General features: G+C 45.0%; 4 protein-coding genes across 5 annotated transcripts in view; 1 reads left to right on the top strand and 3 right to left on the bottom strand.

Annotated features, from left to right (window-relative positions):
* Window positions 1-3,786, top strand: part of LOC120942588 (putative inhibitor of apoptosis) — a 16,197-nt gene extending 12,411 nt beyond the window's left edge. The window contains exon 4 of the mRNA XM_040355567.1: window positions 3,250-3,786. Within this exon, the coding sequence (XP_040211501.1) occupies window positions 3,250-3,505 (256 nt within the window). The 3' untranslated portion in view covers window positions 3,506-3,786. The remainder of the gene's footprint in view (window positions 1-3,249) is intronic.
* A 3,808-nt stretch (window positions 3,787-7,594) lies between these two features.
* Window positions 7,595-32,171, bottom strand: LOC120943037 (putative methyltransferase DDB_G0268948). Of its 2 annotated transcripts, XM_040356099.1 has the most exons (9): window positions 32,090-32,171; window positions 31,527-31,607; window positions 26,586-26,715; window positions 23,320-23,480; window positions 20,480-20,582; window positions 17,939-18,049; window positions 14,680-14,780; window positions 10,580-10,717; window positions 7,595-7,849 (listed from the first exon to the last, which is right to left on the bottom strand). In XM_040356099.1, exons 3-9 carry the CDS (start codon window positions 26,694-26,696, stop codon window positions 7,759-7,761), a joined length of 816 nt encoding a protein of 271 aa, XP_040212033.1. In that variant the 5' UTR covers window positions 26,697-26,715; window positions 31,527-31,607; window positions 32,090-32,171; the 3' UTR covers window positions 7,595-7,758. The 2 variants fall into 2 exon arrangements, with proteins under 2 accessions (XP_040212033.1, XP_040212032.1); XM_040356098.1 differs by lacking the exons at window positions 31,527-31,607; window positions 32,090-32,171 and adding an exon at window positions 29,582-29,686.
* A 1,142-nt stretch (window positions 32,172-33,313) lies between these two features.
* Window positions 33,314-49,965, bottom strand: LOC120943038 (putative methyltransferase DDB_G0268948). Its single transcript, XM_040356100.1, has 8 exons — window positions 49,655-49,965; window positions 48,406-48,535; window positions 43,665-43,825; window positions 42,093-42,195; window positions 41,419-41,529; window positions 39,231-39,331; window positions 37,013-37,150; window positions 33,314-33,593 (listed from the first exon to the last, which is right to left on the bottom strand). The coding sequence occupies exons 2-8, from the start codon at window positions 48,514-48,516 to the stop codon at window positions 33,503-33,505; spliced, it is 816 nt and encodes a 271-aa protein (XP_040212034.1). The 5' UTR covers window positions 48,517-48,535; window positions 49,655-49,965; the 3' UTR covers window positions 33,314-33,502.
* Window positions 49,966-64,558: 14,593 nt separating this feature from the next.
* The window catches only part of LOC120943039 (putative methyltransferase DDB_G0268948), a 15,475-nt gene continuing 12,770 nt past the window's right edge, over window positions 64,559-67,263 (bottom strand). The window contains exon 8 of the mRNA XM_040356102.1: window positions 64,559-64,870. Within this exon, the coding sequence (XP_040212036.1) occupies window positions 64,780-64,870 (91 nt within the window). The 3' untranslated portion in view covers window positions 64,559-64,779. The remainder of the gene's footprint in view (window positions 64,871-67,263) is intronic.

Below are 67,263 nucleotides of genomic sequence, written 5' to 3'. Positions count from 1 at the left end.
CCCCGCTCGTCGAGTCTTGGTGCTCCGTCATTTGCCGGGAGAGGAGGCGCACATGTTGGTGTAATTGCGATGATCAAGTCTCGGCTTGTGAGTGCAACTTTTCGTTTTTATACAAGATTTTAACTGAATAAACGTTATCACACTAGGGCAGCCGCGCGCTCTCTTTCTCCCTATATGTGTTAGAGATTTCAGTGCACCACCCAGTGGATATACAAAGGAGCTGCATCGTCTAAATCAAGAGAACCGTTAAACACAGATTGGTATCCAACTTAACCACTTCAGCCCCGGAAGAATTTACCCACCCCCCCTCCTGACCAGGCCATTTTTTGCGATTCGGCACTGCGTCGCTTTAATTGACAATTGCGCGGTCGTGCGACGTTGTACCCAAACAAATTGACGTCCTTTTTTCCCCCCACAAATAGAGCTTTTGTTTTGGTGGTATTTGATCACCTCTACGGTTTTTATTTTTTGCGCTATAAACAAAAAAAAGAGCGACAATTTTGAAAAAAACACAATATTTTGTGCTTTTTGCTGTAATAAATATCCAAAAAACAAAACAAAAAATTCTTCATCAGTTTGGGCCGATACGTATTCTTCTTCATATTTTTGGTAAAAAAAACACAATGGCCCAGATTCACAGAGAGCAGGGCGCACATTACGCCGCTGTAGAGCAAACACTGTACGCTACGCCAACATAGCGCAGAGAGGCAAGCATTGCATTCAGCAAGCCAGTGCTCCCAATGCTGCGCCAGCGTGGCGTGGGTTTCGAAGGCGCACGCCGGCGTAGGTGGAAGTGGGCGTGAACCCATGCAAATGAGGCGTCACCCCATGCAAATGATGGGCAGAGCGCCAGACAGGTACGTATCACGAACTGCGCATGCGCCGTGACGTGGACGCATGCACAGCACCCCCCTGCGCCTGTTCACAACCACGCCGGCACAACTGCCTAAGCTACGCCGGATCACTGCGTACGCCGTGAACATAACGTACGCCCAGCCAGACACACGTCCAACGCACAATACACCGGTTGTGTTCCCTGGTGCAGACCTGTGCATGTCTGCTGCCGGGTTGCACCTCATTTATGGGGAATAACTTACACGCATCTCGCGTAGCCGGGCACACGCACGTTCGTGAATCGGCGTATTTCCCTCATTTGCATGTTTGAATGGCTAATCAATGGGAGCAGCACCATGCGCCCAGCCCATATGTGCGCCCACCCTACGCTGGCGTGTGCAAGGTACGTCGGCGGGGTGTAGCCTGTTTTTAGGCGCATGTTGGTTTGTGGGTCTGCCGCACACATACGCCGGCGCACATTTTGCACTTACATCGGCGTAACGTGTTATACGTTGGCGTAAGTGCTTTGTGAATCTGGGCCTACAGGTGTTTATTGATTGGTTTGCGCAAAAGTTATAGCGTGTACAAAATAGGGGATAGATTTATGGCATTTTTATTATTTTATTTTTTTTACTAGTAATGGCGGCGATCAGCGGGACTGCTGTGTAAATGTGATTGTCAGGGAAGGGGTTAACACCAGTGGGCGATCAAGGGGTTAACTGTGTTCCCTAGATGTGTTCTAACTGTGGGGGGAAATGTGGCTGACTAGAGGAGGAGACAGATTGTTGTTCCTACTTAGTAGGAACACACGATCTGTCTCCTCTCCCCTGACAGAACTGGGATTTGTGTGTTTACACACACAGATCCCGGTTCTTGCTCTGTCATGAGCGATCGTGGGTGCCTGTCGGTCATTGGGCCACTATAATAGCGGTAAAGCGCTGCTAAAACTAGCGGCACTTTAATGCTACCGCCCCAGTGTGAAAGGGCTCTAAAGCCGATGAAGCTGACTGATGGTCCGTCGCGCCCACACACCATCGGTTAAATAACCGATCGCGTCAGAACGCGGTGACGTAAAACACAACGACGTGATGAAAAAAACGAAGTTCAATGCTTCCAAGCATGCGTCGACTGGATTCTAAGCATGCGTGGATTTTGAACCGATGGTTGTGCCTACTAACGATCGGTTTTGATCTATCGGTTAGGAATCTAAATTTAAAGCAAGTTGTCTTTTTTTTTTAACCGATGGTTAAATAACCTATGGGGCCCACAAACTATCGTTTTTGACCGATGAAAACGGTCCATCAGACCATTGTCCTCTGTTTAATCTATTGTGTGTATGAGGCCTAAGAGAGGAAGGGTAGAGCTGGTGTTTGTTTACTATTACATTGTTTACACCTGTAGTTGCTGTTGTTGGCTCACAGCGATCACAAGGTACAGAGCCACTCTGATTGGCTCTGTGATCTTTGCTGTCTAATGACAGTGGCCTGGATTCAAGAAGCAATTGCGCCTGTGTAACCATAGTTACACAGGCGCAATTGCTTACTTGCCCGGCGTAACGAATGCTCCTGATTCAGGAACCTCGTTACGCCGACTGCAGCCTAAGATATGCGCGGCATAAGGCTCTTATGCCCGCATATCTTAGGCTGCATTCTTGCGATGGCCGCTAGGTGGCGTTCCCGTTGTGCTCAGCGTATGGTATGCAAATTGCATACTAACGCCGATTCACAACGTTACGCGAGCCTTGCGTACGCAGTTTACGTAATTTCCGTACGGCGGTTTTCGCGCAAGGCTGCCCCTGCTATTAGCAGGGGCAGCCAATGTTACGTATACCCGTCGTTCCCGCTTCGCGAAATTTAAAATTTACGTAGTATGCGTAAGTGATTAATGAATGGCGCTGGACGCCATTCACGTTCACTTTGAAGCAAATGACGTCCTTGCAACGTCATTTGCCGCAATGCACGTCGGGAAAGTTTCCCGACGGAGCATGCGCTCTACAATCGGCGCGGGAACGCGCCTAATTTTAAATGATTCCCGCCCCCTACGGGATCATTTAAATTGCGCGTGCTTACGCCGGGCATTTTGCCGGCGCGCCCACGCAATTTACGGAGCTACTGCTCCGTGAATCAAGGGCAGCGCAGTAAATTTGCGGGGGCGCAGGGCAAAAACGTTGCCCTGCGCCTCCGCAAAAAAAGCGCAAATGTACCTGAATCTACCCCAGTGTGATTACAGTCATTATGAGCACCCGTGCATGCACACTGTACACAAGGATGTTTAAACAGGGACGCCCCCAACTGGCCATTTATTAGAATGTCAGGCCATGGTTGGGGAGGGGGAGGGGGGGGTTGAATCTATTAGTTGTAAATATAATAAAATTATGTGAATTTTACCTTTTTTGTTTCTGATGTTCTTCTCCAGGGCGGCCTCCAGTAACATGACCGATGCCCTGACCTGCTGCGTGTGCATGGAACTCTATACGGATCCGGTGTCTCTGCCGTGTGGCCATAGCTACTGTATGGGTTGTATCACCAGGACGTGGCAGAACCAGCATCCACGCGTGGCCTCCTGTCCTCTGTGCGCAAGGACCTACCCCAACAGGCCGGAGCTGAACAAGAACTGGGGCCTGTGTGAGTTAGTGGAGGCCTATAGAGCTCAGCCCGGCCAGCACTCCTAATACATGAGGTCCGGGGGGGTCTATAGGTGAACAGATCCCCCTGCGGGACCCAATCAGATACAGTAAAGCCCATCTCCGGGGGGAACAACAATACTCACTTGCGGTGGAGTTGCCCTCACACTTCAGGCTTGAAGAGCTTCTACTGACTAAATGGCTTTTTACCTTCATGCATTCTAATACTTGGCGCTCCAACTATTTAAAGCCTTTGGGCCAGATTCTCGTATATCTGGGCGTAAAACTATGCGGGCGTAACGTATCTCATTTACGTTACGCCGCCGCAAGTTTTACGGGAAAGTGCTTGATTCACAAAGCACTTGCCTGTAAAGTTGCGGCGGCATAGCGTAAATCCTCCGGCGCAAGCCCGCCTAATTCAAATGATCCGGGTAGGGGGCGTGGATCATTTAAATTAGGCGCGCTCCCGCGTCGATCGTACTGCGCATGCGCCCTCCCTTAAATTTCCCGACGTGCATTGCGCTAAATGACGTCGCAAGGACGTCATTGGTTTCAACGTTAACGTAAATGGCGTCCAGCGGCATTCACGGACGACTTACGCAAACGACGTAAATTTTTACATTTCGACGCGGGAACGACGGCAATACTTAACATTGGTTGCCCCTCATATAGCAGGGGCAACTTTACGCGTCGCAAAAGATACAGAAACGTCGTAACTTCACTGCGTCGACCGCGCGTACGTTCGGGAATTTCGCGTAAATAGCTAATTTGCATAGACGACGGGGAAAACGACGTAGGCGACACCTAGCGGCGGAAAAAAAAATTGTATTTAAGATCTGACAGCGTAAGAGCCTTACGCCTGTCAGATCTAATGGATATCTATGCGTAACTGATTCTAAGAACCAGTCGCATAGATACGACGGCCCAGATTAGGACTTACGCCATTTGCACCGTCGTAAGCCCTTTGAGAATCGGGGCCTTTGAGTCTCCATAGATATTATCAGATGATGTAAATGAATGCAAAGTGTTGAAAAGAAAAAGTGAGAGAAATGCGCGATGTTTTAGTGTTTTCTTCATTGTTCTCTGTGAATGGAGAAGGGGGAGTGGTTTTGGATTCCAGTGAACAAACACTATATTACCAAAAGTATTGGGACGCCTGCCTTTACACGCACATGAACTTTAATGGCATCCCAGTCTTAATCCGTAGGGTTTAATCATAGGCATGAGCAGGGGGTGTTCCTGGGCACACCCTAATCACCTTGTGATATTGCACCAATACTTGGCCCCTTAGTTCCAGTGAAGGCAACGCTTAACCCAGGGATCGACAAATCCCGGGCGCCAGGTCGCCATGGCGACTAGAAATAGTGTCCTGACGACTTGGCTTGGAAGGTGGGCAAAAAAAAAAAAAAAAAGGTTTTTTTTTTGTGAGCTGGCGCCATCTGGTGGTGGCCGTTGGTATTACAAGTTAAGCATTACAAATTAAACAGCAATTCTAATGTAATTTTTCACAATTTTCACTGCCATCTTCTTCCCTCTAATTAGAACCCCCAAACATTATATATATTTTTTATCCTAACACCCTAGAGAATAAAATAGCGATCGTTGCAATACTTTCTGTCACGCCGTATTTTCCCAAGCGGTCTTACAAGCGCACTTTTTGGGGAAAAAATTACACTTTTTTTTATTAAAAAATAAGACAACAGTAAAGTTATCCCCATTTTTTTTAATATTATGAAAGATAATGTTACGCCGAGTAAATTCATACCCAACATGTCACGCTTCAAAATTGCGTCCGCTCGTGGAATGCCGACAAACTTTTACCCTTTAAAATCTCCATAGGCGATGTTTAAAAAAATCTACAGGTTGCATGTTTTGAGTTACAGAGGAAGACTAGGGCTAGAATTATTGCTCTCACTCTACCAATCGCGGCGATACCTTACATGTGTGGTTTAAACACCGTTTATATATGCGGGCGCTGCTCACGTATGTGTTCGCTTCTGCGCGCAAGCTCGTCGGGACGGGGTGCGTTTTCTGGCTCCTAACTTTTTTAGCTGGCTCCTAGATTCCAAGCAAATTTGTCAAACCCTGTGACTTAACCACTTAAGGACCGCCGCACGACGATATACGTCGATAGAATGGCACGGCTCATGGGACGCAAGCGCGCCACCGCCGGCGCACTCGCCACCCAGACCGAAGTTCGATCCATCTATGGCCGGCTTTATATTATTATTATAGAGGAGGGCAGACATTACAGTTACAATACAATTCAATACAGAAGGACCCTGCTCAATAGAGCTTACAATCTAGGATATGTGACAGCATTGCAGGTGGGACTTCTCATCCATCCTCTCCATATTAGACATGTGCACTGCCGAAAAATGTGTTTGTTTTCGCTTTCGTTTTATTCTTTTTTTCCTTTTTTCGTAAATTCTTCGGATTTTCGAATTTCCGAATTCTGAATTTTTATATTTTTTGGTAATTTCCGATTTTCGGAAAATTCAGAATTTGAAAATTAGAAAATCTGAAAAAAAAAGAAAGAAAATCAGTAAAATTCGAAGTAATAACTAACTAATAACTATTAAATTACAGGTATTGGAATTTCCTTTCAAATTTGGCTGTTAGTGAATGTAACAAATACAAATTCATCTGAAGTTACAAATTATCCAAAATAACGAATGCCGCATCTAAACAAATAGAATGGAACAAATTAATAATAAATAATGATAATAAAAAGTTTTTATTATTATTTATTATTAACCACTTAAGCCCCGGACCAATATGCAGCTAAATGCCCAGAGGTGATTTTACAATTTGGCACTGCGCTGCTTTAACTGGTAATTGCACGGTCGTGCGACGTGGCTCCCAAACAAAATTGGCGTCCTTTTTTTCCCACAAATATAGCTTTCTTTTGGTGGTATTTGATCACCTCTGCGGTTTTTATTTTTTGCGCTATAAACAAAAATAGAGCGACAGTTTTGAAAAAAATTCAATATTTTTTACTTTTTGCTATAATAAATATCCCCCAAAAATATATAAAAAAAACTTTTTTTTTCCTCAGTTTAGGCCGATACGTATTCTTCTACATATTTTTGGTAAAAAAAATTGCAATAAGCGTTTATCGGTTGGTTTGCGCAAAATTTATAGCGTTTACAAAATAGGGGATAGTTTTATTGCATTTTTTAATTTCCGTATTTAGAATCTTTGGGCCAGATCCACAAAGATCTGCCTATCTTTAGGCAGGCGTAGCGTATCTCGGATACACTACGCCGCCGTAACTTACAGTGTATTTTCCGTATCCAGAAAGAATTTGCGCCGTAAGTTACGGCGGCGTAGTGTAATGTGTCGGCTTAAGGGCGCGAAATTCAAATGACTAAGATGTGGGCGTGTTTTCTTGACCCCACGTAAATGACATTTTTTTTGAATGGCGCATTGCGCCGTCCGTGGGCGTATCCCAGTGCGCATGCTCGAAATCACGTCGCAAATAGCCAATACTTTCGACGCGAACGTAATTTACGCAAAGCCCTATTCGCGAACGTTTTACGCAAACGACGTAAACGATGGAAAATTCGACGCACCCGACGTCCATACTTAACATTGCGTACGCCTCATAGAGCAGGGGTAACGTTACGCCGAAAAAAGCCTTACGTAAACAACGTAAAAAAAATGCACCGGGGTGGACGTACGTTTGAGGATCGGCGTATCTAGCTAATTTGCATACTCTACGCGGAAATCAACGGAAGCGCCACTTAGCGGCCAGCGTAAATATGCACCTTAGATCCGACGACGTACGTCAGTCAGATCTAGCCCACATTCCGGCATATCTTGTTTTGTGGATACAAAACAAAGATATGAGGGCGCATCGTAGAACTTACGCGGCGTATCAATAGATACGCCGCCGTAAGTTCTTTGTGGATCTGGCCCTTTGAATTTTTCCATTTCTGTAATTTTGGAATTTACTAATTTGTCAAAATTTGTTAAAATACTAATTCAGAACTAAACGAATGGCCCGTGTCTACTCCATATAGGCCTTGCCATGTTGTTCTGAGGCACCCCTAGAACGGTTACCAAGATGCGGGATTGGGGGTGACTCCTCCTACACAGCGGTGGCTGAAGATAAATGACCACAGACAATACACACGCTTATACAATATTCTCTTATTGGTCTGATTTTATACATTGCGCCAAATTGTACATCTGACATATAGAAACTGTTAACAGAACATTGATATGGTAAAATACTGATCAGCGGGGTCTCCGGACACGTCTTGCAGGGTTCAGCGTTGGTTTTCCAAATCCTTGCTTCACTGAGGTTTAGAAGCCAACACCAGGAAGTTTTGGAAGCAAAGTTCAACCTCCGTTTCAATGGAGGACGTCCCTATGATCTGAAGGAACCTGAAGCAGAATTCATGAACATGAAAACATTGCCAAAGAATAATACATTGAACCCAATCCCTCCAAACCTAAAACCTGTGCCACTGAAATCAGGTGGTTCATTGTTGGCAGATCATTTCCCCTTCCCTCTCTGCAAGTCCCATAACAAAAGGCATCATTCTCTCATAACTGGACCTTAATGATTCTGGAAAATATCTAAGTCAACCATTCTCAACCATGGTTCCATGGAAGCCTAAGGTTCCTCCAGAGGTTGCTTGGTGTTCCTTGAGCTGTGGATGATTGATCTCCTATATGTTGGTGCCTACATAGTTCTGGGCCAAAGCCACTTGGCAAAGCCAGCTACATGACACCAATGATAGTTTTAGCTGTATATAAGGATGGCATTATGAACACCACTATAAGGAAAGCATTCTTTCCACTGACCACCAATGTAAGGGAAATTCTTCCCACTGATCACCAATGTAAGGGGCATTCTTCCCACTGATTACCAATGTAAGGAACATTCTTCTCACTGATCACCAATGTAAGGAACATTCTTCCCACTAATCACCAATGTAAGGAACATTCTTCTCACTGATCACCAATGTAAGGGACATTCTTCTCACTGATCACCAATGTAAGGAACATTCTTCCCACTGATCACCAATGTAAGGAACATTCTTCTCACTGATCACCAATGTAAGGAACATTCTTCCCACTGATCACCAATGTAAGGAACATTCTTCCCACTGATCACCAATGTAAGGAACATTCTTCTCACTGATCACCAATGTAAGGAACATTCTTCTCACTGACCACCAATGTAAGGAACATTCTTCCCACTGATCACCAATGTAAGGAACATTCTTCCCACTGATCACCAATGTAAGGAACATTCTTCTCACTGATCACCAATGTAAGGAACATTCTTCTCACTGACCACCAATGTAAGGAACATTCTTCCCACTGATCACCAATGTAAGGAACATTCTTCTCACTGATCACCAATGTAAGGGACATTCTTCTCACTGATCACCAATGTAAGGGACATTCTTCTCACTGATCACCAATGTAAGGAACATTCTTCCCACTGATCACCAATGTAAGGAACATTCTTCTCACTGATCACCAATGTAAGGGACATTCTTCTCACTGATCACCAATGTAAGGGACATTCTTCCCACTGATCACCAATGTAAGGGACATTCTTCTCACTGATCACCAATGTAAGGGACATTCTTCCCACTGATCACCAATGTAAGGGACATTCTTCTCACTGATCACCAATGTAAGGGACATTCTTCTCACTGATCACCAATGTAAGGAACATTCTTCCCACTGACCACCAATGTAAGCAATAGGGGGGTTGTATTTTTCCCGCTATCTGTGCCCCTTGATCATGTGCTGGTCGGAGCGGAGGGAATATTTCTTCAGCTTCGCTCGCATGTTCTTCTGCCTTGGCTCAAATCCTGGCCAGCCTCCTGCCTATCTCCTTGCCTTCCCTGGCGGAGTGATATTCCTCCGCTCCCCATCCAGTAGTAGCCGGGGCCCGGAGAGTAAGACTTGAGAGGCTGTGAGGTGGGCGGCGATGGGCAGAGAGTCGCTGATTGTTGCCATTACTAGTAAAGAAACAATATGTCCCCGGATTTCATTTAAAAAATCTTGTCACCTTAGTCTAGGGGAAAGGTTTTTGTGTATAAATGCTGTGCTCAGGGTTGTCTTTAATGCAGGGCAAAAGGGACAGCTGCCCTGTGCCCTGTCATTGTTGTGGGGCCCAAAGCAGCTGCCTCATACCTGCCAACTATCCAAGTTTAAATTCCCTTGTCACTTGAAGTTTTAGTCCTTTGCTGTGTCCTATTGTTGTGTACAGGTGACTTACCTGCAGACCCTGGCCCAGATTCACGTGGATCGGCGCATCTTTGAGCGGGCGTAACGTATCCTATTTACGTTACGTCTCCGCAACTTAGATGGGCAAGTGCAGTATTCTCAAAGCACTTGCCTCCTAAGTTACGGCAGCGTAGCGTAAATAGGCCGGCGTAAGCCCGCCTAATTCAAATGTTGAACAGGGGGGCGTGTTTTATGTAAATGTTATGTGACCCAACGTGATTGACGTTTTCACGAACGGCGCATTCGCCATCCGTGGAATATCCCAGTGTGCATTGCTCCAAAGTACGCCGCAAGGACTTATTGGTTTTGACGTGAACGTAAATTACGTCCAGCCCCATTCACGGACGACTTATGCAAACGACGTAAAATTTTCAAAATTCGACGCGGGAACGACGGCCATACTTAACATTGGCTAGGCCAGCTTTTTGGTGAAATAACTTTACGCCTGAAAACGCCTTACGTAAACGGCGTATCTTTACTGCGATGGGCAAGCGTACGTTCGTGAATAGGCGTATCTCGCTGATTTACGCATTCTAGGCGTAAATCAGAGTTCACGCCCCTAGCGGCCGGCCGAACTAGACAGCTAAGATACGACAGCGCCGGCAGTCGTATCTTAGCTAGATTTAAGTGTATCTCAATTTGAGAATACACTTAAAGATACGACGGCGCAGATTCAGAGTTACGACAGCGTATCTACTGATACGCCGGCTTAACTCTTTCTGAATCCAGCTATTTGTGAAGCTTTGTGTTCTTCTAAGATCACTCTGTCCACAGGGTGGCAACATTGCCGCAAGATTTCTACCTTTTATTGTCCTTCAAACATACCCGGCTGCTATTTCCTGTCCCATTCACCTACAGTCTCACCTTTCCTCTACTGTTCTTATCATTTCCTTCGCTTCCTCAGGCTCCGTCCTAAGATACGTCTGGAACATGGAGAAGGTCTGAATAAGACCCATCAGCCCTGCCAATGGCATTCGGATCTTGGTCACAATGTTTTCTATCCTGCAAAGGCAAATATCACTGTGAGTTAAGGAAAACAAATGCAATCCTTACATTCCTATTATCAGTTATTTATACAGTGGGATCATATGCTGTCAGGCATGTACTGCCCATCGGGACTACTGGGAATTTCCCGGTGGGCTGATGGCTCAGTGGGCCGGGTTCAGTGACAGCTCCTGTCTGTGCTGACTCTGACGGTCTACGTCTGGAGTGTCGCTCACTGTGTGCTTAGGGTGACCACGTGTCCCGGATTGCCCGCATTTTGCAGGTCTGTCCCGGGCACATTCATTCCAGGACAATACAGTGTCCCGGAATGAAACTGATACAGCCACCCCCCCAGGGCCAATCTGATGCCCCAAAAAAGGCCGCCACATCACCGCTTTACTCACTGACAGTACTTGTCCTGGCCGGGAATGCCTGGAGGAGCACAATCCCCACCCCCTGCTTGTGATTGGAGAAATCATAAATCCCGCCTCTTGTGTCCAATCACTGTGCTGTGATTCGTTACACCACAAGCTGATTTTTGGGAAGGGAGGGTGTCCCTGAATGGTAGTTTGGAAATGTGGTCACCCTATGTGTGCTGCCTCCATAGGCGTACACACAGGGTGTGCCGGATGTGCCTGGGCACACCCTTATCACCTTACGCCCTCTGAACGCACCTACCCCAGTGACAGCTGAGGCTACAGAGAAAGGGACTGGGGAATCTTTGTCCTCAGTTCCTTCTCAGTCCCTTTCTCTACTATTTTACCAAAGCCCCTCAATGGGGCTCCTTACAAATTGTAAAAAAAAAAAAAGAATAATAATAAAAAAAATATATAATTTTTTTTTTTTTTTTTTTTAAAGTAATAACAAAATAAGATAATAAAAAAAACTACAAACACAAATCCCATCCCTGCTGACACCATCCACTGCTCTACTGACACCATCCATGAATGTGTGTTTGAGCTTTGAGGTGCACACCCCCTAATGCAAAAGGCTGCACACACCTATGGCTGCCTTCCTGTGCATAATTGCTGCTGTTCAGTGCAGTGTGTAGGGCACAGTGTGTCCGGGCAGCGCTGTGTGGGCACCATTCGGAGTGTACAGTGAGGGAGAGACATCTTTCGTGTGATTGCTCTCATTTTGCAGCCTGGACTGAGGAGTTCTGGGGGTCTCTCTCTGTAGTGGGAATTCCCAGGTTTCCCACTCGCCTGCACCAAGCAGTGCTGCTCTCCCTGGTGTTCATCCCCGGTGACCTGCACTCCCCCCTCTCCACTTCATGGTCAGCAGCTGGCTTGGAACTTTGATGGCCATGCCTGGCTCCCGGACCCGGAGGGCATTTTTCTGCTCTGCATACGGACATCATCACTGAGGAAGACCTGGCCCTGGAGGGCCTTCAGTGCCAAAGCTCAGGATATGGTGGGTGGAGACAGGAGGCCAGCTATGACCTGAGAAGTGGACTGTCACCTGCCAGCTGTTGTGGAACCAGAACTCCCAGCGTGCCCTGACAGCTTCTAGCCTGCCTCTACTGTCTATACACTACACTAGCCTGTTCATATACTACCCTGGCCTGTCCGTATACCATCGTATCCTGTCTGTATACCATCCTAGCCTGTCCGTATACCATCCTAGCCTGTCTGTATACCATCTGTATACCATCCTAGCCTGTCTGTATTCCATTGTATCCTGTCCGTATACCATCCTAGCATGTCTGTATACCACCCTAGCCTGTCCGTATACCATCCTAGCATGTCTGTATACCACCCTAGCCTGTCCGTATACCATCCTAGCCTGTCCGTATACCATCGTATCCTGTCTGTATACCATCCTAGCCTGTCCATATACCATCGTATCCTGTCCGTATACCATCGTATCCTGTCCGCATACCATCCTAGCCTGTCTGTATACCATCGTATCCTGTCTGTATACCATCCTAGCCTGTCTGTATACCATCTTATCCTGTTCGTATACCATCGTATCCTTTCCGTATACCATCGTATCCTGTCCGTATACCATCCTAGCCTGTCTGTATACCACCCTAGCCTGTCCGTATACCATCCTAGCCTGTCCGTATACCATCCTAGCCTGTCTGTATACCACCCAAGCCTGTCCGTATACCATCGTATCCTGTCCGTATACCACCCTAGCCTGTCTGTATACCATCCTAGCCTGTCCGTATACCATCGTATCCTGTCCGTATACCATCCTAGCCTGTCTGTATACCACCCTAGCCTGTCCGTATACCATCCTAGCCTGTCTGTATACCATTGTATCCTGTTCGTATACAATCCTAGCCTGTCTGTATACCATCGTATCCTGTCCGTATACCACCCTAGCCTGTCTGTATACCATCCTAGCCTGTCCGTATACCATCGTATCCTGTCCGTATACCATCCTAGCCTGTCTGTATACCACCCAAGCCTGTCCGTATACCATCCTAGCCTGTCCGTATACCATCCTAGCCTGTCCGTATACCACCCTAGCTACCACCCTGGCCTGTCCGTATACCACCCTAGCCTATCCTTATACCACCCTGGCCTGTCCGTATACCATCCTAGCTTGTCTGTACACCAACCTAGCTGTCCTTATACCATCGTCTCCTGTCCGTATACCATCCTAGCCTGTCTGTATACCACCCAAGCCTGTCAGTATACCACCATCTCCTGTCTGTATACCATCCTAGCCTGTCCGTATACCACCCTAGCCTGTCCGTATACCACCGTCTCTTGTCTGTATACCATCCTAGCCAGTCCGTATACCACCCTAGCCTGTCCATATACCACCCTGGTCTGTCCGTATACCACCCTGGCCTTTCCAAATACCAATTAAAGTGGGCCAGTCTGGATGAAGTCCAGGGCCAAATTTTTGTCTCAGTCCAGCCCTGCATGCTGTGGTGCTGTACAAGTGATATAAACAAGGGTGATTAATATAGAGAATACCATAGGCATGCGCATTGGGGTGTGTAAGAGGTGCCTGGGCACACCCTTATCACCCTGTGCGCATTACTATTATCTCGCTGTGTGCCAACCGGGAGATGGGAAAGGTCTCCCTCTTACCTGCTCCGCCATAAGAGAAGTGTTGGGCACAGGTAGGCTCAGGGCCGTGTTTACCATAGGACAAACAGGGGCAGCTGCCCAGGGCCCTGTCACTGTTGGGGGCCCAAAGCAACCCCCTTTGAACCCCCTTTTTTTTTAGGGGTCCGGAGGTCCCCAGGGCCCCAGATGGCAACCCCCCTTTTTTTTTATTCATCTTTAAATAAAAAAATATATATTTTTTTTTAATATATTTTTATTTTTTATTAAAGGGCCAATTTTTTTTTAGGGGTCCCCAGGGCCCCAGATGGCAACCCCCCTTTTTTTTATTTATTTTTAAATAATAAAAATATATTTTTTAATATATTTTTATTTTATTTTTTATTAAAGGGCCAATTTTTTTTAGAGGTCTGGAGGTCCCCAGGGCCCCGGATGACAACCCCCCTTTTTTTATATAAAAAAAACTTTTTTAATATATTTCTTTATTTCTTTTATTTTTTATATATACAAAGGCATGACAGTCCATTCAAATCAATGGGCTGCTGTGCCTGCACAAATGAGGTCCGCCAAAACACATGCATGTTAACTAGCCAGGCCCAAAATAAGCTGGAGGGGGGCCCAAAAAAAATGTTTGCCCAGGGCCCAAACCATATTAAAGACGGCCCTGGGTAGGCTGCATTGTTGGGCACAGGTGGGGCTGCATTGTTGGGCACAGGTGGGGCTGCATTGTTGGGCACAGGTAGGCTGCATTGATGAGCACAGGTGGGGCTGCACTGATGGGCACTGATAAATTTGTTAACATTTCTTTTTATAACTTAATTCTGCATAAAACATTTAAGTGTCATTTCATAGTGATCACATGATTGGGAATTCCTGAAGAACCCCTTAAAGGACCAGGGGAGCCGGTGACAGGTTATAACACATCAGATGATTGATACATAGATGCAGTCGGACCTTCTTTTGTCGGGGTATGGGATGGCTTCATAGATTTCCTTGTATCCATTCCTGAGATGTTCAAACTTCTCATGCTCATATGGGGCCAGAGTAGCTTCGATCTGGAAAATAAATATATATATTTTTTTTAACAGATGAAGACAATGGTTGTATATTTATAAAAATAATTATTTAATGAATTCTGGGGGCATCAAAATAAAAGGTGTGCAAAGTCTTACGTTTCATTTTTTTTCTTTAGAAAGCAGCCACACCCTGAATAGAAAAGCCTGTCCTCTGCCAGCAGCTGCAGAGTAGTAGGAGAAGCAACAGCCTCCCTGTAAAGGTCCAACATACTTAGAAATGGGAAGGCCAGAAAAAAAAAAAAAATGTGAAAAAACATTTATTCCCCCATTTTTTCAAAGCTGCTTTTTTTCTGGAAAGTTGCGGTAAAAAATAAGTATTGAAAATGTTCTTTTAACCACTTAAGGACCAGACCAATATGCTGCTAAATGACCCAAGGGGTTTTTACAATTCGGCACTGCGTCGCTTTAACAGACAATTGCGCGGTTGTGCGACGTTTTTTACTTTTTGCTATAATAAATATCCCCCAAAAACATATATAACATTTTTTTTTTCTCAGTTTAGGCCGATACGTATTCTTCGACCTATTTTTGGTAAAAAAAAATCGTAATAAGCGTTTATCGATTGGTTTGCGCAAAATTTATAGCGTTTACAAAATAGGGGATAGTTTTATTTTTTTACATTTTTTTACTACTAATGGCGGCGATCAGCGATTTTTTTTGTGACTGCGACATTATGGCGGACACTTCGGACAATTTTGACACATTTTTGGGACCATTGTCATTTTCACAGCAAAAATTGCATTTAAATTGCATTGTTTATTGTGAAAATGACAGTTGCAGTTTGGGAGTTAACCACAGGGGGCGCTGTAGGAGTTATGTTTCACCTTGTGTGTGTTTACAACTGTAGGGGGGGTGTGGCTGTAGGACTGACGTCATCGATCGTGTCTTCCCTATAAAAGGGATCACTCGATCGATGCGCCGCCACAGGGAAGCTGTGTTTACATACGGCTCTCCCCGTTCTTCAGCTCCGGGGGGCGATCGCGACGGAGCGGCTAGAAATGAATAGCCGCGCCCTCGTCCCGGATCGCTCCCCGCGGGTTTCCGACCACCGCATGTAGCGGGGGGGTCCCGATCGGACCCCCGACCCACGTCTAGGCAGGGACGTACAGGTACGCCAATGTGCCTGTTGAAAAAATGTGTAGAGGGCGCTAAACCACTCAGTGCTACTGAATAGTAAACCAGCGTGCTGGGTGAGAATTTAAATACAATAGACTTCTATTATAAAATATAAATATAATATTAAATTCCAAAAGTGTCTCTGTGTCCAAAAAAAGACCCCTCAGAATCTTAAAAAGGTCCCAATAAGTGTTCAATCAATGCATCACATGTAAAAGAGAAAAAACAAATCTTCTTTCTTGAATATTCTTTATGTGCAAAAAAGGAAAAGGAAAGCCGTCACCAACAAATCCAATCTTCTTAATCACCCTCTAATTGGTGTTGAAGCAAACAAATGTGCTTACCAGAATTAGTGGACTATTATGGTTAAACAATAGTCTGCTAGACATATGCAGGATTGTGCCTGCATGCACATCGGACAGGAAATCAATAATGAGCCTCAATGCCAGGGATTCCAGATAAGATATAAATGAAAAAAGAAAGGCAATGGAGATGCCAATAGTGTATTATCGCTTAAAATTTATTGTATATAAAAAAATGTAAAAAACAAAAGACAAATGGCCTAGATGGCCTCTTACTTCTAAAAGTGCCTACCCGGCACTGGGGCTGCAGGCGTATCACCGTATCACCGTATCACCGCTACCTTGCGGTGCGGTAAGAGGCAGGGTCGTCTGGTCCGGTGCTAGCTCCGTAGCACGGCTCGGCGTCCCGGCTGACAGCTCGTACGGGCAGGGAGGCACGTCACGTGATCGGGTCCGCCTCCGACGCCCCCTGAAGACGTTGTACCCGACGAAACGTACGCCCCCCTGAAGACGTTGTACCCGACGAAACGTACGTCGGAGGCGGACCCGATCACGTGACGTGCCTCCCTGCCCGTACGAGCTGTCAGCCGGGACGCCGAGCCGTGCTACGGAGCTAGCACCGGACCAGACGACCCTGCCTCTTACCGCACCGCAAGGTAGCGGTGATACGCCTGCAGCCCCAGTGCCGGGTAGGCACTTTTAGAAGTAAGAGGCCATCTAGGCCATTTGTCTTTTGTTTTTTACATTTTTTTATATACAATAAATTTTAAGCAATAATACACTATTGGCATCTCCATTGCCTTTCTTTTTTCATTTATATCTTATCTGGAATCCCTGGCATTGAGGCTCATTATTGATTTCCTGTCCGATGTGCATGCAGGCACAATCCTGCATATGTCTAGCAGACTATTGTTTAACCATAATAGTCCACTAATTCTGGTAAGCACATTTGTTTGCTTCAACACCAATTAGAGGGTGATTAAGAAGATTGGATTTGTTGGTGACGGCTTTCCTTTTCCTTTTTTGCACATAAAGAATATTCAAGAAAGAAGATTTGTTTTTTCTCTTTTACATGTGATGCATTGATTGAACACTTATTGGGACCTTTTTAAGATTCTGAGGGGTCTTTTTTTGGACACAGAGACACTTTTGGAATTTAATATTATATTTATATTTTATAATAGAAGTCTATTGTATTTAAATTCTCACCCAGCACGCTGGTTTACTATTCAGTAGCACTGAGTGGTTTAGCGCCCTCTACACATTTTTTCAATTATCACAATCAGTATTGTTTTTGAGGTGCAGCTTTTATTTCATTTTTTATTTTCAATTTAAATTATTATGCTTGGCGCTGAATGTTAATTTTTCACGCCAATGTGCCTGTCCGTGCCATTCTGCCGATGTATATCTACATGCGGCGGTCCGGAAGTGGTTAAAATGATACATAATATATCATTGGTTGAATTTTATTGGTTGAACTAAATGGACTTGTGTCTTTTTTAACCTAACTATTAGGGTTGTCCCGATACCACTTTTTTGAGACCGAGGACAAATAGCGATACTTTTTTTCAAGTACTCGCCAATACCGAATACAGATACTTTTTTTTAATGTCATGTGACGTTTTTTTTTTTTTTTTACACAATTTTTTTGTCCGTATCTCAGACAAGGCAGTATGTTAGACGAGGGACACTGAGAACACAAAGATATTCAGTACTGACCTCTGCAAAGACTTGAGTCATCTGTTCTGAGCGGTCCTTGTAGTGAATTTCCATATAGGGGAGATAGGAGAAGAAAGCAAGGCAGCCTCCCGGCTTTAAGATCCGATCGACCTGAAATGATGACATCTACATTAATATATCAGCAAAACACTGGCAACAAAAGTGAGCACACCCCTAAGTGAAAATTTCCAAATTGGGCCCAATTAGCCATTTTCCCTCCTCGGTGTCATGTGACTTGTTAGTGTTACAAGGTCTCAGGTGTGAATGGGGAGCAGGTGTGTTAAATTAGATGTTATCGCTCTCACTCTCTCATACTGGTCACTGGAAGTTCAACATGGAACCTCATGGCAAAGAACTCTCTGAGGATCAGAAAGAAAAAATTGTTGCTCTACATAAAGACGGTCTAGGCTATAAGAAGATTGCCAAGACTAGGGATGAGTCCAACACTCCCCCGTTCGGTTCGCACCAGAACCTTCGAACGGACCGAACTTTCGCGCAAACTTTTAGAACCCCCTTGAAGTCTATGGGACTCGAACGTTCGAATTCAAAAGTGCGAATTTTAGAGCCCAATATTCAAGTTATTGTCGTAAAACGAGTTTGGGGACCCGGGTCTTGCCCCAGGGAACATGTATCAATGGAAAAAAAAGTTTTAAAAAACTGTCGTTTTTTTCTGGAGCAGCGATTTTAATGATGCTTAACCACTTAAGACCCGGACCTTTAGGCAGCTAAAGGACCCGGCCAGGTTTTTGCGATTTGGCACTGCGTCGCTTTAACTGACAATTGCGCGGTCGTGCGACGTGGCTCCCAAACAAAATTGGCGTCCTTTTTTCCCCACAAATAGAGCTTTTTTTTGGTGGTATTTGATCACCTCTGCGGTTTTTATTTTTTGCGCTATAAACAAAAATAGAGCGTCAATTTTGAAAAAAAATGCAATATTTTTTACTTTTTGCTATAATAAATATCCCCCCCCCCCCCAAAAAAAAAAAATATATATATATATATATATAAAAAAAATCCTCAGTTTAGGCCGATACGTATTCTTCTACCTATTTTTGGTAAATAAAAACGCAATAAGCGTTTATCGATTGGTTTGCGCAAAATTTATAGCGTTTACAAAATAGGGGATAGTTTTATTGCATTTTTATAAAAAAATTTTTTACTACTAATGGCGTCGATCATCGACTTTTTTCACGACTGCGACATTATGGCGGACACCTCGGACAATTTTGACACATTTTTGAGACCATTGTCATTTTCACAGCAAAAAATGCATTTAAAATGCACTGTTTACTGTGAAAATGACAATTGCAGTTTGGGAGTTAACCACAGGGGGCGCTGATGGGGTTATGTATGACCTCATGTGTGTTTACAACTGTAGGGGGGGGTGGCTGTACGTGTGACGTCATCGATTGGGATTCCCTATATAAGGGAACACACGATCGATCGCGGCGCCACAGTGAAGAACGGGGAAGCTGTGTTTACACACAGCTCTCCCCGTTCTTCCGCTCCGGGGACCGATCGCGGGACTCCAGCGGCGATCGGGTCTGCGAGTCCCGCGGCCGCGGTCACAGAGCTTCGGACTGGGTTGCGTGCACGCGCCCGCGACCCCACGGCTGGGCTTAAAGGGCTTAAAGTAACGTATCTGAGATACGTTACGCCCCGCCTAAAGATACTCCAAAGTATCTGAATCCGGGCCTGTAACTCTAACTGACTAGCCTGCCTGCTCTATCTAACTCCACAAAATGTCTCTCTCTCTCTCTCTCTGTCTCTCTCTGTAAACCACTGCAACACATTACACAAGGCCGACTTCCAGGCAGCATTATATAGTGTGGGGTGTGAACTAAACCCCCTGAGCCATAATTGGCCAAAGCCACCCTGGCTTTGGCCAATTATGGCTCTCCGTTTTTTGCGCGCTGTGATTGGCTAAGTATGCGGGTCATCAGGGCCGATCCTAGGCAGGGTGCACAGGGTGCATTGCACCCAGGCGCCTGCAGAGGTGGGGGCGCCGAACATCCAACAGACTCTCTAACAGAAGCCCTCTCTGTGTCCATCACAGAGGCCCCCCTCCAGCTCCCAATAAAGTACTCTGCTTCTCTTCCTGTATTTTGTTTATTGTTAAGAGATCATGTAAGGATCCCAGGGTAATGAAGACTTTGTGGGAGGAGCATCTCTGTGGTTGAGTCATTGCCATAGAAACATTTGTAAAGGGGAGGAATTAGTAAAATGACGACGCCCATGCGGGGGCGCCAAAAATATTTCTGCACCCAGGCGCCTGTGACCCTAGGATCGGCCCTGCGGGTCATAGTGCATGCTTGGCCAATCATCGGCCAGCAATGCCGCAGTGAATTATGGGCCGTGACGCGCCACTTGAATTTGGCGCGAACGGCCTGTAACGTTCAAATTTCGACGCACGGTCGAACATACGATGTACATGGGTTCGACTCCAACACGAAGCTCATCCCTAGTTGTCAGGTGTATGTAATGTACAGCACATTTTATAGGTCCAAAAAAATGATAGGAGAAGTCTCAGTTTGTTTTTACCTCTTTTAGAAACTTCTCAATGTTAAACCAATGGGCGGCAGCACTTGCAGTTAGTAGGTCAACAGAGACGTCACCAACCGGCACCTTCTCAGCTGGACAGAGACTGCAAGAATGATGGGTTAGACATTACTTAGTGACACCATGTGGTTAGATTTAAAGCCTGACTCCGGACACTGTACTCCTGCCCCAAAGGACACAAGGCTCTGGTGGTTATTATCCACAAGTCACATTCAACCGGAAACCGGCAGTTGTAGAACTAACCTGCTCAGAATTGCATCCTCACAGCAAAGGGGACAGCGAGGATGCAGGTACCACCCCCCTTCCTGACTGCCATTTTCATACAGCCCACTAACAGTAGAAGGATATTTTGTGAGGGATTCTCTTAAAAAATGAAGGTCTCCTAACCAAAGTACTGGTTCAGCAGCCAAGTGCCCCGGAGGGAGTGCCAGGAAGGAGAGGGGACATTTTGAACTAATTCCAAGCATGGGCTATGATGTAACAGGTTCTTACACCAGCAACATACCTAACTAATATTCACACCAACAACATACCTAACTAATGCTAACCCACAACAACATACCTAACTAATGCTAACCCCCAACAACATACCTAACTAATGCTAACCCCCAACAACATACCTAACTAATGCTAACCCACAACAACATAACTAACTAATGCTCACCCCAACAACATAACTAACTAATGCTCACCCCAACAACATACCCAACTAATGCTCACCCCAACAACATAACTAACTAATGCTCACACCAACAACATACCTAACTAATGCTCACCCCAACAACATAACTAACTAATGCTCACCCCAACAACATAAATAGCTAATGCTCACCCCAACAACATAAATAACTAATGCTCACCCCAACAACATAAATAACTAATGCTCACCCCAACAACATAACTAACTAATGCTCACCCCAACAACATAAATAACTAATGCTCACCCCAACAACATAACTAACTAATGCTCACCCCAACAACATAAATAACTAATGATCACCCCAACAACATAAATAACTAATGCTAACCCCCAACAACATAAATAACTAATGCTCACCCCAACAACATAAATAACTAATGCTCACCCCAACAACATAAATAACTAATGCTCACCCCAACAACATAACTAGCTAATGCTCACCCCAACAACATAAATAACTAATGCTCACCCCAACAACATACCTAACTAATGCTCACCCCAACAACATAACTAACTAATGCTCACCCCAACAACACGACTAACTAATGCTCACCCCAACAACATAAATAACTAATGCTAACCCCCAACAACATAAATAACTAATGATCACCCCAACAACATAACTAACTAATGATCACCCCAACAACATAAATAACTAATGATCACCCCAACAACATAACTAACTAATGCTCACCCCAACAACATAAATAACTAATGATCACCCCAACAACATAACTAACTAATGCTCACCCCAACAACATAAATAACTAATGATCACCCCAACAACATAAATAACTAATGCTAACCCCCAACAACATAAATAACTAATGCTCACCCCAACAACATAAATAACTAATGCTCACCCCAACAACATAAATAACTAATGCTCACCCCAACAACATAAATAACTAATGCTCACCCCAACAACATAACTAGCTAATGCTCACCCCAACAACATACCTAACTAATGCTCACCCCAACAACATAAATAACTAATGCTAACCCCCAACAACATAAATAACTAATGCTAACCCCCAACAACATAAATAACTAATGCTCACCCCAACAACATAACTAACTAATGATCACCCCAACAACATAAATAACTAATGCTCACCCCAACAACACGACTAACTAATGCTCACCTCCAACAACATAAATAACCAAATATAGTACATACCTAACCAATGCTCACCCCAACAACATAAAAAACAAATGCTCACCCCAACAACATAATTAAGTAATGCTCACCCCAACAACATAATTAAGTAATGCTCACCCCAACAACATAATTAAGTAGTGCTCACCCCAGCAATCACTGGCTATACAAGGTCCTTTAGCACCCAAGGCAAAATGTCCAAAGTTGACCTCCCCATGAGCTATACATAACTTCGGCAGCATAGGTTGCAGGTCCTGCCCTTTTTATGCCATCTCCTGCTGAAGCACCCAAAGCAGCTGTCTCTACTGCCTACCTGGTCTTGCCAACCACATAACCAGGTAAGTAGAAAGCAGGGGGAACTGCAATCACTGCAGCACCAGTGTTAGACTTTCTTTAGGTCAAACAGGGCCGGGCCGGTCGCCCCCCCCCCCCCGACTAAGGCCTCGTACACACGACCGAACATGTCCGCTGAAACTGGTCCGTCGGACCAGTTTCCGCGGACATGTCCGACCGTGTGTAGGGCCGACCGGACAGTTTTCCGGCCTAGCGGACAGGTTTCCAGCGGACAAATGTTTCTTAGCATGCTAAGAAACATGTCCACTGGAAGCCTGTCCATCGGACATAGTACAACTCATCGGACATGTCCGCTGGCCCGAGAACCCACGCATGGCGTCGAAGTGATTCAACGCATGCGTGGAAGCATTGAACTTCCGGGTTCGCGCACGTCGCTGCGTCATCGTCGCCGCCACGTCGCTGCCACGTCACCAAGTATTCTGTTCGCTGGGAATTTGGTCTGATGGTGTGTACAGCCATCAGACCAAATGATCCCAACAGACATGTCCAATGAAAACGGTCCGCGGAACGTTTTCATCGGACATGTCCGCTCGTCTGTACGAGGCCTCAAGGTTCCTGGTTGTCCCCTGAGTGTAAGTAATGAAACACAGACTGTTAGAATGTCCCCACCTGTATGTGACATTGGGTGACCCCTGGGCTTTCTTGGTCTCCTCTAACTGAGCCTCACTGATGTCGGTTCCGAGAACTTTCTCGAAGTATGGAGAGAGAATTCTTGTGTTCTGCCCCGATCCACAGCCAACGTCCACAGCAAATCCATACGGTTTGGGTAACTAGGAAGACAGAAACACCTTCAAAATATTTCAGAGAGACACTACTAGTGTCACACTAGTGTTGTTTTCAGTTTAACTGTATAATGTCATAGTAATGATTTATGTAACTTTATGTTTTTAGTATATGATCAAAAATGATTGGAACACATTTTTAAGCATTTCTTGTTTCCTCTTTCTAATGGTTAGAGGTAGTGAACAATTGTGTGTGGATAAAACTCTGAAATACAAAGAGGAACTTTAACCCATTCAGCTCTCACCTCTGTACGGAGGAGTAGAGCGATTTTTGCATTCCTACTATGGGCCTCTTCATTTGGCCATAACTATGTCATTGCTTAAAGCCCAACATCGGGAAATGTGAAAGCCATCTTGGGTTGTGTCCCCATGTTGATGGGGACAAGGTCACAAGGGCCTCATCCCCACAACCCTGGCCTGGTGGTTGTGGGGGGTTTGCGGACGGGGGCTTATCAGAATATGGAAGCCTTCTTTAACAAGGGGGACCCCCAGATCCCACCCCCTATGTGAATGGGTATGGTGTACTTTGTACCCTTGCCCATTCACCCAAAAAAGTGTCAAAAATTTAAAACCACAATAGACCGTTTTTAACAATCCCTTTATTAAAAAAGTGTCCCACGATGTCCATTCATCTTCAATCATGCTGCCCAACAGACCTGAAAAAAAACGAAGAAGCTCTGTCTCTATGGGAGGCGTCCTGCCGACTGCTGTCTTTGACTGTGACAGCTGTTATATAGGCAAGGGCGGGGCCACCCGGTGACATAACCGAGTGAACCCGCCCCCTTCTTACATCATGTGCCATTTGAGGCGGTGGGGTCACTCGGTTACATCAGCGCCCTTGCCTATATAACAGCTGTCACAGCAAAATGACAAGAGTTGGTGGGACGCCTGCCATGGAGGGGGAGTATTTTTGTTTTTCTATTTTTTGGGGGTCCATTGGGTGGCGTGATTGACTAAGGATGTACATCGCGGGACACTTTTTTTTTAATAAAGGAATTGTCAAAACTGTCTATTGTGTTTTTTTACTTTTTGGCACTTTTTTTGGTGAATGTACCCCTACCCATGGGCGCGATTTTGTACAGGTCAAAAGGTCACCCATGTAAAAAGCAGAAAAGCGCCTGTAATCTGCCTAAATAGAAGCTCATGTACTTTTTCGAGCATCAGGGCATTTTGCTTCAGGCGACAGAACGCTCAGATGTGAACAGGGGCCATAGGTGTGCACCCCAAAGCTCAAACACCTATGTGAGCATGCATGTGTATATATACTGACCGTGGGGTAGATTCAGGAAAGAATTACGCCGGCGTATCCATAGATACGCCGCGTAATTCCAAAGCTGCGCCGGCGTATCTATTTTCTGTATTCAGAAAGCTAGATACGCCGACATTAGCCTAAGATACGACTGGCATAAGTCTCTTACGCCGTCGTATCTTAGGGTGCATTCTCACGCTGGCCGCTAGGTGGCGCTTCCGTAGTTGTCAGCGTAGAGTATGCAAATTACATACTTACGCCGATTCACAAACGTACGTGCGCCCGGCGGTAGTTTTTTACGTCGTTTGCGTAAGTCGTTTTCGTCGTAACATTGCTCCTGCTATTAGGAAGCGCAGCCAATGTTAAGTATGGACGTCGTTCCCGCGTCGCGATTTGAAAATTTTACGTTGTTTGCGTAAGTCGTCCGTGAATGGCGCTGGACGCCATTTACGTTCACGAAACCAATGACGTCCTTGCGACGTCATTTACCGCAATTGACGTCGGGAAATTTTAGGGACGGCGCATGCGCAGTACGTTCGGCGCGGGAACGCGCCTAATTTAAATGATCCACGCCCCCTACCGGATCATTTGAATTACACGCGCTTACGCCGGCCCCTTTTACGCTACGCCGCCGCAAATTACGGAGCAAGTGCTTCGTAAATATAGCACTTGCTCCTGTAATTTATGGCGGCGTAGCGTAAAGATGACCCCTACCTGAATCTACCCCCCGTGTTATTAAGGCAATGGACTGTGTCAGTAGTTTTGATGTTTATTATTTTATTTTAACTTTTTTTTTATTTTTTTTAGGGGGCTTTGGTGAAATATCAGGAGTTTAAACAGGGGGAATTTGCTCCATTAGGGTGTGCCCAAGCACCCCTGGCACACCCTGGCCCAGATTCAGGTAGATCGGAGCAATATTTGCGTGGGCAAAGAGCAAAGATTTTTCTCTGCGCCCACGCAAATATTTTGATTTGCCACGCGATTCACGGAGCAGTAGCTCCGTAAATTGCGCGGGCGCTATGCTAATTAGCCCTGCGTAAGGGCGCCTAATGTAAATGATCCCGCCGGGGGCGGGAATCATTTAAATTAGGCGCGCTCCCGCGCCGAGCGAACAGCGCATGCTCCGTCGGGAAACTTTCCCGACGTGCATTGCGGCAAATGACGTCGCAAGGACGTCATTTGCTTCTAAGTGAACGTGAATGGCGTCCAGCGCCATTCACAAATCACTTACGTAAATGACGTGAAATTTAAATTTCACGAGCGGGAAGCGCAGCTATACTTTAGCATTGGTTGCCCCTGCTATTAGCAGGAGCAACCTTGCGCTAAAGTTGCCGTACGGAAACTCCGTACCTTGCGTGCGCAGGGCCCGCGCAACTTTTGTGAATCGGTGGTAGTATGCAATTTGCATACTATACGCCGTTCACAATGGCCGCGCCCCCTAGCGGCCAACGCAAGAATGCAGCCTGAGATATGAAGGCATAAGGAGGCTTATGTCTGTCACATCCTAGGCTGCATTCGGTGTAACGAGGTTCCTGAATCAGGAGCACTCGTTACACCGGAGCAAGTAAGCACAGGTTGCGCGGGCGCAAGTGCTTCTTGAATCTGGGCCCCTGTGCACACACCTATGACAGGGGCCATTAAAATGAATGGGATTTTGCTTGTTGGGCGTTTTGGAACTTTTGAGATGGGCGTTTTACGGGCTGAAAACTTTCAGGTGTGAATGGGTCCTAAATGAACAAGCTCAGTAGCTCTGCTTATATCATTTACGCAAATGAATTCTATTTAAAATGTTAGTTGCTTTCTATTGAAGTCAGGCATAAATCAGATGAAAAGCCGTCACCCACCCTTTCATCCACGTAACTGAAGATAAGGTCTATTATTTCTTGCGATGGCTCAAACCTGAATTTTTGGTAATACGACGCATGCTCCTTTCCTTCAAACAGCCGTGTCGCCATTTTGGACTCAGATTATCACCTAGAAGGAAAAAACAGAAAAAAAAAGGTTGAAACCTGCATCATCTAACACTTTTCTCCCTGACCTGACTGTCCCAGACCTTCCCCTTTCTTCCATTGGATTTCATTCCGTTCAATCATAGAGGTTCAGAATTGCATGTGGGCATAACTATGGTGGCCTGCATGCAAATATGGCCCCCCGAGGTTCTGTTCTTGGAACTCTACCATTCTCGATCTATGATCCTATGACCTCCTCCCTGGGTAAGCTGGTTCACACCTATGCAGTTTTTCTTTTCATCTGTTTCTGCAGTGCTTCTATGCGGTGTGTTTTGCATATTTTTAATGCATTTTTATGCTTTTTTTTGGCCATTTCGTTGCTAGGCAGGTTAAAAAACACAAATAGCTAGATTCAGGATGGCGAGCGCATACTTGCGGCGGCGTAGCTTATGGCATTTAGGCTACGCCGCCGTAAGTTAGCGAGGCAAGTACATGATTCACAATGTACTTGCCTGCTAAGTTACGGCGGCGTAGCCTGAAGCGGGCGGGCGTAAGGGCGCCTAATTCAAATTAGGCTGAGGGGGCGTGTTTTATAATTAGGCTTGACCCGACGTTATTGATGTTTTTTTGGAACTGCCCATTGCGCCGTGCGCCTACATTTCCCAGTGTGCATTGCGGCTAAGTCCGCCGCACGGGCCTATTGATTTCGACGTGGACGTAAACTACGTAAATCCCTATTCGCGGACAACTTACGCAAACGACGTAACATTTTCAAATTTCGAAGCAGAACTGCGGCCATACTTTAACATTACTATTCCATCTATTTGATGGAATAACTATAGGCCTGATAATGCGTTACGTAAACGGCGTATCTGTACTGCGGCGGCCTGGCGTACGTTCGTGAATAGGCGTAAGTAGTGATTTACATATTCTACGCCGACCACAATGGAAGCGCCACCTAGCGGTCAGCCTAAAAATTACACTTTAGGATACGAGGGTGTAAGACACTTACGTCGCTCATATCTGAGCCTAATTTAAGCGTATCTGGTTACCAGAATACGCTTAAATTAGCGCGGGCGCACATTCAGACTTAGGCTGGCATATCTACTGATACGCCAGCCTAAGTCTGTCTGAATCTAGCTAAAAATGTGGCAAAAACACTCTACATGCTTTTCTGCAGCTTCTTCATTAAAGTCTGTTGAACCAAAAATGCAATGTTTTGCATTTTAACCGATTGAGGACCGCCGCACAACGATATACGTCAACAAAATGGCAGGGCTGGGCACAAGGGCTTACATGTACGTCCCCTTTAAGATCCCAGCCGTGGGTCACGAACGCACCCCCGACGGTGCACTCGCGACCAGGTCCTCCTCTCAGTGACCGTCCCCGGTGGAACAGCGGACCCGATCGCCACCGGTGTCCCGCGATCGGTCACAGAGAGGAAGAACGGGGAGAGGTGAGTGTAAACAAACCTTCCCCGTTCTTCCTAGTGTGAGTGTCATATATAAATCATGTATTATGTAGCACCCTGATGTTTAGGCATGGTTTCTATTAAATTTATTTGCCAAGTGATAGCAGGTGTACAGACCTCGGAACTCAGCACAGGGATGGTGGGAACCCCTCATAATGGGCACAGCAGGTGTACAGACCCGGGAACTCAGCACAGGGATGGTGGGAACACCTCATAGTGGGCACAGCAGATGTACAGATCCAGCAACTGAACAAAGGGATGGTGGCAACCCCTTTTAATGGGCACATCAGGTGTACAGACCCAGGGACTCAGCACAGGGATGGTGGGAACCCTTCATAGTGGGCACAGCAGGTGTACAGAGCCAGTATCTCAGCACAGCAATGGTGGGAACCCCTAATAATGGGCACAGCAGGTGTACAGACCAGAGAACTTAGCATATCGATGGTGAGAACCCCTCATAATGGGCACAGCGTGTGTACAGACCTGGGAAATCAGTACAGTGATGGTGGGAACCCCTCACAATGGGCTTAGCAGGTGAACAGACCTGCAAACTCAGCAAAGGGATGAGGGGAATTGAGCAGAGGGATCTCACCAATAGAGTCTTTAATAAATGTGTTACATGACATGTGTTTAAATGTACATCTAACCAACACTTTTCTTCTCAGTTTTAAATAGAGTGGGGAAAGATTAGAACCCCTGTCAGGTTTGTACTGCTATCTGGGGCTCCAATAAAGCGATTTCTTGATCCATTGACAACATTTTACCAGACAAGCAGTGAGGGGAACTCTCCAGCCTGGGCCGCCATCAGGAATTATGGGGCCCCTTACACAGCTTCAGGCATGGGCCCCCTGGAGCAGAGAACCGGGGGGGGGGGGCTGGCACCTCAAATTGAGAAGTGGAGGGGGCTTCCACGAATTGAGAAGCTAATTGAGGTCAGGGGGCTTTGGCCACTTACAAAAAAGTATATATAAAAAAAGGGGGGGGGGGTAGCCATCCAGGCACCTGGGGACCACTGGGCCCTTTAATGAAAAGATAAAATAAAAAAATATATAAAAAAAATAAAAAGGGAAAAGGGGGGGGGGGGGGTTGCCATCCGGGGGCCCTGGGAACCTCTGGGATATTTAATAAAAAAATAAAAAATAAATAAACAAAAATATAAATATATAAAAAAAAAAAGGGGGGGTTTGCCATCCGGGGCCCTGGGGACCTCCGGGCCCTTTAATAAAAACAAAAAAAATGTACTGCCTGTACCCTCCTGATGGTGGCCCTGTCTCCAGCAACAAATACAAATGCTCATCTTAAGTAGAATAGGGAAGCCTAGAGCCCCAGTAGCAGCCTATATCCTCTCCTACTCCATCCAGAACTAAAAGAACAGGTTATTGGCTGACATGCACTTCTATGCAAATGAATGTGAACTCACCTCTGTGATGCCGGTGTTCAGAGATCACTCGTTGTCTCGGCTTGCTGTGCGATAAACACTCATTAGGTTGTGACACCTGTGGACCACTACCTGCCTTCCTCCTATAGAACTTTGGTGAACTTTGGACCAGGCCTAAAGTTAATGACAGACCTGGCACTGCCTTCTCCAAATACCATTATTAGATACTGCAGATCGCTGACCAGAATCCATTAATGTACAATTAAAAGGGGTAATCCACAAAGAGCCGGCGTAACGTAAATTTTCCCATTTAAGTTACACTGCCTTAAAATTTCTACCCAAGTGCCCGATCCACAAAGCACTTACCTAGAAATTTTTGGCTGTGTAACTTAAATTCCGCCGGTGCAAGGCGTTCCTCTTTTCATGGGGGCGATTCCCATTTAAATTAGGCGCGCTCCCGCGCCGGCCGTACTGCGCATGCTCGTGACGTCATTTTCCCGACGTGCATAGCGCGAAATTACGTTACGCCGAGCTTTGTGGATCGCGACGGGTCAATAAAGTTGCAGCAAAAAAAAAAAATTCAAAACAAAAAAAAAAATCGCGTCGCTGGACAGAAGGGTCTGCTTTTACATGGTGTAAACAGTTTACACTTTGTAAAAGCAGCCCTTATTTTGCGTTTGCAAACTAAAACTTACAGAGAAAAAACGAAGCTGAAAAGCTTTGTGGATCTCCGTAAGTGCTAATTTGCATACCCGAGGCGGCATTTCGACACTAAATGCCCCCAGCGGCGGATGCGGTACTGCATCCTAAGATCCGGCAGTGTAAGTCCCTTACACATGCCGGATCTTCTGCCTAACTATGGAAAACTGATTCTGTGGATCAGTTCCATAGTTAGAAACAGGGATACGACGGCGTAACAGCAGTTACTCCGTCGTATCTCTTTTGAGGATCTGGCCTACACACCTCAAAACTTCCAAGCACAGCATACATACAGTATATTCAGCACAGTGTGAGATCCAGGAATCCGGAGCCAAACTCATCCACCTCTACATGGAGGTAGAAGACAGGAAACACACACTTCTGGGAATATAGAGAGATTAGGGATGGGCCAGAACAGACAAAATATTTGTGCGATCATGCGAACCCTATTAAAGTCTATGGGACGAACCTAAAAAATCAAAAGTGCTCATTTTAAAGGCTTATATGCAAGCTATTGCGATATAAAAAGTGTTTGGGGACCCGGGTCCTGCCCCAGGGGACATGTATCAATGCAAAAACAAGTTTTTAAAACAACCGTTTTTTCAGGAGCTGTGATTTTAATAATGCTTAAAGTGAAACAATAAAAATGTAATATTTCTTTAAATATCGTGCTTGGGGGGGGGGGGGTCCCCTTAGTCTCCCTGTAAAGTGGCGCATCTGCCTCATGTGTTTTACATGTGTTTTTACAGTTTATAAAGGAAAAAATGTCATTAAAAATGTATTGCGGCTCTAATGTAATATAGATAAAAATCAAGGAAAAAAATTGGCGTGGGTCCCCCCCCCCATTCCATAAGGATATTAAAGGGAACTCCATGCCAAAACTAAAAAAAAAAAAAACAGTGTTGGGCCCCCCCCAAAATTCATACCGGCACTGCGTCGCTTTAACTGACAATTGCGCGGTCGTGCGGCGTGGCTCCCAAACAAAATTGGCGTCCTTTTTTCCCCACAAATAGAGCTTTCTTTTGGTGGTATTTGATCACCTCTGCGGTTTTTATTTTTTGCGCTATAAACAAAAAAGCGACAATTTTGAAAAAAATACAATATTTTTTTTTTTTTTACTTTATTTTTTAAAAACAGTGCAGCATTCATCTTACATGACATCTTGGTGTTTATCACTGTATGCTTGCAGTTCACTATTATAGTGGACACGAGATTATTTTCAGATTTTACTTATTGGTCAGCCCCCCCCACCATACTGCACCCCTACATGAATGAACAGCATACATACATTCCGCACAGTGTGAGATCCAGGAACCCAAAGCCGGTCTCATCCACCTCTACATGGAGGAAAGACGGGAAGCACACACTGCTGAGAATATAGAGAGAGAATGATACAATGTAACAACAAAGAATCATATCCAACTGCATAGAAACTACACTGATACATTCTGATACATTGTGTGTAAACAAGTGTGGACTCAGGATCTTTGCATTGTTTACCCCCCTTGGTACACTTTGTATATAATGTGATGAAAGCAGCAGCAGAGTACAGAGGGTGAAGGTGATGTCAGGTGATGTCCTGATGGGAACCGTCATGTTCACACCCAAAAACACAGGAATCTGATCACTGATGGCGGTGCGTGGAGTCTGTGCTTTACTTTCTTTATTTGTTAATATTATTGATATTGTTAATATTTGTAATTTTTTGGAGAGTATAGACCTACAGTATCTCACAAAAGTAAGTACATCCCTCACATTTTTGTAAATATTTTCTTCTATCTTTTCATGTGACAACACTGAAGAAATGACACTTTGTTACAATGTTGTGTAGTGTTGCCAACCAACACTTACCCCGGGCAGCTCTTCCCTCCAGACGACGGACGGACGGGTGGCCGACTTCGCCTGCGTCTCCTTCCTCTGTATTGTTGTGCGCCTCCTCCCTCAGCCAATAGGATAGCTTCTCCTTTTGTCTATGTCAGCAAAGGTTCCATCCGCTGGTGCTATTTATCACCTGACTCGCAGTACTGCGTCTCACCAGCAGGTGTCTCCTGACAGTTCCAAACTGTCAGGAGAACTTCTCCCTGCTGGTGTTATATCACCTTTGGGATGCAGTACTGGTCTCCACCAGCGGATAGACCCTGACAGTATGGAGCATACGGCCCTCCCTGCGCTCAGGTGTGACCTGAACTTAATTATTACACCTCTATATATACCCGGCGAGTTAAAGCTGACCTCGCCCTGGTATCTTTCTACCTTTCTGACCTGGAGCCTGCAAACCTGACCCTGAAGCCTGCTAGCCTGACCCTGCTTCCGACCCGACCTGATCCCTGTCCCAAGCCCATCCTGGGCTTATCCTTCCTATTGCCTGTTTGCCCTGGATCCTGTTCCCCTTGGATTCCTGCCCCGCAGCCTGTCCATCCATCCGCTCCCTGCTCTGTTGTGTTCCCGTCCTCACCCTTCTGCTGACATACCCTGGTGTATGACCTCGGCCTGGCTTTTGTTTACGATTACGGTATCTCCCCTTGATTTGTATATACTATTTGTTGTTGTGCACTGGTTGTCTTCACATGTTTGTAAATTTTTTATCTTTATTTTTTAACCTTTTTATTCCACTACATACCTTGTTGGTCTCCTCTGTGCAGTCACACAGTACTGGTCTACCTGATTCTCTGACAGTCTAATTGGGAAATTTGTCTCAGGACCTGCTTCCTCATTGGCTGGGAGGCAGAATTAGTGTGACAATAGCGTATATATTGATTTGCTATTGTGACACAACTGGGTGGGCTTCGGGTGCAGTGCTTGGCACCCCGAGCCCTGAAAACCAATCGATCTGCAGCGTTCAAACGCTTGGTTCTCAGTGCAGAGGTGACGGGGGACAGAAGGTAAGTATGATTCCTAAAAAAAAAAAAAAAACTTGACTTCTCCTTTAATCAAGCACTGTAGACCTTAATTCATAATAAGGTCAATGCCCTGGAGAGAACTTTGTGAGTACTGGTTGGTGTATGGGGACTGAGCTATTAGGAGGGATTCATACACAGTGATAGTTGGAGATAAATGATCACAAAAGATACAAAGTTATATATTTAGCGATTTATTTTTCTTTATTTTGGCTTTTTGTCTCATTGTTCATGATTTGATTTTATACAGAGGGGATTGCACTTGAGTTTTCTGTTTGTACATCTGACATCCTGAAACTTTTGACATGTTCAAATACCGATCAGCCATGTCTTGCAGGGTTCAGCGTCGGTTTTTCAAATCAATGCTTTATTGCGGTTTAGAAGCCAACAGAAGGACGTTTTGTAGCCGTACCTCAACCTCAGTGTCAGTGGAGGACGTCCCCATGATCCGAAGGAACCTGAAAGAGGATTCATGTACAGAATAGTCTGAGAACATTCCCAAACATTGAATAGTTCAAAACCCAACTCCACTCAGAATATTTTTTTTAGGCTTAGCCCAACCTTTTGGACCATGTGCAGGGCCCCCATCAGGGGGGTACAGGCAGTACACCTGTAAGGGGCCCGGAGGTCCCCAGGGGCCCGGATGGCAACCCCCCTTTTTTTATTTATTTTTTTATAAAAAAAAAATATATTTTTTAAATATATTTTTATTTTATTTTTTATTAAAGGGACAATTTTTTTTAGGGGTCTGGAGGTCCCCAGGGGCCCGGAGATCCCCAGGGCCCTGGATGACAACCCCCCTTTTTTATAAAAAAAAAATATATATTTTTATTTATTTTATTTTTTATATATATATTATTATTATTATTATTATTATTATTATTATTATTATTATTAAAGGGCCCAGAGGGCCCAGGATGGCAACCCCCCTTTTTTTATAAAATGTTTTTATTTATTTTTTATATTATTATATATATATATATATATATATATAAATATATATATATATATATTATTAAAGAACTCAGAGGTCCCCAGGGCCCCATGTTGCAAACCCCCTTTTTTTATTTATTTTTTATTATAAAGGGCCCAGAGGTCCCCTGGGCCCTGGATTGCAACCCCCCTTTTTTTATATAAATGTTTATTTTTATTTTTTTATTTTTATTAAAGGGCCCAGAGGTTTCTTTTTTTTATTATTACAGGGCCCAGAGGTCCCGGATGGCAACCCCCCTTTTTTTTGGAATCTCTTTTTCTAAAAAAATAAATTGTGTGTATATATATATTTTATTAAAGGGCCCAGAGGTCCCCAGGGCCCCAGATGGCAACCCCCTTTTTTAAAAATAAATATATATTTTTTCATATATATTTTTCTTTATTTCTTATTTTTTCGTAAAGGCCCCCCCCCGCTTCTCAATTCGTGGCAGCCTCCCCGCTTCTCAATTTCAGGTGGCAGCACCCCCCCCCCCCCCCGGTTCTCTTCTCCAGGGGGCCCATGCCTGAAGCTGTGTAAGGGGCCCCATAATTCCTGACCATGTGTCAGAATCATTGACGTATCTCGGCATAGTGCCTACATATACTGTCAGAATGTTTATACTGAACCATAAAATATTATTGTATTTATGGAAATATGTAAATCTGTGCTTTGGGAGAGATACAATTTTCCTACATTATCAAAACAAGAAATCCAAAATTATTTTATCCGTGCTATTTTGAAGACAAGTAACACAAATTAATATTTAAAACTTTTATATATTTATTAACTAAAGATAAATTGCAAAATTAAAATCAGGTAGAATTCGTGATAAAGCGAATAATTGATATACTTCTACAATCAGAGATACATGATGGTTAAATGTTCAGATAATATTTACATTATATATGAGAAGGTATATTCACAGTTCTTACTGATCGTCCTGGTATATTTAACCTGGTAACTTGTAAAATGACCTTCCCGTGATTTCCACGGACTCGAGGTAAACAGCTTTTGTTTACATTCTGTTATCTCTTCTCAACACAAACAGATCTCTTGCTTAATACTCCTTATATATGTGTACAGAACAAATGTCATATTGTACACAGTTTGGCAAAACAGACAAGTTTATTTTAAATTTAGAGAGAATTAATTTTCACAGATATCACCCTAAAACCAACGTACAACTGTTGCCATTTAGCTTTTTAAAGACAAACATAATTTGCGTATGTCTCCTAATATTAGGAATATAATTATTTCATACTGCAGTTAAAAATAATATAATCCAAATTATTTTTGCCAAATATTTTTAAATGGTTTTAGTTATGTGTATGCGAAAAACATCCAATTACCTAAATGGTAATAATCAAAATTATACATTACCAGTATTTAAGAGTCCTATGAGGGACTTCATTCAACCCCCTACATCTTTGCATTTAATCTCTCCTTCCAAAGATAGAGTGATACGGGTAGAATCATAAAGAAATTACGCTGGCGTATCTATAGATACACCGCGTAACTTCTAGGATGCTCCGGCGTATCTTTTTTCTGTATTCAGAAAACAAGATACGCAGGAATTTGGCTAAGATCCGGCTGGCGTAAGTCTCTTACGCCGTCGTATCTTAGTTGCATATTTACGCTGGCCCCTAGGTGGCGCTTCCGTCGATTTACGCAAGGAATATGTAAATTAGGTAGATACACCGATTCAGAAACGTACGTCCACCCGGTGAATTTTTTTACGTCGTTTACATTAGGCTTTTTCCGGCGTAAAGTTACCCCTGCTATATGAGGCGTATCCTATGTTAAGTATGGACGTCGGGCCAGCGTCGAATTTTCCGTTGTTTGCGTAAAAAAACGTTCGCGAATAGGTCTTTGCGTAGAATTACGTTCACGTCGAAAGCATTAGCTTGTTGCGGGTTAATTTGGAGCATGCGCACTGGGATACCCCCACGGGCGGCGCATGCGCCGTAAAAAAAAAAACGTCATTTACGTGAGGTCAAGACGTATTAACATAAAACACGCCACCACTACTTGGTGATTTGAATTGCGCGCCCTTACTCCGACACATTTACACTACGCCGCCGTAACTTATGGCGATTTATATGTATATTCTTTTAACCCCAAATGTTCCGACACATGATTATCTTACATTCATATTTTGGGTGGAACACGTAAGTGTGCGCAGCATATTTCATTAGGGTGTGCACCCCAAAGATTCAATAAACATGTGTGTGTTTGTTTGTCTATCTATCTATCTATCTATCCACATACACACACAGTATCTCACAAAAGTGATTACACCCCTCACATTTTTGTCAATCTTTAATTCTATACACTCGCTACTTTACATTGTAGCAAAGTGTCATCTCTTCAGTGTTGTCACATGAAAACATAGAATAAAATATTTACAGAAATTACAACAAACAAAGCCCCCGCAGCGGTCCTCGGTCACCTCCTCCGTCGCCGCCATGATACCCGGAGTGACTTCTGGGTATCGCTGCTCCGGCACTGCGACTGGCCGATGCAGCGATGACGTCACTCCCGCGCATGAGCGTGGGTGCCTCCACTAATGGCATGATCGCTGTTAGAAGCAGCACGCTCAGCTGTGCCTGCACCTGATGTCTACGGCGCATGCGCCGTAGACATCGGTGCTGCTATTTCTGCAAATATCTCCTAAACCTTTTAGGTTTGGGAGATATTTTTTGCACCTACGGGTAATCCTTAATGTAGGCTTACCTGTAGGTTAAAGTGGTCGGCAATGGGTTTACAACCACTTTAAAGACTATTTAAACCTTCATGTCCTTCTAGGATCACTCTGTCCTCAGGGTGACAACACTGCTACACAATTTGTACCTTTCTTGTCCTCTGTTCCCGGCTATTTTCTGTCCCATTCTTCTACATTCTCACCTTTCCTCTACTGTTCTTAACATGTCCTTTGCTTTTTCAGGCTCCTTCCTAAGATAAATGTGGAATGCTGAGAAGGTAGGGAAAAGACCTATCACATTTGACAATGGCACATGGAGCTTGGTCCCAATGTTTTCAATCCTGCAAAGGCAAATACAGTAGCAATGTTAGTTAATGAAGAGGTTTAAACAAATGCAATCTTTACATTCCTATCATCAGTTATTTATATAGTGGGATCCTATGCTGTGGCGCTGTACAAGGGACATAAACAAGGATGAATAATACAGATAATACAATACATACAAGCCTGATGACTAATTGCAGCTTCTGCAGCACATAGAAATTATACTGTATGTTAGAAATACATTAAAGCCCAACTCCGGGAAATGTGAAAATCCTCCCTTGTAGTGGGGCTGAGCCTGCACTGCACTGCAATGTTACCTGATCAATTATTCTAGGGGGGAGTAACAGCATTTTTCCTTACCTGATCCTCCGCTCCCCTGGCAGTTGGCGCTCCCCTATGCTCTGGTAGTGGGCTGTCCCTTGTCATCATCCCACCCAATCAGGGCCGGATTCCAGACAAGGCCAACAAGGCCAGGCCTCGGGGCGGCAGTGGGTGCAGGGGCAGCACTGCAGCTGAGAGGAGAGGACACTTTCATCCCCCCCCCCTGTCATGTCACGGATGGTGAGAGGAGAGAGGGAAGAGGAGGTGAGATAGTTTTCAATGTAATTTTCGGAGCAGCACCCCCCCAATGATTAATCTCATTTTTGGCAGCAACATCCCCCCCCCCCCCTGTTCTCAATGTCATTTTTGGCAGCAGCATCCCCCCTGCTTCCCAGTGTCCTGCCAAAAAAGTCCCCCGGCGGATAATGTCCCCCCCTGTACTTTGCAGGCGGGGCGGCATTGAAGGACCCGGCCTTGGGGCGGCAAAGGGTGGAAATCCGGGCCTGCACCCAATGTAAGGCTGTGGACCAGGGCTGTCTTATTAGCATCATGGGCCCCTGGGCAAAGTAATGCTCTCGGGCCCCTACAATGGAGACAGCGCAGGTAAACAGAGGAGCTCTGCATTAACTATATAAACAATCATTTTGTACAGCAAAGAAACAGTGGAAAAAAATACTACATACAGTATATAAAGTAACAAAGCGGTCCTGTGCATATAATATATCTGCTAGATTGATGCCTCCCCATCACTATGGCCCCTCTGCACCGCTACCAGCTTGCCTCCCCTGTGTATCCATCACTCTTAGTGCCACCATGGGGCCCCCAATTCTGGGGCAGCGAGAGCCAGCTGCTTTGGGGAAAGTGTAGGGGCCCCCTATGCAGCTGGGGCCCCTGGGCAGTGCCCAGGTGTGCCCTCTCATTAAGACAGCCCTGCTATGGACCCCATATCAGTCTTGATAATGTCAGGACCTTAGAATGCTGGAGTGTTATGTAGAAGACTCTGAGGACAGGCCTTGCAGCATGGAGGATTGAGTACATAAATCTTCTATTTTATGTTCCCTAGACCTAGACAAGCAAGTAACCCTTGTAATGTGGGAGGAGCCCCTCTGCAAGGGATCATTTTAAAGTTTCCTGGAGTTGGGCTTCAAATAAAATTTTTTTTTGCTGTACATACCATTGTATAGCTATTTCCCCCCCCGGCTTCCGGGTAGTGGCTCCCGCGGGAGTGGGCGTTCCTATGCAGAGGCAAAAACGTGTTGACAAAAACTTCCCCCCGGCGCATAAGGCGCGTCACCAGTTTCCGAAAGAAGCCGAACGTCGGTGCGCAGACGCTGTATAGCGCCGTATAGAGCCGAATCGCAGTTCGGCTTCTTTCGGAAACTCGTAACGCGCCTTATGCACCGGGGGGAAGTTTTTGTCATCACGTCAATCCGAAAGCCGGGGGGGGGGGGGGAAATAGCTATACGACGGTATGTACAGCAAAAAAAAATAATCAGCATACTGTCAATGTTGGAAGTGAGCACAATGTAATGTTAGAAAAATGTTTTTAGGGTGAACCTCCGCTTTAAAGTGGTTAAATGGCAAAAGAAATCTGTAAATCATCAATTAGATTGTTCTATTCCTTAAAAGAAAAAAGATTCAAATGAACCCTTTAAGCTATTTTCTGAAAAGGTTCATCATTAAATTCCCAACATTCAGAACCCCTTAAATGGCCGGAGGAGCCGGTGACCAGAGGTTACCACATATCACATGGTTGATCTATAGAAGTAGTCGGACCTTCTTTTGTCGGGGTAAGGGATGGATTCATATATTTCCTTGTATTCGGTCCTCATAAGGGTAATCTTCTCATGCATATATGGGGCCAGACTATTTACTGCCTGAAAAAAAGTGAAATCTTTGTCTTTACACATGGAGATATTTTAGTAATTCTTTCATGATTGATCTGCATTTAAAAGGATGGTCCACATAAAAACCCAACCGAACCTCCAGTTTAAACCGGCTAAATACCTCCCGAGGTGCATCAAAATAAAAGGTGTGCAAAGTCTAAGGGCTCTTTCACACGGAGCGGATCCGTAATTGATCCGTTCCGTTAGCCCATTTGGCTCAGCGGGGATTCCTCCGTAATCCCCGCTGAGCTGTCGGCGGACAGGCCGTGTCCCCGCACACAGTGCAGAGACCGCCCTGTCTCTCCTCCGCTCTACCCTATGGGGAAATCGGATGAATACGGACCGTCTGTCTGTATTCATCCGATCCGTTCCGCCGGACGGAAGAAAAATAGGGTTTTCTTCTGTCCGCAAAAGCGGATCTTTGCGGACGCGGATGGTTGCGGACGTTACCGGATGCATCATCCGCTAACGTCTGCAATCCCATAGGGATACATTACAAGTCCGTAAACGGACTTGTAATAAACGGACCGTTTGTCCATACGTGTGAAAGGACCCTTAGGCCCCATGTACACAGGATATTGCTAAACTTACGTTCAGAGGCAGTTGGACATTTTTTTCAACAATGTTATCCTATGTGACTATGTACACCGTGTCGTTTATTGCAGTTTTTAGGCAGTGGTGTTTAACAGCGTTTTGAAAGCAAAAAAATGGGTTCAGACGCCGAAGATTTCCATGGTTTCAGATGCCAAACGTGACTAACGTCCTGTGTACATGGAGCCTTAGGCCCCGTACACACGTCCGAGAAACTCGACGAGCAAAACACATCGTTTTGCTCGTCGAGTTCCTTGTGAAGCAGCCGAGGATCTCGGCGAGCCAAGTTTCCTCATTGACTAACGATCCTCGTCGGTTTCCTCGGCCAAAGTGTACACATGACCGGGTTTCTCGGCAGAATATGGCTCCGATCGAGTTTCTGGCAGAATTCTGCCGAGAAACTCGGTCGTGTGTACGGGGCCTTACAGTTACTTTTCTTTGGAAAACAGCCACAGCCTGAATAGAAAAGTCTGTCCCCTGCCAGCAGATGAAAAGATGATCTCTGTGTGGGAGCAGTGGTCTCTCTACCAAGGTCCAACTTGCCCCCTGTTAAGTCAGGCCCACAGCTCTGCGTTTAGTAAAGCTCATGTGCCCTGCTGATTGGGAAGCCATGGCTCTGAAAAGTGACGGCTGGTGCTCCCCCATTCAGTCGGTCAATAGGCAAACCCCACACTTACCCCATCTACATCGTGGGCCGGCGTCTCCTCCTCGGTGTCTCCTCCTCAGCGTCTCCTCCTCGGCGGGTCCTCCTCGGTGGGTTCTCCTTGGCGTCGCCTGCTCGGCGGGTCCTCCTTGTATTTAAAGCAAACAAAAAGGTGAACAGCGGGCGCCATGCTGTTCAGTCAGCGTTGTGTTAGGAAAGCGAATATTAATTTGCTTTCCTAACACTGAACCGCCTCTCAGCCAATCAGGCGCTTGGGTCTGTTACCAGCCACCGGATTGGCTGAAACGACAGGTGCTGTGATTGGACGCCGCCTATCAGTGGTCCAATCATAGCAGAGGACAGGAAGAGAGGGAGGGAGAAGACATTGAGGAGTGTGGAGGACGCCGGCGTGACCCGCTGCCCCACCGAGACAAGGTAAGTGCCGTGCGGGCGGGGAGTGCACAGTGGCAGCATTTGATGGGCAGAGTAGCGGCAATTGATGGGCACACTGGCAGCAGTTGGTGGGCACAGTAGTGGCAAATGATGGGGCACAGTAGCGGCAATTGATGGGCACACTGGCAGCAGTTGATGGGCACAGTAGCAGCAATTGATGAGCAGACTGGCAGCAATTAATGCGTTTGATGACACAGTGGCGACAATTTATGGGTATAGTGGCTGCATTTGATGGGCACAGAGGCTGCATTTGATGGGCACAGTTGCTGCGATTGATGGGTTTTTTTCAGTTTGTTTGTGCCCCCCCCCCCCCAAGAATTTTGAGCACCAGCCACCACTGGCAGTATATAACACAAAGGACACTGAAAACACAAAGATATTCAGTACTTACCTCTGCAAAGACCTCAGTGATCTGTTCTGAGCACTCTTTGTAGTAAATTTCCACATTGGTAAAGTAGGAGAAGAAAGCAAGGCAGCCTCCCGGCTTTAAGACCCGATCGACCTGAAATGATGACATCTACATTATTATATCAGCAAAAGTGTGTCCCTTCACTGACCAGGATGAAATACTGATTTTATATAAAAAAAAAAAATGTAAAGTGTATATTCTAGCATTGAGAGTTCAGTGATTTGGGGAATATAGTATATAGAGTGCAGCCATTCAGTGTATGTAAAATATAGCACAGGGTAGAGTGTAGCAGTTTAGTGTATATAATATATATCATGGTGTACAGAGTGTAGCATTTCAGTGCATATAATATATAGCCTCAGTAAATCGATTGCAGTGATCCACTGTATGCAATATACAGCACAGCATACTGTACATATAGCAGTTAAGGCTATGTAAGAAAATCATAATGTACACGGTACACGGTGTAGCACACAAAATGCATAAATTGTACAGCTGTCTGCAGTATTCAACATGCAGCACATGCTCAGGAGTCCAGATTAGGTTAACAAGCAGCACAGTGTACAGAATTCAGCGGTCAGGTGTATGTAATGTACAGCACATATTACAGGGGGCAGCAGTCAGAAAAAATGATACAAGAAGACTTTTGTTTTTACCTCTTTTACAAACTTCTCAATGTTAAACCAATGTGCAGAAACGCACGCTGTTAGTAGATCAACAGAGGCGTCGCCAACCGACATCTCTTCAGCTGGACAGGCACTGCAGAAACGATAGGTTAGATTTTAAGGTAGTGACACCATCTGGTTGGATTGAAAATCACCCAATGAATCCTTCACTGACATGCTCCAGTCACATTCACCCTGTTTACACTAGAATGAATGTGTACCAGGCCAATGCAGGAGCCAGTAAACCGCCAACAATGTCACAGGTACAGTAGCTGTACAGCTAATTGTCCTCCCTAGGAGTTCCTCCCTAATGGTGAACGGTGTTTATTACACACTAGAAGGGCCACATTTATTATTTTACAAATGTAAGCAAAAAGACAAACAGCTTCCCCCCCCCCCCCCATTCCCCAACAATATAATTTAGGAATACCTACCAATCACCCCAACATCCCCCAACAATGTCCTTTCATAATACCCATCAATCACCCCAAAATCCCCCCAACAATGTCCTTTAGGATTACCCACCAATCACCCCAACATCCCCCAACAATGTCCTTTAGGAATACCCACCAATCACCCCAACATCCCCCCACAATATCCTTTCAGAATACCCACCAATCACCTCAATATTCCCCAACAATGTCCTTTAGGAATACTCACCAATCACCCCAACATCTCCCAACAATGTCCTTTAGGAATACCCACCAATCACCCCAAAATTCCCCAACAATGTCCTTTCAGAATACCCACCAATCACCCCAAAATTCCCCAACAATGTCCTTTCAGAATACCCACCAATCGCCTCAATATTCCCCAACAATGTCCTTTAGGATTACCCACCAATCACCCCAAAATTCCCCAACAATGTCCTTTCAGAATACCCACCAATCGCCTCAATATTCCCCAACAATGTCCTTTAGGATTACCCACCAATCACCCCAACATCCCCCCACAATATCCTTTCAGAATACCCACCAATCGCGTCAATATTCCCCAACAATGTCCTTTAGGAATACCCACCAATCATCTCAACAGCCCCCAACAATGTCCTTTAGGAATACTCACCAATCACCCCAACATCTCCCAACAATGTCCTTTAGGAATACCCACCAATCACCCCAACAATGTCCTGTCAGAATACCCACCAATCGCCTCAATATCCCCCAACAATGTCCTTTAGGAATACCCACCAATCACCCCTAAATTCCCCAACAATGTCCTTTAGAAATGCCCACCAATCACCCCAACAATGTCCTTTAGAAATACCCACCAATCACCCCAACATCCCCCAACAATGTCCTTTAGGAATACCCACCAATCACCCCAACATCCCCCAACAATGTCCTTTAGAAATACCCACCAATCACCCCAACAATGTCCTTTAGGAATACCCACCAGTTACTGCAGCACTACGGCACACTTTGCATGGTAAACTTTCTTTAGCCCAAATAGGTCTGTCTATATCAGGAAAGGGGCTACTTGGTTGGGTGTGCTCCCCCAGGCCAAAGGGTTCCTGGTCCTCCCCTAAACATAACTAATGAAACACGTTTAGAATGTCCCCACCTGTATGTGACATTGGGTGACCCCATGGCTTTCTTGGCCTCTTCTATCTGAGCCTCACTGATGTCAACTCCGAGAACTTTCTTGAAGTATGGGGCGAGAACTCTTGTGTTCTGACCCGTTCCACAGCCAACGTCCACAGCAAATCCATACGGTTTGTGTAACTAGGAAGACAAAAACATCTTCAAAATACATCACAAGGACACTGGTGGTGTTTTCAGTTTTTCTACATAAGCTCTTATTAAAAAATATCGCATTTCAATTCTTGAATGTTACTTGTACATTTTGGACTTGGTAACTTAATGAATATTTTTCCATGACTCCATAGACTTGTAAAAACAATTGATGTTTACTTAGAATTTTTTATAGGGTGAAACTCCACTTTAACACTACATCCAGCACCGTGCTGCATATAAAATGACACTGACCTTTATTTATTTTTTTGCCATGGATATCTTTTAGCCGTGGAATTCACCGCGGCTTCCGGTTAGGGAATCCCGCGGGAGTGGACGTTCCTATTGTCATGCCAATTGATTGGCATGCTAAACGATGGCGCACACAGCGCGTCACGACTTCCCGAAAAGAAGCCGACCCGAGCTTCCTTCGTGCTGGATGTAGTGTTAGAAATTTTTTATAGGGTGAACCTCCACTTTAAGTACAGTACGATACCTTCTCAAAACAAACAGACCTTCTTACTTAAACTTTAAACATGCACAGATAGAATGTCATATTGTGCAAAACTTGATAACCCAATCAAGACTTTTGTTCATTTTAGATTTAGAATGAATCAATGGTTTAACACATACTATAACCAATCCAATTCTAAGACCTTGAAGTTAGTTTTGTGAGATATGACAATATATGTATCCCCCTTGTTTTAGAAGCAAAACAAATTCATACTGCAGTTAGAATTCCCTTCACTCCAAAACTGAACTAACAATGGATTGGATTAGTCAAGCATATGCTCAATCAAACTTCAATTACCTAAAAAGGTAAAATAAACAGAATAATACTTTACCAGGTCTTTAAGAATGCTGTCATTTTGAGAAGCTTCAGTTATGAGTCCCACAGGACTCCTTTCAACCTTCCTACATATTTCTGCCTTCAAGATCTCCTACTTCAGCCAGAGAGATAGAGACAGAGCTTCTTCCTTCAGCCCACTTTTCTGCTATAAGTAGCTACTTTTATTCCACTTAACAAGTGGGTGTGTGTGTCCCTACTATGTAATTGATGATGTCATATGACGATATGTTTCTGTATGTTACCATGACAACCAAGTATGCGGACATCTTGAACAATTACCAATTTCAGCCTCTAGAGGCAGTGTTGTATAAGAAATGACTTAAATTGTATTTTTGTCTATGTCTAATACAATTTATAACAACCCTTTGACCCTTTCATAGAACATTAATTGACTAAGGTTGACAATCATGGCCCAGATTCTCAAAGAAAATACGACGGCGTATCTCTGAGTCTGAGCCGTCGTATCTATGCGCCTGATTCTTAGAATCAGTTACGCATAGATTTCTATTAGATCCGACCGGCGTAAGTCTCTTACGCCGTCGGATCTTAACTGCATATTTACACTGGCCGCTTGGGGCGTGTACGCTGATTTATGCCTAGAAATATGTAAATCATCTATATATATAATTCACGAACGTACTCCCCGGCCGACGCAGTACAGATACGCCGTTTACGTTAGGCTTTTCCCGGCGTAAAGTTACCCCTGCTATATGGTGGCGTACATGCGGCGTACCAATGTTAAGTATGGACGTCGTTCCCACGTAGAATTTTAAAAAATTTACGTCGTTTGCGTATGTCGTCCGTGAATGGGGCTGGACGTCATTTACATTCACGTCGAAACCAATACGTCCTTGCAGCGTACTTTGGAGCAATGCACACTGGGATATTCCACGGACGGCGCATGCGCCGTTCGTGAAAAACGTCAATCACGTCGGGTCACATAACATTTACATAAAACACGCCCCCCTGTTCCACATTTAAATTAGGCGGGCTTACGCCGGCCTATTTACGCTACGCCGCCGCAACTTACGGAGCACGTGCTTTGAGACTACTGCACTTGCCCATCTAAGTTAGATGCGCCGATCTACGAGAATCTGGCACCATGTGTCAATTTCCCTAGCCATCCTGGCGTCTAGAATTTAGCCGAGGGTTTGTTAAATTCCTTGAAACTCTGATCACTGGAATTTTCAATACAGCTAGAATCTTACATTTGTAACCCTTATTATGATAATATATATGTATTAAACGGGTTTTATAAATAACTAACACATTGTTAAGATATTATGAAAGAAACATTATTATTTAAAATATATAATACGATAGCTTCATTTTTGAATAAGCCCTCTGGTTTCGTGGCTTATTCTAAAAATACCAATTAGGTCTGTAAGCTCATGGTTCCCTTATCTTGTTGATTTTACTAAGTGTTCAAACCTTTTATTTTATAACCTGGGAATGTGGTACGAACCAGATTTACACCGTCTCCTTGTGAGAAAGAAAAACCTTTTCTTTAACCACTTCCCATCGGTCAATAGTGAATTGACGTCCGGGAAGTGGTTTCACTATCCTGACTGGACGTCTATTGACGTCCTGCAGGATAACAACTGTCGCGTGACGGGGGGGGGCGCACATTGCTACACTGATCTCGGTAAAGAGCCTCCGGCGGAGGCTGTTTACCATGTGATCAGCCGTGTTCAATCACGACTGATCACAATGTAAACAGGAAAAGCCGCTGATCGACTTTTCCTCCTCACTTTTCTTCACCCCCTTCCTGCCCAGACCAATTTTTAGTTTTCAACGCTGTCACAGTTTGAATGACGTTGTGCGACGTGGCTCCCAAACAAAATTGACGTCCTTTTTTTCCAACAAATAGAGCTTTCTTTTGGTGGTATTTGATCACCTCTGCGGTTCTTATTTTTTGCGCTATAAACAAAAGAAGAGCGACAATTTTGAAAAAAACTCAATGGGCCAGATCCTCAGAGCGAGTACGCCGGCGTATCTACTGATACGCCGGCGTACTTTCAAATTACCCGCGTCGTATCTTTAGTTTGAATCCTCAAACAAAGATACGACGGCATCTGGGTTCGATCCGACAGGCGTACGGCTTCGTACGCCTTCGGATCGTAGATGCAATACTTCGGCGTCCGCTGGGTGGAGTTCTCGTCATTTTCTGCGTCGAGTATGCAAATTTGCTACTTCCGTCGATCCACGAACGTACGCGCGGCCGTCGCATTCTCTTACGTCGTCTCTAGTCGGCTTTTTCCGGCGTATAGTTAAAGCTGGTATTTTGCGGCGTATAGTTAGAATCGCCATGTTAAGTATGGCCGTCGTTCCCGCGTCGAAATTTGAATTTTTTTTTTTTTTGCGTAAGTCGTCCGTGAATCGGAATGTACGTAAGTCCCGTCTAAGTTAAAAAAAAATGACGTCCTAGCGACGTCATTTAGCGCAATGCACGGCGGGAAATTTCGGGACGGCGCATGCACAGTTCATTCGGCGCGGGGACGCGCTTCATTTAAATGAAACACGCCCCCTACCCGCCCAATTTGAAATCCGCCGCCAGAAAGACCCTACGCCACCGTAACTTACGGCGTGAAATCGTTGAGGATTCGAAATTCCACCGCCAGGTAAGGTACGGCGGCGTAGCGTATCTCTGATACGCTGCGCGGATCTAATTCTATGTGGATCTGCCCCAATATTTTTTACTTTTTGATTTAATAAATATCACAATTTTTTTTTTAATTTTCCTCAGTTTAGGCCAATATATATTCTTCTACATATTTTTGGTATATAAAAAAAAAAAAAAAAAAAAAAAAATCGCAAAAGTTATAGCATCTACAAAATAGGGGATAGATTTATTGCATTTTTATTAATTTTTTTACCAGCAATGGCAGCAATCTGCGATTTTTATTGTGACCGTGACATTGCAAAGGACATATCGGACACTTTTGACACATTTTTGGGATCATTGTCATTTATACAGCGATTAGTGCTATAAAACTGCACTGATAACTGTGTAAATGTGACTGGCGGAAAAGGTATTAACACTAGGGGGCGATCAAGGGGTTGAATGTGTTTCCTAGGGAGTGATTCTAACTGTAGGGGGAGGGGACTCAGAAGGGAAGGAGACCAATCTGTTTTCTGCTGTACTGGGAAGGAACACACATCGGTCTCCTCTCCTCTGACAGGACGTCAATCTGTGTATTTACACAAACAGATCCACAGTCCTGCTGTGATCACGGGCAATCGCAGGTGCCTGGTGGACATCGCAGCCGCCGGGCACGCGCACCGTGTCCCGCGCGCCCCCTAGACGGCCGGGAAGCCCAGGACATCATATGGCATCCACCCAGGATGGGAGATCTCTCCTGTGGACGTCATTTGACTATGGGCGGGTACTGAAGCGGTAAACTGACAATTGCGCGGTCGTGTCACAAAAATAAAGTTGATGTTCTCCCCCCCCCCCCCACAAATAGAGCTTTTTTTTTGGTGGCATTTTATTTTTTGCGCCATACACATAAAAAGACTCACAATTTTGAAAAGAAAAACAATATTTTGTACTTTCTGCTATAAAACACACCCACACCCTTCCCTGCTCTGTCCAATAGAAAAAAGGTTTTGGCTGGACGACCCCTTTAAAAAAAAAAATGGAGTGGCTCTGCTAATCTAAGCAAAGTAATTCTCTTTTAAATTTTACAAGTGGCCTATACCAGACAGAAGCGTCACTCACCCTTTCATCCACATAACCGAAGATAAGGTCTATTATCTCTTGCGATGGCTCAAACCTGAATTTCTGATAACAAGACGCATGCTCCTTTCCTTCAAACAGCTGTGCCGCCATTTTGGACTCAGATTATCACCTATAATAATAAACAAACAGAAGAAAAAAATATATACATACCATTTATATATACATATACATATACATATACATACCATATATACTCGAGTATAAGCCGACCCGAATATTAGCCGAGGCACCTAATTTTATCACAAAAATAAAATTATTGACTCGAGTATAAGCCTAGAGTAAGAAATGCAGAAGCTACTGTAAGTGGAAAAGAGGGTCAACAATGCCCATCTGCATGCCTCACTGTGCCCATCTGCATGCCTCACTGTGCCCATCTGCAGCCTCACTGTGCCCATCTGCAGCCTCACTGTGCCCATCTGCAGCCTCACTGTACCTACATACATGCCTCGCTGTGCCCACATACATGCCTCGCTGTGCTCATAGACATGGCTTGCTGTGCCCACAGACATGCCTCCCTGTACCCACAGATATGACTCACTGTGCCCATAGACATGACTCACTGTGCCCACAGACATGCCTCATTGTGCCCACAGATATGACTCACTGTGCCCATAGACATGACTCACTGTGCCCACAGACATGCCTCCCTGTACCCACAGACATGCCTCATTGTGCCCACAGACATGCCTCATTGTGCCCACATACATGCCTCATTGTGCCCACATGCATGCCTCACTGTAGATACACTGTCACTTTAACCTGTATGGGAAAGATGAAACTCTCTCTCTTCAAAGTGGACCTGTACCAAAACTTCAACATTTCAGACTGAGAATATGATGGGAAAAAAAATGCATAAGCAGAAGTTACTATGTAGAGAAGCAATCATTAGACTGCGAGTCATAGAAAGCTGAAGTTCTAAGCATATTTTTGTATATGGGGGTGTTCTATGATCTTAGCCCTCAGGAGATTCCATCCCTAAAGCATCGCATGCAGAAATAAAGGGATCTCATGGGACTTTATTTGTACCTCCTGTAAACATTGGGGGTTGTTTAGCTCTTCTGGCAGATGCGTTTTGGTGTAGTGAGTCCACAGCAAACAGGCAATTAGTGTTAAGGGCCTGGTAGCCCACGTTTATTAAATGGGGATAAACAAAACAAAAAGTCCATTCATAGGAATCCCACATAGGGGTTTAAACGTTATGCAGAAACCAATGAAAATAACAGCCCACCTGGCTAGTCTTTAACAGCACTGCTGCTACAGGTAATGGTTCCTCGAACCATCAGCTCCTCCAGACCCACAGTCCTGGATGCACAAGGCCCCAAAGTCCTTCAACGCATACAGCGTCTGTCCCAACACAGAGACACAGCGACAGTCACAGCCACTGCTCCACCTTCCTCCCTCTCCTCTGTTCTGACCAGTCCCTGATTATATGAGCTGTCTGCAGCTGGGCAGACAGCTCGCAGGCTGTCTCTAAAACCCGGACACAGGGTTGGAGAGATTGAAAAATCTGAGAAAACTGCCAGAGCAGTTTTCTCTGTTTTTAAATGCAAGCTCTGCAGCTCTGCATTCACCCAATATGCAGACTCTGTGTCCACTTTAACGTGACAGTATCTCCTACTGTTACACTCCTTAGGTATAATGTAAACAAAGACAAACTATATATATATATATATATATATATAAAACATTGTATTTAGAATTATTACAAAAGAGAAGATTAATAACATCTACTGTACATAAGTTGGCCATCCAGAATAGTGCATTTTCTGGCCTCAAGATCTGTTTATTCAGGCCAACACATTTTGCGGGCCGACCCTCTTCATCAGGGACATACATTGATGTCCTCCCAGAATTGCGCGCACAGGGAGCGTCCGTGACCGCCGGGTTCAGAGGACCCGGCACATCACGGATCACGGTAAATGGGTGCTGACATCGGCCGTTTACCACGTGATCGATCTGTCAAATGACGAAGCGATCACAACAACAAACCGGCATAACACGTCCGGTTCCTCTCTCCTCTCTGTACCGATCATTACAGTGTGAGGGCAAAGAGATCGTTTGCAGCAGCGCTGTGGGCTGGATGTGTAGTGCCCATGCCATACTCATGCCATACTCGTCCATCATGCCATACTCGTCCATCATGCCATACTCTGCAATACTCATCCATCCTGTGCAATACTCATCCATACTCTGCAATACCCATCCATCCATCCATGCTCTGCAATACCCATCCATCCATCCATGCTCTGCAATACCCATCCATCCATCCATGCTCTGCAATACTCATCCATCCATCCATGCTCTGCAATACTCATCCATCCTGTGCAATACTCATCCATACTCTGCAGTACCCATCCATCCATCCATGCTCTGCAATACTCATCCATCCTCTGCAATACTCATCCATACTCTGCAATACCCATCCATCCATGCTCTGCAATACTCATCTATCCATCCTCTGCAATACTCATCCATGCTCTGCAATACTCATCTATACTCTGCAATACTCATCCATCCATACTCTGCAATACTCATCCATCCATACTCTGCAATACTCAGATTTCATTTACTGGCCCCTTCCATTCCTATATGAACAGTGATCGATCGGTACCAATCATTTCTGTATCCATTTGTTACCATGTCTCAGTTTGTGAATGAGCAGGAAGCCTCAGAGCGCTTCCTATTTATTCATCTGTGCAGAAAAAGGGACTGATAAATCTATGTCCTCAGTCACTTTCGGCCAGGGGAAGGGGGCCCTGTCAGGTAGGCTGTATGGTCAGAACAGGCATGTGGTCAGACAAAGGGCAAGTTTGTTTTGGGGGGAGAAAAAGGAGCAACGTGTGTTCTGGAACCTGGAGGACTTCGGAGGAAAGAGATGATTTGTGTTGGACTCCATGAGATGACTGGGATGATGGGAATCCCTCATAATGGGCACAGCAGGTGTACAGACCCAGGAACTCAGCACAGGGATGGTGGGAACTCCTCATAATGGGCACAGCGGGTGTACAGACCCGGGAACTCAGCACAGGGATGGTGTGAACCCCTCATAATGGGCACAGCGGGTGTACAGACCCGGGAACTCAGCACAGGGATGGTGGGAACCCCTCATAATGGGCACAGCAGGTGTACAGACCCAGGAACTCAGCACAGGGATGGTGGGAACCCCTCATAATGGGCACAGCAGGTGTACAGACCCAGGAACTCAGCACAGGGATGGTGGGAACCCCTCATAATGGGCACAGCAGGTGTACAGACCCGGGAACTCAGCACAGGGATGGTGGGAACCCCTCATAATGGGCACAGCAGGTTTACAGACCCGGGAACTCAGCACAGGGATGGTGGGAACCCCTCATAATGGGCACAGAAGGTGAACAGATCCGGGAACTCAGCACAGGGGTGGTGGGAACCCCTCATAATGGGCACAGCAGGTGTACAGACCCGGGGAACTCAGCACAGGGGTGGTGGGAACCCCTCATAATGGGCATAGCAGGTGTATAGAGCTGGGAACTCAGCACAGGGATGGTGGGAACCCCTCATAATGGGCACAACATGTGTACAGACCTGGGAACTCAGCACAGGGATGGTGGGAACCCCTTAATAATGGGCACAGCAGGTGTACTGACCCATGAACTTAGTAAAGGGATCATGGGCACCCCTCATAATGGGCACAGCAGGTGTACAGGCCCAGGAACTCAGCACAGGGATGGTGGGAACTCCTCATAATGGGCACAACAGGTGTACAGACCCGGGAACTCAGCACAGGTAGGGTGGGAGCGCCCCTCCCAAAATGCAAATATATTTATAGCCAGGACACAGCTGTCTTTCCACTGGTGGATGAAAGCTGCTCCGACTCCACAAAGTTTATATTGCTACAAAGTAAATAATGAACACTCGCACGTAAATAGGTCAAATAATCCTTCAGCCTCAGGCTGGCTACATTTCATCAAATAACTCCTGTGCATCGATCTCCTCCGGCTAACAAGATTGTAACTGGGTGGAGATGGGTGTATAGCGGAGCTCCCGGAGAAGTTATTTGAAATGGCAAGTTGCCTTCATGAGATCTTCCAGAGACTGTAGTCTTGTTTGATTCAAAACATGTTTGGGACAAATAGAAATCTATACTTGGCAACAACGACGATAACACACAAAATTTTAAAATGGGGCAGACTCAATCAATGACTTGTTTCTTTTCTACCATCACTCTATGATCTGTATACAAGTAAGTGTAATTATTGTGTAGCAATAAATACTTTATTATGAAGAGCACTATGTTTTTTTTCTTCCTTTTGTGTTTTTTCTTCATTGGTTATTATGACCCTGAGTTTGAGCAGCTTGTATCCACCAATGGGGAGACAGCCGTGTCCTGGCTATAAATATAAAATATTCTATTTTTGTTTTCCAGCTCTGTACTCATCACTCTATTAAAGATCTTTCACACTGCATAGTGCATTTTAAATGTTTTGCTTTTACATTTAATGCAAAGTATATGCAGTGAATAGCTGATTGTTAGGTATAACAGTGGGTGCCGGCCCAGCTATTCACTGCATATACTTTGCATTAAATGTAAAAGCAAAACATTTAAAATGCACTATGCAGTGTGAAAGGACTTTAATAGAGTGATAAGTACAGAGCTGGAAAACAAAAATAGAATATTTTATATTTATAGCCAGGACACGGCTTTTCCAAAAACTTGTGGTACAAAAATGACATTTTTAAAAGACTCATTATGCCTTCCAAAATATTTTGTGGATGCTTTTGTTGTCCTGGTTCACCAGGGCCAAAAATGTGATAGGTAGTCAGGAAATTAGATGTAAAATGTAGGCGTGCCGAGGGTGCATTCACAAGACCATTTAAATAAAAATGATGCTTGTTGTTAAGGACACCGGCGGGTGCCAGCTCCTTAACAACCAGCTAGTCATCTGTCTGAGGGTGGAACCAGCCAATTACTGGTTAAGGGCGTTGGTGGGTGCCGGATATTTAACAACCAGTGAATAGCTGATTGTTAGGGATAACAGTGGGTGCCGGCCCAGCTATTCACTGGTTGTTAAGTATCCGGCACCCACCAGTAATTGGCTGGTTCCACCCTCAGACAGATGACTAGCTGGTTGTTAAGGAGCTGGCACCCGCCGGTGTCCTTAACAACAAGCATCATTTTTATTTAAATGGTCTTGTGAATGCACCCTCGGCACGCCTAAATTTTACATCTAATTTCCTGACTACCTATCACATTTTTGGAGGCCCTGGAGAACCAGGACAACAAAAGCATCCACAAAATATTTTGGAAGGCATAATGAGTCTTTTAAAAATGTCATTTTTGTACCACAAGTTTTTGGAAAATGCAGGAAAGAAAATAAAAAATGTTATTATATTTTTACACAAAGTTGTCAATAATATATTTCTAACAAACATCATATGCAAACTTAGAATGACACCCCAAAACACATTCTTCTACTCCTGAGTATGGAGATTACACAACATGTGAGACTTTTTCGCCAGCCTAGCCATATAGAGGGGCCCAAAATCCAAGGAGTGCCTTCAGGTGTTCCAGGGGCATAAATTACGCATCCTGACTACCTGTCACATTGAGGCCCTGGAACACAAGTACAATGGAAATATCCATAAAATTATCACATTTTAGAGAGTAAACACCACAAGGTATGTTATGAGAGGCATGGTGAGCCTTTTGAAAACGCAATTTTATTGCCACAATTTTTGGGAAAATGTGGAGGAAAATTGTAATGATTTTTTTAAACACACATTTGGAAATTTACTAAGATATTTCTCACATGCAGCATAGGAATACTTAGAATTTCACCCCAAAATACATTCTGTTACTCTTCCCGAGTATGGGGGATACCACATGTGTGAGACTTTCACTGTCTGGATGGTTATATACCAGACATTGTATCTTGTGCATCATACAAATCAACTAATTGTGTCAAAATCAATGTACTGTATTGGCCACCCCTAGGGATGAGCTTTATGCTCGAGTCGAACGTAAGTTCGACTCGAACATTGGCTGTTCGCCCGCTGACCGAACAGCGAACAATTTGGGGTGTTAGCGGCAAATTCAAAAAGCCGCAGAACACCCTTTTAAGAGTCTATGGGAGAAATCTAAAGTGCTAATTTTACTTTCAATAGATTTTTTTTTCTTCCAAATATAGAATACAATTACAGTATGACCAAAGGCTGTGTCTACAACATCAAAACATTCAACAAATAAGGCAAAATGTCAGCAACAAAGCCTCAACCGACTTCATATTGCCCGATTGTAGGCTGATTAAAGGAAATATACGAGCTTGCTAACAGGGGAAGGGGAGAAAAAAAATTAATATAGTGGTCACTCGCTCAGTAAAGTGCTAATTTTAAAGGTTAATATGCAAGTTATTGTCATAAAAAGTGTTTGGGGACCCGGGTCCTGCCCCAGGGGACATGAATCAATGCAAAAAAAAAGTTTTAAAAACTGAAGTTTTTTCAGGAGCAGTGATTTTAATAATGCTTAAAGTGAAACAATAAAAGTGAAATGATCCTTTAAATTTCGTACCTGGGGGTTGTCTATAGTATGCCTGTAAAGTAGTGCATGTTTCCCATGTATATAACAGTCTCTGCACAAAATTACATTTCTAAAGGGAAAAAGTCATTTAAAACTACTCGTGGCTATAACAAATTGTCGGGCCCCGTCAATACAGATAAAAGTAATTGAAAGTCATTGAAAAAAAAATGCGTGGGGCCCCCCAAATTCCATTACCAGACCCTTCAGGTCTGGAATGGATATTAAGGGGAACCCTGCGCTAAATAAAAAAAAATGGCGTGGGGTTCCCCCCAAAAATCCATACCAAATTCATACCAGACCCTTGTGGGTGGTCTGTACAGGAGAGGAGTGTGGGGGTATGACAGTGGGCATTATGTACAGGAGAGGAGTGTGGGGGATATGACAGTGAACAGTATGTATAGGAGAAAAGTGTGGAGGGTATGACAGTGGGCAGTAAGTATAGGAGAGGAGTGTGGAGGGTTTGACAGTGGGCAGTAAGTATAGGAGAGGAGTGTGGAGGGTTTGACAGTGGACAGTAAGTACAGGAGAGGAGTGCGGAGGGTATGACAGTGGGCAGTAAGTACAGGAGAGGAGTGTGGAGGGCATGACAGTGGGCAGTATGTACAGGAGAGGAGTGCGGAGGGTATGACAGTGGGCAGTATGTACAGGAGAGGATTGTGGGTAGGGATGACCTGAACACCCCCTGGTTCGGTTCGCAGCAGAACATGCAAACAGGCAAAATATTTGTTCGCAAACGCGAACACCGTTAAAGTCTATGGGACACGAACATGAAAAATCAAAAGTGCTAATTTTAAAGGTTAATATGCAAGTTATTTTCATAAAAAGTGTTTGGGGACCCGGGTCCTGTCCCAGGGGACATGTATCAATGCAAAAAAAGATTTAAAAACTGCAGTTTCTTCTGAAGCAGTGATTTTAATAATGCTTATTCCTTTAAATTTTGTACCTGGGGGTGTCTATAGTATGCTTGTAAAGTGGCGCATGTTTCCTGTGTCATGTAAAAACTACTCGTGGCTATAATGGATTATCGGGTCCCGGCAATACAGATCAAACTCATTAAAAAAAAAAAAATGCATGGGGGTCCCCCCAAATTCTATATCAGGCCCTTCAGGTCTGGTATGGAAATTAAGAGGAGCCCTGTGCCATTTTTTTTTAAATGGCGTAGGGGTCCCCCTGAAAATCCATGCCGACAATTCATTATAGCCGCAAGTAGTTTTAAATTACTTTTTTTCCTTTAGAAATGTAATTTTGTGCAGGGACTGTTCTAAAACACGGGAAACATGCGCTAATTTACAGGCATATTAGACACACCCCCCAGGTACGAAATTTAAAGGTATATTTTACTTTTATTGTTACACTTTAAGCATTATTAAAATCACTGCTCCCGAAAAAAAAAACTGTTTTTAAAACTTTTTTTTGCATTGATACATGTCCCCTGGGGTAGGACCCGGGTCCCCAAACACTTTTTATGACAATAACTTGCAAATTAACCTTTAAAATCAGCAGTTTTGATTTCTCCCATAGACTTTTAAAGGGAATTCGCCACGAACACCCCAAATTGTTCGCTGTTTGGCGAACAGCCAATGTTCGAGTCGAGTTCATGTACAACCCGAACATAAAGCTCATCCCTAATTGTGGGGGGTATGACAGTGAGCAGTATGTATAGGAGAAAAGTGTGGAGGGTATGACAGCGGGCAGTATGTACAGGAGAGGATTCTGGGGGGTATGACAGTGGGCAGTATGTACAGGAGAGTATTCTGGGGGGTATGACAGTGGGCAGTATGTACAGGAGAGGATTCTGGGAGGGTATGACCAGTGCCGATCCTGACCTCCCTGGGGCACTAAGCAAAATGACATGTCACATTAAAGTTGAGAAGAGGGGGGGGGGGTGCTGCTCCATCAGTGACATTTCACATTAAAGATTAAAGTTCTGCTGTCGGAAATGATGTCTTACATTAAAGTGAGAAGCGGGGGGTGCTGACTTCCATGCAGCCAGCGAGTTGAGAAGTGGAGTGAGGGGCCGAAAATGACTTCTCACCAGGTGGGGCCTCTAGTAATTTGGGGGGCCCTCCGTAGCATTGTGGGGCCCTAAGCGGCTTGCATAGTGAGAAGAGGGGGGGGTGCTGCCCCATAAGTGACATGTCACATTAAAGATTAAAGTTCTGCTGTCGGAAATGACGTCTTACATTAAAGTGAGAAGCAGGGGGGTGCTGACTCCCATGCAGCCAGCGAGTTGAGAAGTGGAGTGAGGGGCCAAAAATGACTTCTCACCAGGCGGGGCCTCTAGTAAATTGGGGGGCCCTCCGTAGCATTGGGGGGCCCTAAGCGGCTTGCATAGTGAGCCTATAGGGTGGATCGGCCCTGGGTATGACAGTGGGCAGTATGTACAGGAGAGGAGTGTGGAGGGTATGACAGTGAGCACTATGTATAGGAGAGGAGTGTGGAGGGTAGGACAGTGAGCAGTATGTACAGGAGAGGAGTGTGGAGGGGATGACAGTGAGCAGTATGTATAGGAGAAAAGTGTGGAGGGTATGACAGTGGGCACTATGTACAGGAGAGGAGTGTGGAGGGTGTGACAGTGGGCAGTATGTACAGGAGAGGAGTGTGGAGGGTAGGACAGTAAGCAGTATGTACAGGAGAGGAGTGTGGAGGGGGTGACAGTGGGCACTATGTACAGGTGAGGATGTTGTGAATGTGTAATATGTAATTTTAATGATAATAAATATGGGGAATTTAAAATAAATACAATTTAGTGTTTTGGCAAATGATAAATAAAAGGGTAGTGTCTGAATATAGGTACAGTGGAATTACAGTGCCCCCAGCCAATTACGGCAATTGATAAATAACTTAATACAAATATGAATTTTGTTCAATCAGTAGTATACACAACAATTTCCTCAGTTTGTTAATCTATGGGGAATTCTTACCAATGTATACATATCTCCCAATTAATTGATAAGTATAACTATACAACCTGGTTAATATTTCATACACATAATCAAAGACATCAACACAACAATAAAAAAAAAATCTTAATATTTGAAAAATAACCCTGGGGAAGCCCCAACCAACAATATAAAAGGGGGTGGTTAACTTTTTCCTAAATTCAAAAAATAACATCTCTTGTTGCTCGTAAGACAACTGTCTGACTCTCTCCGGCCGGAAGAAAAGTGGAAAGTATATCTTGAGGAGCCAACAGATAGATATTATTACTTTGAAAGAAGTCCTAACTTAAAAGGGGTTATCAAACTGGAACGGACAATAGACAATTTCCCTGGGACCACAATAGCCCAAATGAGTTGCAACACAGATTTCCACACACGGCTTCAACACACAGCACAGACAAATAATGTGGGAAGATTATTAAATACTAAACTACTCTACACCTCGTACTTGATAAGGTTAAAACATAAACAGTAACATACAATTCTTACAATTTTGGGGGGAAAAAGTTGATATCCGAAGGGCAACCAGTATGATCGATTCGTCCTTGCAGCAAAATCACACGCGATGCGGAGCGCGGTCTTCTCTCCAATAATCAGAGTTTCTGCTTTTATAGGGTGCGTTGCCATCGTTGAATCATTACTGCCCCGAGTCATGATTACTTTCGCATGACTGGCTGGTAACTATTCAATTCTCACCAACGCGTTAGTGATCATGGCAGTTGTGCAATCAGAATTTTTTTTTTTTTATGGTACTTATATAGCGCTGTCAATTTACGCAGCCCTTTACATATACATGGTACATTCACATCAGTCCCTACCATCAAGGAGCCTACAATCCAAGGTCCCTAACTCATATTCATATACTGGGGCCAATTTAGACAGAAGCCAATTACCGTATATACGCGAGTATAAGTCAGGTTTTTCAGCACATTTTTTTTGTGCTGAAAAAGCCCCCCCCCCCCCCCTCAGCTTATACTCGAGTCTCCCTGCCTCACTGTGCCCATCTGCAGCCTTAGGCCTAGTACACACGGACGGACTGTCCGATGAAAACGGTCCGCCGGATCGTTTTCATCGGACATGTCCGCTGCCGGATTTCTGTCTGATGGTTGTACACACCATCAAACAGAAATCCGCACGGACACGATACGCGGTGACTGCGTGGCCACGTCACCGCGTATCGTGTCCGCGCGGATTTTTGTTTGATGACGCGGCGACGTGCGCGGCCCTGAAAGGTCAATGCTTCCACGCATGCGTCGAATCACTTCGACGCATGCGAGGGCTTTCGGCCGAGCGGACATGTCCGGTGAGTCTGTGCAGACGACCGAACATGTCCGACGGACAGGCTTCCAGCGGATATGTTTCTTAGCATGCTAAGAAACATTTGTCCGCTGGAAACCTGTCCGATCCGCCGGAAAATTGTCCGGTCAGACTTACAGACGACCGAACATGTCAGCTGAAACTGGTCCGCGGACCAGTTTCAGCGGACATGTTCGGTCGTGTGTACGGGGCCTTATGATCTCCCGGCGCTGTGATATGCAGTCTAGTCGGTGGCCGTGCAGTGTAACAAAGCCCCGCCTTCTCCTTGTCCTCGTTTGTGATAGGCTGAACACTGACTCACTGCTGGGAAACCGAGTCAGTGTTCCATCACGGACGAGGACAAGGAGGAGGAAGGGCTTGGTTACACTGCACTGCCTCTGACTAGACTGCATATCACAGTGCCGGGAGATCGTAAGGCTGCAGATGGGCACAGTGCCGGTACATGAGGCACAGATCAGGTACATGAGGCAGGGAGATGTGCACAGTGAGGCAGGGAGATGGGCACAGTGAGGCAGGGAGATGGGCACAGTGAGACTGAGGCATGCAGATGGGAACAGTGAGGCTGAGGCAAGCAGATGGGCACAGTGAGGCTGCAGATGGGCACAGCACCAGTACATGAGGCACAGATCAGGGAAATGGGCACAGTGAGGCAGAGAGATCGGCACAGTGAGGCTGAGGCATGCAGATGGGCACAGTGAGGCTGCAGATGGGCACAGTGAGGCTGCAGATGGGCATTATTGCCCCCTTTTTCCACTTACAGTAGCTGCTGCATTTCTCACCCTAGGCTTATACTCAAGTCAATACGTTTTCCCATTTTTTTAATGATAAAATTAGGTGCCTCGGCTTATACGGTAACCTACCAGCATGTCTTTAGAGTGGGGGAGGAAACTGTGAGTACCCCCCACACAGGCACAGGGAGAACATGCAAACTGCAGCAAGGTAGTACCATGGTTGGGATTTGAACCAGTGACGCTTATTTTACTGCTAAAATGTAATATATAAATGATAATAGCGCTAGCGGAATAAAGTGCTAACATATAACACAACAAAAACACAATGAAAAAAAGTGCTATTCATGAAGTGTTGAGTGCTTCCAATGGCAATAGGTATTCGTGAATATAGGTATCCAGTTATGTAGTCTCCCCTCTCGTGACCGCACTCACCAAAGTTAATGGACCCTCAGCTTTGCAGTCCAGGGGTCAAACAAGGCTTAGGATTTAGGAGGTCTGATGTAAATATCCAAATTTCCAAAGGTGCTTCCATAGATAATTAACAGATGGTATGATAGATATTCATATCCAGATGGTATGATAGATGGGACGGTATGATGGATATTCATATTCTGTGTTGACACAGCTCCAAACTGCCTACAGCTTTGTACAGAACACCCGCTGCTTACAACAAGGTGTGTCAGCACAGAAGATGAATATCCATCATACCATCTGTTAATTATCTATGGAAGCACCTTTGGAAATTTGGATATTTACATTAGACCTCCTAAATCCTAAGCCTGTTTGACCCCTGGACTGCAAAGATGAGGGTCCATTAACTCTGGTGAGTGGGGTCAGGAGAGGGGAGACGACATAACTGGAAACCTATATTCATCAATACCTATTGCCTTTGGAAGCACTCAGCACTCAGCACTTCATGAATAGCACTTTTTTTACATTGTGTTATATGTGTAGCACCTGGCTACTTTCATAGCAGGTGCTGTTGTAAATTTAGTAGGGGGTCAGAGAGTTAGTTGCCTCTGACCATGTTTATTTGGCTAAATTTAAGGCCTCTGTTCCAGCTCTGGCTGTACTGTGTGCCCATGCTGCTGTCTGGGGACTTCAGGCCCCCCCAGACGGTAGGTGGCAGCAGTAGAATCTGGGTCATGTGGATACTTCTCCTTGGCAGCCAATCAGGAGGGTTGATCGCCTCGCTGTGCATGCTGGGGAGGGGTATTTAGGGGGCAGACGCCATTGGTTAGGTCGTCGTCGCGTTGCCACCATCCACCTTGGCAGTCGTCCCACCACCCCCATGTGTGGCCCTCCTGGCCGGGGTGTGTGTATTGCAGTGTTCCTGGCTCCAGGACCACGTTAGTCCGGAGCATTAATGTGCATGCTGGGGAGGGGTATTTAGGGGGCAGACGCCATTGGTTAGGTCGTCGTCGCGTTGCCGCCATCCACCTTGGCAGTCGTCCCACCACCCCCATGTGTGGCCCTCCTGGCTGGGGTGTGTGTATTGCAGTGTTCCTGGCTCCAGGACCACGTTGGTCCGGAGCATTAATCTACCTCGTAGACTCAGTAGGTAGACTGAGTCTGCAATTTGCAAGTGGTCCTGGGCCGTCCGTCCCGTGGGAGGAAGCCGATCGATGGAGAACCTGTCTGGGGGATACCGAGCACGAGGCTGGTGTCACAGGAGAGGCCTACTTGCTCATCGAAGGACACTTTGTATCTGGGAGGCTGGACATATCGGACACTTTTTTGGGACCATTCACATTTATACAGCGATTACTGCACTGATTACTGTGTAAATGTGACTGACAGGGAAGGGGTTAACACAAGGGGGCGCTGAAGGGGTTAATATGTTCTCTAGGGAGTGATTCTAACTGTAGTGGGAGGGGACTCACAAGGGGAGGAGACCGATCTGTGTTCCTCTGCACTTAGAACACACCATCGGTCTCCTCTCACCTGACAGGACATGGATCTGTGTGTGTACACAAAAGGAAAGTATTATATGATAACAAGACTGCTGTATTTGGCAAGAAATAATTAAAGTACCACAACCCCCCACCCCCCGTGAGTTTGCACGCAGAACGCATACGCAAGTCTCGCCCGTATATTTAAATTACGTCCTAATTTTCAGAGTTTGTACATTTTTTAAATAACGTTTTTGAGAATCGTGAGAGAATCGTGATCTTCATTCTAAGCAAAAGAATCGTGATTCTCATTTTTCCCAGAATCGTGCAGCTCTAGTCCAGGGTATTTAGTAAGAGGCATGGTGAGTTTTTCGAAGTTTTTTCCCACAATTCTCGGGAAAATTAACAATAACAAGTCATAATAACATGTGTGCGACTTTTACACAGCCTGGCCACACAGAGAGGTCCAACATGCAGGGAGCACCGTCAGGGGTTTTAGGAACATAAATTACACCTCTAATTTCCTAATGACCTATTACATTTTTGAAGGCCCTGGAGCACCAGGACAATAGAATTACCCACAAAAAGACTCAATTTGGAAAGCAAACACCCCAACGTCTATTCTATGAGTCATTATGAGTCTTTTGAACGGTTCATTTTTTTCTACAAGTCTTCGGGAAACGTGGAAAGAAAATTAAAACTTTTTTTTTTCTTTTTTCAAAAAATTTACAATTTATAAGACATTTCTAACTCATAGCATATATATATAGTAAAATTACACCCCAAAATACATTCTGCTCCTCCTCCGAGTATGGTGATACCACATGTGTGAGACTTTTACACAGCCTGGCCACACAGAGAGGCCCAACATGCAGGGAGCATCGTCAGGCATTCTAGGAGCATAAATGATACCTCTCATTTCCGAACGACCTATTACATTTTTGAAGGCCCTGGAGCACCAGGACAGTGGAATTACCCACAAAATGACCCCATTTTGGAAAACAAACACCCCAACATATATTCTACGAGGCATTATGAGTTTTTTTAACGGTTATTTTTTTTCCAAAAGTATTCGGAAAACCTGGAAAGAAACTGAATACTTTTATTTTTTTTTAAACAAAGTTGTCAATTTATAAGATATTTCTAACACATAGCATGTATATAGCAAACATTACACCCCAAAATATATTCTGCTACTCCTCCTGAGTATGCAGATACCACATGTGTGAGACTTCTACACAGCCTGGCCACATACAGAGGTCCAACATTGAAGGAGTACCTTCAGGCGTTCTAGGAGCATAAATTACACATCTAATTTCATTCCTTCCTATCACACTTTTGAAGGTCCTGGAGCACCAGGACAGTGGAATTACTCACAAAATGACCCCATTTTGGAAAGCAAAATGGTGACAGGTACTCAGGAACTCAGATGGGCTGTGACAGGTATTCGGGTACTCAGATGGACTTGACAGGTACTCGGGTACTCAAATGGACTGTGAAAGGTACTCGGGTACTCAGATGGGCTGAGACAGGTACTTGGGTACTCAGATGGGCTGAGACAGGTCCTCGGGTACTCAGATGGGTTGACGACAGGTACTCAGATGGGCTGCGACAGGTCCTCGGGTACTTAGATGGGCCGGTGACAGGTACTCAGATGGGCTGCGACAGGTCCTCCGGTACTCAGGTGGACTGTGACAGATACTCAGGTGGACTGTGACAGGCTCTCAGGTGGACTGTGACAGGTACTCAGGTACTCTGGTACTCTGATGGGCTGGTGACCGTTTCTTGGGTACTCAGGTGGACTGTGACAGGTACTTGGGTACTCAGGTGGACTGTGACAGGTACTCGGGTACTCAGGTGGACTGTGACATGTACTCTGGTACTCTGGTAGACTGTGACAGGTACTCAAGTACTCGGGTACTCAAATGGACTGTGACAGGTACTCAGGTATGGGAGCCAGAGGGCCCCTAAATCAGATCACATGACACACTAAATAGAACAGGCGAGGCTGTATACAAGGGATGGGAGGTAACAGCCCCATCCTAAGGTTGTTGGCCCCAGAGAGGGAGAATTAAACAAAACTAGTAATATGAGTATAATTAATAGATATGTAGATGTTATCAGACCAAGCAAAACCTAAACTACGCGCTTCCATCCCTGTATTGCTATAAGAAAAGAGAACAGTTGGGACTTTATATGAGGCAGGGGCCTGGTGAGGTCAAGTGCCTCCATCCCTATCTATATGTCAAAAAGGGAGGGGAAAGGGGATTGGGACTTTGAATGAAGCACATAGGTATAAAGAATTCAGTTTATTATATAAATTAACATACAAACGCATAATCATGAGTAAGTGTATATCCAATACAATTATAATAACTGGTACAGTTCATAAAAATGTATATCCATACATACAATATAGAGGGGTTACCTCCAGATGGTACTACCGTGGAATGGAGGGCCGGTGCCACAGCAGTGACACTGCATCTGCCTGGGGAGTTTTGAAAACCGAACGATCGGCAGTGTTCGATCGCTCGGTTCTCAGTGCAGAGGCAGACAGAAGGTAAATATGATTCTTAAAAAAAAGAAAAATGTTACTTCTCTTTGTGAGTACTGGTTGGTGTATGGGGACTGAGGTATTAGGAGGGATTCATACACAGTGATAGTTGGAGATAAATGATCACAAAAGATACAAAGTTATATATTTAGAGATTTTTTTTTTTATTTGGGCTTTTTGCTACATTGTCACAGTTGATATTTTGTCTCATTGTTCATGGTTTGATTTTATACAGAGAGGATTGCACTTGAGTTTTCCGTTTGTACATCTGACATCCTGAAACTTTTGACATGTTCAAATACCGATCAGCGGGGTCTCCAGCCATGTCTTGCAGGGTTCATCGACGGTTTTCCAAATCAATGCTTTACTGAGGTTTAGAAGCCAACAGAAGGAGGTTTTGTAGCCAAATTTCAACCTCAGTGTCAGTGGAGGACGTCCCCATGATCCGAAGGAACCTGAAAGAGGATTCATGTACAGAATAGTCTGAGAACATTCCCAAACATTGAATACTTCAAAACCCAACTCCACTCAGAACTTTTTTTTTAGGTGGCTTTCAGTGGGTTAAAGGCTCAGCCCAACCTTTTGGACCATGATGATATTAAATTCAAATTTAGGGTGTAATACATACGTGTGCGCAGCATATTATTTCATTAGGTGTGCAACCCAAAACTTCAATAAACGTGTGTGTCTGTCTATATACTCTCTCTCTCTCTCTATCTATCTATCTATCTATATATATATATATATATATATATATATATATATATATATATATATATATATATATATATAGAGAGAGAGAGAGAGAGAAAGAGAGAGAGAGAGAGAGAGAGAGAGAGAGAATCTCACAAAAGTGAGTACACCCCTCACATTTGTGTAAATATTTTCTTCTATTTTTTCATGTGACAACACAGAAGAAATGACACTTTGCTACAATGTTGTGTAGTGAGTGTACAGCTTGTATAACAGTGTAAATTTGCTGTCCCCTCAAAATAACTCAACACACAGCCATTAATGTCTAAACCGCTTTTAACAAAAGTGAGTACACCCCTAAGGCCCCATACACACAATAGAATTTATCCGCGAATACGGTCCAGCGGACCGTTTCCGCGGATAAATCCTCTCGTGGATTTCGGCGGATTTTCATGCGATGGTGTGTACACACCATCACATTGAAATCCGCGCCGAAATCCTCTGGCGATGACGTGTCGCGCCGTCGCCGCGATTATGACACGGCGACGTGCGCGACGCTGTCATATAAGGAATTCCACGCATGCGTCAAATCATTACGACGCATGCGGGGGATCCCTTCGGATGGATGGATTCGGTGAGTCTGTACAGACCAGCGGATCCATCCGTTGGGATGGACTCCAGCAGATGGATATGTTGTGCATGTCAGCAAATATCCGATCTGCTGGAATCCATCCCAGGGGAGATATATCCGCGGAAAAAGATCTGCTGGCGTGTACACACCATAGGATCTATCCGCTGAAACCCATTTGCTGGGATTTATCTGCGGATGGATTCTATGGTGTGTACGGGGCCTAAGTGAAAAAGTCCAAATTAGGCCCAATTAGCCATTTTCCCTCCCCGGTGTCATGTGACTTGTTAGTGTTACAAGGTCTCAGGTGTGAATGGGGAGCAGGTGTGTTAAATTTGGTGTTATCGCTCTCACTCCCTCATACTGGTCACTGGATGTTCAACATGGCACTTCACGGCAAAGAACTCTCTAAGGATCTGAAAAATAGAATTGTTGCTCTACATAAAGATGGCCTAGGCTATAAGAAGATTGCCAAGACCCTGAAACTGAGCTGCAGCACGGGGGCCAAGACCATACAGCGGTATAATAACAGGACGGGTTCCACTCAGAACAGGCCTCTCCATGGTCAACCAAAGAAGTTGAGGTCACGTGCTCAGCGTCATATCCAGAGGTTGTCTTTGGGAAATAGACGTATAAGTGCTGCCAGCATTGCTGCAGAGGTTAAAGGGGTGGGGGGGTCAGCCTGTCAGTGCTCAGACCATACGCCACACACTGCATCAAATTGGTTTTCATGGCTGTTGTCCCAGAAGGAAGCCTCTTCTAAAGATGATGCACAAGAAAGCCCACAAACAGTTTGCTGAAGACAAACAGACTAAGGACATGGATTACTGGAACCATGTCCTGTAGTCTGATAGGCAGGGCTGGTGCAAGGATTTTTGACACCCTATGCGAAACCTCATTTTGCCGCTCCCATTGGCTCCACCCCCTTTGCCCTGCCCATGTGACAGGAGGCGGCTCTGTACAGGAAGCATCGGCTCTGCTTCCTCTAGCGCTGGCTCCAGAGCTGAGCTGCGCCTCTAATTACACTACCAGCCAGATTTAACAGCTGCCTGAGACTAAGTTTGTTACATGCTGCAGCCTGTAGAGCATGCAGACGCGGAGGGAAATTAGCGGCTGGGTGCCCCTAAGCAGGAGTGCAGCCTAGGCGGCTGCCAAGTTTGTCTGCTGATAGGACCAATATAAACCTATTTGGTTCATATGGTGACAGGCGTGTGTGGCGGCAACCAGGTGAGGAGTACAAAGACAAGTGTGTCTTGCCTACAGTCAAGCATGGTGGTGGGAGTGTCATGGTCTGGAGCTGCATGAGTGCTGCCGGCACTGGGGAGCTACAGATCATTGAGGGAACCATTAATGCCAACATGTACTGTGACATACTGAAGCAGAGCATGTGCTGTTCTCAGTTATTTGTACATTGCATTTTTAATCTTTATTTCTCCATGTTTGTTTTCATGCATCTCTTTCACTGCTGCCATCTGCTGGCCAGAATTTGCATGCCACACGTCTCTGTTCTTGTTAGTAAAGTTTTTT

This window comes from Rana temporaria, chromosome 6 (assembly GCF_905171775.1).
Source record: "Rana temporaria chromosome 6, aRanTem1.1, whole genome shotgun sequence".
Lineage (NCBI taxonomy): Eukaryota > Metazoa > Chordata > Amphibia > Anura > Ranidae > Rana > Rana temporaria.
This window is presented reverse-complemented; position numbering and strand designations above follow the sequence as displayed.

What these genes read in the sequence shown, in the direction of transcription:
- LOC120943037 (XM_040356099.1), bottom strand. Translation starts at nt 26,696, where the DNA reads ATGGCGACACGGCTGTTTGAAGGAAAGGAGCATGCGTCGTATTACCAA. An exon ending in TGACTCAAGTCTTTGCAGAG is followed by an intron (nt 14,781 to 17,938) that starts GTCAGTACTGAA and finishes TTTATTTTCCAG; the next exon opens with ATCGAAGCTACTCTGGCCCC. An exon ending in CCATACCCCGACAAAAGAAG is followed by an intron (nt 10,718 to 14,679) that starts GTCCGACTGCAT and finishes TTGCCTTTGCAG; the next exon opens with GATAGAAAACATTGTGACCA.
- LOC120943038 (XM_040356100.1), bottom strand. Translation starts at nt 48,516, where the DNA reads ATGGCGGCACAGCTGTTTGAAGGAAAGGAGCATGCGTCTTGTTATCAG. An exon ending in TCACTGAGGTCTTTGCAGAG is followed by an intron (nt 39,332 to 41,418) that starts GTAAGTACTGAA and finishes ACTTTTTTTCAG; the next exon opens with GCAGTAAATAGTCTGGCCCC. An exon ending in TTAAGAACAGTAGAGGAAAG is followed by an intron (nt 33,594 to 37,012) that starts GTGAGAATGTAG and finishes ATCCTCTTTCAG; the next exon opens with GTTCCTTCGGATCATGGGGA.